Genomic DNA, 72,089 nt, shown 5'->3' on the forward strand with positions numbered 1-72,089 from the left:
GCACTGGGTTGGTTTTGGATATAACATTTGACGTGATGAAGGAATACTTGATGAGATTTGAATAGTTGACGATTGATGTATAAGAACTTGTTTCTTTTGATGAATTTGGAAAAACTAGGTTGTTGTTTCTTCAACGTGATGTTACGATAGAGGTTCTTTCTTCTCAGAATAAGGGGATTAGTCATGCATGAGTGATCAATGGTTTCCTTTGATTTGTTTGGATTCAGTTGATTCTTGTTTGAAAATTTTCAAATCTTACTTTATCAGAGTGAAGGTTTAGATGTCCCTTCACGACAAAGCATGTCAAATGATATGGATAAAAGCTTCCCGATCTGGAAATTGGATTTGACAATTTGAAAATCTTAAACAAGTGTTTTGAGATAAAAATCCGTAAGATGATAAAGGATTTTGTTGATACTGATGATGAAGTTTCCGGATTATGATAGGAGAGACATCCTCTATTGCGTGATTCGTTTAGGATTTTACAACTTTTGTTTTGACACAAATTAGCTCAAGAAATAGTCTTAACGGTTTGTTTTTGCTATTCTTGTTTGATGAAAATGATGTTGATGAAAAAAAGTTTCTGAAAATGTTTCTGAAAATTTTAAAATTTCTCTCGGTTTTGCTTTCTGTTTTTTTGTTTTGGATCACGCGCTAGAACAGAGTCTACATGCGCTACCTAAATTTCTTGATACGCTAAAAGAATAAGCACACGCGCTAGGCTGCCCCCGGACACGCGCTAAAGTTCGGATTGTTGTAAAAATTGTTGTCTAACTGTTGAAAAACCTATGCGCTATTCTGGGCCTGTTACGTGCTAACTGTTTGGCTTTATGCGCTAAGGTTTGATTTCCACGCGCTAAGCTGTTGTTTCCACGCACTAGTCTGTTTTTCGGATGCGCTAAAGGATTTGACACTGTTTTGCCTTTGGATGCAAACGCTACTATTTTGAACCAACGCGCTAACTTGAGGTTTGGATGCGCTAACAGAAGTATTCCACGCGCTAAAAGATTGCTCTGATACGCTAAACTGCTCTGATATATTTTGACTTGGTTGAATTTCTGTGTTTTTTGGAATTTTTAACACTTGTGATTTTGATGGATGATTTCTTTTTGGATACTCAAGCTTACTATGTCGAATAGATAAATTCTTGATCACTTGGTTTGGTATTCCCCTAATCTTGTTGGGTGAAAGTCTTTCCTAAAGATAGTTGAAATGTTGATAACCATCTCAAAAGATGCTTTGTTGGATTTCGAAATCTTCTCCACTTTATGATTCTTCCTTGTTTGAACTGACTTTTGAGTTTGATTGTTGGATATTTTGCAAGATATTTTAACATTTGTGACAAGAATACATAGCACACATGAAGACAATGATCATCCTAATGCTAAACATTGAGTGTATGTTCTTTTGAGGATGTGTTCAAATCCCCGATGTTATCACTGGTTTGATTTACAACAAAAGACACATCAGATAGACTCTTTATTCAAAGGTCATTTACAATATCATAGCCCACTAGTCTCGATACTCCGTCAGCTCAAACAGCCTTGTCACCCCCTAGAGGGCGCCCGTTTTTTTGCCTTTTGCCAGAATTTAACTCAAAGTGAATTGCTTCACAATTGAGTAGTTATCTTGGGAGATATATGGTGAGTAATCTTGGGGGCGGATTCTTCCCCACCCTTGCACTATGATATTGCCAATGTTTGGCGACTGACTCAGTTCAAAGTTTCTAATGCTAAGGTTCGTAATCAGGCTTCCCGTTCGGCCGTCAGTGATAAACTCCTTCAGGAGGCTTCCCAACCTTTAGAACAAAGGCTTTACGTATCGCAAGGATACTGGGGGAAGGCTAATCGCTGCGCGTAACCGTTGAAAGGGACTTTCGTCACCCTCCACTTTTGATTATAGTGGGTTGGAATTCTTGGCGTCAAAGTCGTTCCCCACTTAGGTCGTTCCCTTCACACCGGCCATAAACGGCTTTAAGAGTTGATTGCAACTCCTCGGGAAGGCAGGCCTGTTAAAGGATTTATTGCTTGAAGTAAAGAAAGTTTAAGAGTGGTTTGGCTTTTTGGTCACCCAGTTATGGGGAGAGCATATACCTGCCACTTTCGAGACAAGGCAATCAAGTTGTTCTTTTTAGCCTTCAAGACAATGATTTGCTAACTTCTATTTGGAGATGTTGCTCCAACAAGCATGATGATCTTTTTAACCTTTCATAGCAAAGTGTGTATTTCCAAAACTTTTGTAAAACAAGCCTGGTCAACAAAGTAAACCGTGATGTTTGGTCAACAAAATTAAAGTCGATAGGGGAAAGTTTTCCCTCTTTGCTTTGCACAAAATGAAGATGAGGTTCTTTTACTTTGCAAAATGAAGTGAATCCTTTTAAACACCAAAGGATGGTGAGGTTCTTTTTAAAACTTTTGCCAAAGTAAAGATTGTTGGTTCTTTTTACAGCTTCCAAAATGAAGTGTTTTTCCTAACTTGCAGGAATGAAAGGTTTGCTTTGTTGTTCTTTTTACCATGCAATAAAGAAGATGAATTTTCTTTTAAAACACCAAAAAGGAAGGCATGAAGTTCATTTTATGCATCCAAATGAAATGATGAGATTTATTTTAACTTGTGCAAAAAATGAGAGTGAGTTCTTTTTAACCAACTTTTGTTGAAAGAAAGTAAAAAAAGAGACTTAAACCCTCTAAACTAACTCCTTCCCCTGCACAAAAAATATTAGAACCTGCACATAGTCAGTGATCAAATGTTAGTGTGGGCTTACACAAGCCTAAATTCTGATCTTGGTTACAAATTTTACAATCCTGATCCTGAAATGCCCTGAAATTTGTCTAAGTCTGAATTTTGGAGGATCTTCCAAAAACTAGATTTTGCATTATAGCTCCTAGAGGTCCGAAACCCCTCTCAAACATCTAGACAATATATATGGAATATAACTTAAATGTTATATTCCATATATATTATGCCTCTCACAAGCCTAATTTTTGACTCTGTCATAAATTTTTGGCTCTGCCAACTCTATGCGCTAAGAAATGATGTCTATGCGCTAAGAAAAAGCACCTACGCGCTGTTATGTGCCCCCGATGCGCTAAGTTGTTTCCCCGATGCGCTATTTTGTTTTTCTCTCATGTTGATACCTACAGAAAACTGTTAGAATATGATGCGCTAAAGAAAAGACTTTACGCGCCATATAATAGACTGCACGCGCTAAACAGTGAGCCGGATGCGCTATCTAACAGACCCGATGCGCTAAACTATTTTTCAAATGCGCTACTCTATTTTTCTCCCGCGTTGAGACCTATAGGAAAATGTTAGAGGGAGTCATGCGCTGAGAAAAGGTCTTCACGCGCTAGAGTGTAGACCCCACGCACTAAACAGTAAGCGGGATGCGCTAGACTGTCAATCAGATGCGCTAGGGAATGTTTCCCACGCGCTAATTCCTGTTTCCCGTGGACCTGCAAAAGTGATTAATTTGAAAAACCGATTTGTTATTTGGGTTCGAGCCCCACGGTAGGCACCAGAAATGTATGCGGGAAAAGTGGGCTGATAGAATTCAATATGTGAAAATATTGTAAAATACTAGTCCACACACACACACAAGACTTGTTGATGCAAGCTATGGAGTAACGTAGTGTTACTCAGCTTCCCAAGGAGGGTCCCATGGTTCTCTATCTCACAATGTCCCTCAAACCAATGTTTTTGCTCTCAGATCACTGAGCAAAATGGTTTAGGAATGGCAAATGCAAGAACGAGGAATGCTCTGATAGATTTTTAGAATGAAATGTGTTATAAGCTGTGTATGATTTTAAAATGCAATAAACTAAAGGATAAGATGACAAGATTAGTATGAATACTATCCTAACATGATATATTTAGTCTATGATTGAGCTAAATGATAAAGAAAGTATTCTAAACATGCATATTAGTCTAATTCCTGATCTAAAAGAGGCTAAATGATGAGCATAAAATGATATAAGAAAGCTTGAATGTATTTGAGCATAAGTGTGATGCTACAAATTTGAAGGATGATTGTTGAGAATGGAGGAATGAGAGCTCTATTTATAGCATAAACAGGGCAATGGATGGTCAAGATTGAATGGTTTAATCAATGGTCAGGTTTGAAAGTTGGGAATCTATGTGCACAATTGGCACCAATAAAATGGTGACAAGTGTCAACATAGGGTTGGGTTGAAAGAAGAGGTTGGAGGCATTAAAGGCCTGAAAAGACCTCATGGTTATCTAAAGGCTAAGGGTCAAGTCTAAGTTAGGCTTACCCACTGGATTAAGAGTTAATCCAAGGATAAACCTTTGTGCAAATGATTAAGAGATAATCATGGTCAAAGCATTAATGGCCTGATGAGACCCTTGGGTTGGATAGAGGTTGAGTCAAAACAAATGTTTTAACCATGTGGGAGGGTTTGAGTTAACCATTAATGGTTATTGGAGACTTTGGGGATTAAGTGGTTGAAGATTGAAAGCCTTCAATGGTTATCAAAGACTTTGAGCCACTTAGTGGTTGAAGGTTGAAAACCTTTAATGGTTATCAAAGACTTCAAGGGTTTTGAGAAGTGACTTCCCTTTGCTTAGGAATGTGACAAAGTTTAGAGGAGGGGTTAGGTTAATTAAAAGCGATTAGAAGATTCTAGAAGAGATTAGAAATGGGTTTGGGATTTTGCAAGTGGATGGAGAGATAATAGGATTTAATTGAAATAAAGTAATTTAATTCAATTTGGTTGCAATTAAATAAATTAGATTTATTCAATTTAGGATAACTATTTAATTAAATTTGAATTTAATTAAAAGTGGATAGGGGGAATTTGATTGAATAAAATGATTTATTCATTAAATGGATATAGTGAATTTAATTTAAATAAATTGAGTAATTTACTTAATTAAATAGAGGAAGGTGGATAATTTAATTAAATTGGATTTAATCAAATAGAGAAATGAACATAAAATATTCATTTAGGAATGTGGTCATTTTTATACGTCTACAATTGCAATTAAGAAATGTTGGAAATAAAAATTATTTCGTAGTATTGGTTCTATAGAATTTTTAGTACATAAAAAAATATTTTTGAAAGTCGCTTTTAGTCATAACAATATGTATCAGCTTAATCTCTGATTGATATGAGATCATTAATTGCAATGTAATTCTTCTATGCTCATAATCCCGTCATAGATTTTGGTGATCTGCTTTGTATTTATGGATTTATCATCTTTGATATCTTTTTATTATTACTTAAAAGCCATGAGAATGAGGTAGTGAGGTTTCTTCGAAGATGTTCAGATCTCCAACAAGACAGGGAAAGATGATTTAAATCAAGTGGATAAATATTGACTAATTTGAAAGGAAACATTTTACGCAAACTAAACAGAGTGCTGTTTTGGTCAGAATTATTTACATATTTGGTCACTGTTTTTATCCGGTGAAGGATTTGAACTCGATTGCCTAACAAGAAGATGAGTATAAAATGGATACTTCAATTCTTTCAAATCTTAAGGTATCTTTAGGAATAAGAAGTGGCATCTGGTTGTCTGATCTACTAAAATATGAAATGCAATAGGATAAAGCTTCACATAATTGAAGCAAATGTTTCTTAACACCTAACCACATTTTTCAACCTTTATGTAAGGAGTTATGGCACGAGATTAGATCAGTATTGCTTTTAGGAAAAAGGACTTTGATTAGGTTAGACTAGAAAACAACACACTTATAATCAAGCCATTCTTGGCTTCAACAGTGGTCAGATATAATGCTTAAAAGTAATGCACATCTAGGGAATTGGCATGATATACTTCACATGCGATAAAGGAATCGATTAAATCGTTTGAAGTACCATACAAATTCCATCACTGCAATAATGCCAATGAGAAACCTCTGCTAGCTTCAAAATAGATTAGCCTACTACAATATTGAAACTTCAATGAGCGAATAAATTCAATTTTGTAGAATTGAAATATAAAGCAAATAAAAAATATGGTTTTTTTTTTGGATTCAAATGAATAAGAATGAATATGACCTCATTTAACTAAAAGAATGATAAATTCTCTTTAAAATGCATTTGTAGGAAAATTGAATGATGCCCAAGTATTCATGATGACTTAAACATCAATTAATGAATTTGAGTCTTTCAAATGTAAATTAAAATAATAAAGCCCATGACGATAAATGTAGCGAGCGTTTAAATTTGTTAAGATTCTCACGAAAAGCCAAATTTATTCATTTCTATTTAATCAAGCCCTTCCTCCAAGGCAGATTTCTATTCCACGCTGCTTCATGTCATTGCTCTTTAGCATTTCATGAAGCTATGGAAAGTTAAAAGTTGCATACTCGGCACTCTTACTTCTATCTTCATTTGTTACAACACACAATTAGTAAATAAGCAAAAAGAGTTTTTTGCTTACATTTTTCTCCAAAAGAAAATATAAGGTTTAGTTTATGTAAGTTTATTGAAACAATTTAACATTTGAATTGGAATGGTGGAAGTGCAATTGTGTATCTTCAAGGCTAAGCAAGGAATTTTGCAAAAGTTTGGTAGCTGGTTTTGTTGGTGAGGGAATAGGAAAGGATATAACTTAAAAATGACTTTCCTTTGGAATTCTTAAAGGTTGTCAAGATGGAAAATTTATATCTTTTACTTGAAACCATGTCCTAGGGGCCATGTTGTTCCATAAGGGCATTGCCTAAAAGATTGTGTTTCTCAAGAAAATCAACATCAAAATAGTAGTGCTCCTATCTTAGAATATTTGAACTTTTCATCCTCTTAAAGGATAAGACCTTTGAATTAAATGAAAAGAGATTAAGTGGTAAATTTGTGTGTTCTTAGCTTGGGATTGCTTCATAGAGGAAATAGATTAAAAAACAATAGGTAGAGGGTTTCTTTGCATGTGCTTTTTTTTCCCAGTTGTCCATGATGATGACGAGTCTGAATCCATAGATTTGAATGAAGTGTCATGGGTTTGGGATAGAGAACCTCTTTCTTCATGAGTGGCAACAAAATTTTGATTCCATCTCTACTATGCATTCTATTTACATATGGTTTTGTTTCTATAGTTTTCCAACAAAATATTAGAATCTGTCAATCCTAACAAAAGTTGAGAATAATTTTGGCTTTTTCATTAGTCCAAATGTAAATACAATAGAAGGGTATTTTAAGGATTACAATCAAATCTATATTTGGGTGGATCTTTCCAAACCTTTCTTTGAAGTTATTTTTGTGGTCTCGAAGGAAGGCTCCTGGCAACAATAAAATAAATTGAAAGATTATACGATTTTCTCAATGTATCAAAATTTCTGGCATTCTCTTTTTGATTGTAAGACTAGGAACAAACCTCTCAAAACATTTGGTGGAAGTTCAAAATCTAAAAATGTAAAATTTGATGTTTAAGAAGACACTTAACTTGCTTCTTATAACTTTCCATAAGTTTCAAAGGCCTCTCGTCAAGGATCAATACCTAGATAATCTATTAAGGAAGGTAAAATGCTCTTTATCAAAAGTTATTGATATAACAATCTACAAGTTGGAAGGACTTGTAGCTCACAAGTTGCACAATTCTATTCCATTAAGTTCTTGAAGGTCCAAAAACTTGAGGCCTTAGATGACTCATTAGGAAAACAAATGGATGGGGAAATCGAGGACATTAAGAATAATGGGATTCAGAGGTTTAGCAAAGGGAGCTCCTCACAATTTTGCAATTGGATGCTTAAAATCAACCAAATTGTGGACTAAGAAAAAAAGGTTGGATTTGGAAAAAGCTCAATCATAGGCCTTGGCGAGAGGCAAAAGTATTTGAAGCTTTATTATGAATAGTCATATAGAGGGTTGGAACTTCCATCCAAAGAAACATGTTCATTCTTTCATCAAACGTTATGGGTTTGAATGCCCCTAGCAACCAATACTTCATTAAATGTAAGTTCTTTGCTTCTATAAGAGACAACTCAACTAGGAGTAGACAAATACTATGGTTGATGTGCAATGAAAAAATTAGTAACAAATATGTTGAAGCAAATTAAAGTTCATGTGGGTTGGGAGATGTTTGCTCTTATGTCTCTCTAATGGTAGTTGGTTCTAATTGGCAATTGTGTTAGATAAGTACATTTGTAGTTCAAACACCCTTTAGCTTTAGTCTGAAGTTTGGAATGAATTATTTCCATTGATAGAAGGTTTGAATAATGAACTCATCCATGTTATTGGGGACTTCAATCCGGTTATCCAAGCCTCTAATAAGCAAGGTGGAGTTCCTAGGCCAACTCAATCCTAGTTAGAATTTTCGACCTTTGTTGAGAATTTGATTTAATCCCAAAAATAACAATTTCACTTGGTCAATTATGGAAGTTGGTTTTAGTTATATTGTAGAAAGAATGGAATGTTTTCTTTATTCCTTGTTTTAGCTAGAGTTGAATCTCTCTCTAGAAAACAAGATCGTATGGCATGATAAACTCATTTTTTAATCTCTATGTTAAGATTGATTCTCCACCCGCTTGATGTCTTTCTAGTTTGACAAAATATGATTAAGGGATTGCAATTTGGAGATCAAGTTTAAGGAATGGTGGTTGGATGCCCTAAAATATCATGGATAAAATACTTCTCTTTGTCGTAGAAACTAAAAATACACAATCTAGTATCAACATCCTTAAGAAGCTTATTTCATATGGTTACTCTCATGACAAAATGTTAAAATTCTAAAAATAATTTGGGACTTCAAATGAAATATGAGCGGAACTCATAGACAAGATCTTCAACATTTGATACTACAAAGATCTTTCTCCTAATTTTAAATGCTATTATTATTTTTGGGCCATGTACCAAATGCAAATCACATATAGCGAAAAAGAAATTTGTAGCTTTACACAAAAGTTGTTCCTATGACCTTGCATTACCAAAGTTCCATCTACCCCTATGCACCAACTTTTTGGCAATTATGTAATCATTGATACCTCTAATTTCTTTCAAACATTTCTTAACTAATTAAAATAGATTTTGTGATTTGTACTATTTTTCATTTTATTAACAGAGAGAAGATGAAGTTGGTCAACATGTTTTTCCTATAGTATACACATCAATAAATACCCAAGAATTATTATATGGTGCTATCATTTCATTAAAAGATAATGCATTAAAATTTGACTCTTATTTTGTACATCTTGTATTTTCACCTTAGCAAGGCAACTTGCCCATTCCCATACATTGATTATTGACCAATGTGTGTTATCAAAGTTGGGAACTCTTATTAAAAATAATAAACTATTATACTTTGGGTAGTCTATCATAGGATTCTCGAGTATAAATATGAAAATCAACACTCAACTGAATATTGTTTTCCAATTATGCTTCTCCTATCTGCTTTTTGAATTGAGCTTCAATATAACATCCACACGTAACATCTTCACCTTTCTATGTATATGCAAATTATATTCCAGGGCATGCTCAACATGAAGAGTTTATTCCTTTGTTTTCCATCTTTCCAATGATATTTCTTTTCCATCTATGATTTATTTTTCATAAACTTTACTAATATGTTCTTTTATGGCGTCAATTTTTAGTGCAACTTCTGGTCCCTACCATATTTCTAACTACGTTCATCTATGTTTACATTCTCTACTAGTTTAATGAATGGGTACTTTGTTACCAAATCAATTAAAAAATTTCTTAGCATATCCCACTCACAACCTCATGTTTTATTTAATTTTTATTTTCCCCTTTAATGCATAATCTAGATTTTAGCTATCCCTTGTTGAGTTTTATTTATAAATAATATTATTCGTGCAACCCCAAGACTCGTGTGGAACATTATTTGTGGCATTGTCATCCAAATCATTTGGAACTTCCTATGAAGTATTACCTTGTTTATCAATAGAGAATAACAATCTTGATGTTGTACCTTGATCTTCATTTGATGGACAACAAATATTGCTTAAGTATGATATTATGTTTCTATGTTTTGAGGAACTTCCTTTACCACTTTCACAAAGCTTGTTCTTTCTCAACATCTATCATGAATTAAAATTATTAACAAAATATTCTTTTGTAAAAACCCATGTTTCATCATAAAATAAAATTAACATCTATATTATGTAACAATGAAATTATGTAGAAGACAAAAAAATCAACAATAATGAATTATTGAATATAGATCCTTGGGACCTAGATGTGTCCCTAATCATAATCATGTATAACAATGAAAAGAAATTGAAAATGAGATAAATACACACAAGGAATCTTGTATTATTTAAGAGTAAAAAAATTATCACTTTTCTTTTAGTGACTCTAATGCCTATAGTTGTAACGTGTTCATGATCCAAATTGAGAGACAAATAATGTGTAAACTATTAATTCAAAATTTTAATTATATTTATATGAAATTTGAATTCATATTTGAGAAATCTTGTTGTGTGATTTAAAAAAAAAATGGAGTACAACTTCAGCGAATCCCCTCATGATTGTAAAATAGTCCATATAAATGTTGGGCAAGGCTAACAATGATAATTAAACACTTGTAGTCAACCATACATTTGGAATTGTTTGTGTACTCTATGGATGGTCGACTCTATGGTTTTGGGTCACTTTTGTGAATGCAAGTTTTGTTACTACCAATGAATTTGATCTAATATAGTGTGCACTTTTGGTTACAAGTTTTCTTGATTCATTTTTGTCTTCTCTACCCTAAGGATTGGTGATTTTTAAAATACATTTAGGGTTCTCAAATCACTAGAGTACATGTTCAATCTTAGGTCAACCCCTAAAAAAAACTTGCTATACAGCTATGTGAATTATTGAGAACGAGATGCTTCAAACATGCAAATGCTTTAGGATAGGTGTGATAAAAAATTAGATTCATTTAAGGTGCCCTAATTAAAGTGTTCCTAGCAAGTTCCTTTTAAAATTATTTCATGATATTAAATTTAAGTAGATAAAAATAAATTGGTCAACTATGTATTTAGCTAGCCACCAATAGTTGATAAAAATTGGCAATTCCTTGTTACAAGCACATAGTTTACCATTAAAAAAGAAAGAGAATGAGTTAGCCAAATTTTGGATTTGAATTTTTAATATGGGGGTTAGATCTATAGATGCAATATTGATTATTTATTATGTGTATCAAAGATTGATCTACAAAATTCTAATAGTAACCCAATTCATATTTCATCATGTTGCTTCTAAAGCATATATGAGTTACTATTCAAAATTACAATTAAAGCATAGATAATCATCTTTCAGCCATTGGCATAATCTAAGTGCATGGATAGGCATAATAAGTCAATAGTATATGGGAGTAGGGGAAAATATGGATAAGGATGAACAATTGAATGTTAAATATTTGTAAATGGAAGATAAAATAATATAATAGAAAGAAATTGACTTCACATAATTATGTCATTTGTTAATATACATAGATATTTAACCATTCTCCTAAAAACACAAAACTTAATGAAAATTAATATAAATATATAAAAATTCCATATTCCTTTATTTAATTTAATTAAATCTATATTAACCCATTTATAATTAGTAATACCACCTTATCCAAACTTATGAAGGGTTTGCACAATTGGCAATGGACTACATCAATCAAGATCTAATCTTGGGTATGACCATACACAATACTATAAACAATTATGATGTGTTCTCAAGTAATGCTCTTGTTGGTGGTCTCTTTTCTTAGGCAGACTTACAGAAAAAATCTAGTTATCTTCTTACATATGTTGCGTTCAAGAGAGCAATAAAAGAGTTTGATGAAGGGCTTCTTGCTCAAGCCATGAATGCTCATAAACATGAACTAGGAGTGGTTCTTTGTCATAGAGAGGTAAAAAATTTTGGGGCATTGGTATGCCTCCTGATAAATGTTACAAATCCTTAGCACCATCAGCCAACCATTGAACTGTCAGTCACAAGCAAATTGGGGCCTTTGGAAGAGAATCCTTCAAACAAAGGAGCAATTTGACTTTCTTTGTGAAGAGTTTTTGAAATATTATGTAAATCAAATCATATGTAATGTGACCTCCTTAACAATGCTGTTTTGTTAGTTTTATAGGGCCTAGTTTAATAGTACTTTGGTGGATTTTGAATTTAGTATCATCCAACTTTCTGAATTTTGGCTATCATGATCAACAACTATTTAATTTTCTACATGTAATCTCTATATTTCTATTAAAAATGGAACCACCAAATAAAAGATATTAGCAAGATTTTATAATGATTTTTCAGAGTTTCATGTTGGAATTCTATCAATAAAAATTTCTTAATTTAAAATTGGCAATTATTTACAAATCAAATAATTTTTATTTTTTATTTTTTATTTTTTTTGGTAGGTAATAGGCCGAAGCCGCAATATTTTGAATTATTATTATTATTATTATTATTATTATTATTGATTAGATTGACCCTAGACCTTCCCCATTTTTATGGAAGGCCAAGAGTCACAGCTTAGAGTTCCATTTTAGATGTCCCTATTTGGAATTGAACTTGGGTTTCCACAGTGAGAATCCAGTGTTTTAACCAGTTAAGCTTAACCCCTTGGACACAAATCAAATAATTAATAATAATATTTAAAAAAAAAAAAATTGTTGGAAGGCTTTATATCAAACTCATATAATCATTTATCTACCTAATATGGGAGGACTAGCCTTAGGATGCATTCTCTTTGATTGAGAGCCACGAATTGGGAGTTATCCATTCTACCAAAGTCAAGTATAGAAAAATCTTGTAATAATGATTCTTTGAATAAAGATAATATGTATACCATGTATACTCTTGCATAAAGTTTTATCTATAATCATGAACCTCTAGTATTTATAAATATAATATATTTTATAAAAAAAATAAGGTTTATAAAGTAATGTTGCCTTGTCAATAAAAGAGAATATACATACATACTTAGTTGTATAACATTCATGATGCACCTATCGCTAATACAAAGGACGGTGATCCGGTGCATCTGACGCCCTCTGCTGCAGATCGGGCTGCCCATGGCTGTTACTGTGTGCAAACCCTTGATTTTCAAGGTGTTTGCTGATATTGAAAAGGAGATCATCCACAACTCCTCTGTGTTTGAGTCTCATGGTTTGATTTGCAGGTTTCTTGGCTTTTGGCCAAGCCTTCCTCAGATGCACACTTGGATTTCCCAAAGTTGGGAATTGATCTTAAAGGGTTTAGTTAATATTTTTCCTTTAGCCAAGGGTTTTTTCATTACTAAATTTGAACATGCAGAGGATAGATCGAAAATTTTATGTAATAATCCTTTCAGTTGGGAGGACAAATTTATTTTGATGGTTAAACCTTGGTTCTCGGATTTTAACCCATCTACCGATTCATTTAATGAGATTCCTATCTGGGTTAGGCTCCCCAACCTTCCCCTTCATCTATGGGCGAACTCTCTGCTAGAGGAAGTTGGGGAGGCTTTAGGAAAATTCCTAATGATTGATAAGGATTCTTACCATATTTATCATTCCATTTATGCTCGGATTTTGGTTAACACTGATGTTTCTAAAGGGCTTCCAGCTGAGATAGAGATTGAATCTTCCTTGGGATCTTGGGTCCAACCGCTCAACTTTGAGGGTATCCCCTTTAGATGTTGAAAGTGCGTTCCACACAGGGCATGTTGTTGCACGGTGTGAAACAGATAAAAATAAAAAAAGAATTATTTCTTGGTGGAAGGGTGTCTCCTTTGAACACTATTTTGTTCAAAAGAAAAGCTTCTCCCAGGTTGTTGCGCAGGTTCCTCAGGCCAATGGTATTGCGCCTCTGGCTGTCGCCTCTAATTTAGGTGTTGCTTTGCCTCAGGAGTGTGTGGATTCTTGTGGTGGCATCTCGACTGATCGTTTGAAGGATGTTGGATCTTCTTCTTTGGTGGATGACCTTCCCACTTCCCAGATTGTTGCTGGATCTTTGTCTGATTCTCGGATTTCTGTTGTCCCTGCCTCTCCGGATGTTGGCTTTGTTCCTCTTGGCGATGGGAGGTCCTCTATTCTGGACCCATCTTCTTGGCAAAAGGCTGCTGCGAGGGTTGAGGAGGGATGGATTACCGTTAAAAGTAAGAAATGTCCTCTTTTGATATGACCCTTCGATCCCACAAGGGTAGGTCAAATTCTTGATCCGTCCTGGTTGGGTTGGGGCTGCTGGTTTTTGCAGCTCATTGGTTTTTGTTGGTTGTCCTTCTTGTGTTGTACCCCATCTTTTGTATGGTTGTGTCGAGTCTCATTTGTGTTTTGTTTCTTAGGGTGGACTTTCAGGCTTATCTTTCGGTTCGGGTTGCAAGTCCTTCCAAAACCTATTTTGTATAGGGTTTCAGATCCCTTCAAAACTTGTTTTCCCTTAATAAAAAACATTCATGATTATAGATAAGAATTTCTCAAGATTATTGTATATACTAAAAAGTCTCTCTCGATGGCTAATGGCTCTCTCGCCTGGACGATTTTGAATGCCACCTCCTACAAGCTTGCTTCCAACGGTCCTCTTGGGGCTTTGCCCTCTGTGCTAAGTGGATCAGGTCCTCCCCCCCTTCCTCACATGGATGTTTTTGCGGTTGTCGTCGATGCGATTTCTATTGTGGACAGGTTGGGCACCGTCCGCTACTGTTGCTATTTTGTGTCCCCTCCTGTGGGTGATGTTGTGGATGCTCAAACTGGTGGTGTTGTTGATGGTGACCCTAGTGCTAAGGTCCCACCCAGGCATTATTCCTTTTCCTGGTAAACACAACTTTTGTAGTGTCACCAAATCTATTGCTCTTCCCCCTAAGGGGACACGTCCCCTTCCCTTTTCCAAGTCGTCTCTTATGGTGGTTTGTGGACAAGATGTTGTGGATAATATTGGTTTCTTGTGTTGGTGTGTAGATTTTCTGGTTTTTGACCTTCGTTCCTGGACCTCCATCGTTGAGTGAGTGATTCTTGGAAGCCTTTGGTTGCTCATAGTATTGAGCTTTTCTCTTGAGCTAAAGGCTTTTTCATTGCTTCTTTTGCTTCTTCTTCTAATCTTGACTTAGTTTTGGGCAAGTTGTGGGCTCAGGGAGTTCGCTCTCTCTCTGTTAATCCCTGGACAACTTCTTTTAACCCTCTTACTGAACCACTTAATGTGCGTTCGATATGAGTTCACCTTCCTAATCTCCCCCTTCATTTCTAGTAACATTCTTGCTACGAGGCCATTGGCAACTCTATTGGCCATTTCTTGAAGGTTGATGATGCCACGTTTTCCATGCGTCACTCTACCTTTGCTCGCATCTTAATGGATATTGACATCTCTTCACCTTTCCCTGGGGATGTGCTTCTTATGGTTGAGGATAGGCTTTGGACTCAATCGTTGGATTTTGAGGGCCTCCCCTTTTGGTGCTGAAAATGCTTCTCAATGGGTCATTTAGTTTCGGATTGCTCTTTGCCATGTCAAAAGGTGTTTCTACTTGGTGGAAGGATGCTACAACTGATCACTTAATTGTTAATGCGTTTGATTTTGATTTTGTTGGCTCCTCTCAGGAGGATGATGCCTCCTCACGGGATGAAGTTGTCCCTCTTACTAATACTGATGCTTCTATCGATCCCCTTGCTGCCACTGTTGTGGCCTCTTCCGTCCTTGAGGATCCTACTTTTGTTGCTCTTGTTGTGCAACTCCGATCTATTTCTATCAAATCTGCTCTTGATGTTGTTTTGCTGCAGCACCCTGCTACTGTTCTGCAGTAGCAGTCTGTTGTCATTGTTGATAGGAACCGTGCAGGGTCCTCCCCACTTGATTCTTCTTTTGATGGTCCTAATGATAGTATTGTCTCGATTGTGGTTTGTTGTAGGTGGAAGGGGAAGTCTTCCTCCCTCTCCCAAACCCCTCCTTGTCAAGGCTTGGGTTTTTCTCCCCATCCTTGATTTGGGTTTTGGGTTGTTGTTTTGACAAGGTTTTCTCTTGGCTTGTCCAACCTTATTTTGTTCTGGGCTCTCACCCCGGTTTTGTTGTCTTTTTGATGCCTATGGGTTGTTGTATTAAGGGTCAACACCCTTGTTTTGTTGCTTTTTTAAATAAAAAACATTTATAGTTAACAATTCATTCACAAGGAGGATAACTTGACAACAAGTATTAAGTACACTAGTCTTTAAAAATCAATATCCTTCTCAAAAAATTTATTTCACTATATGTGATGAAATTAATTAAAAATAGATACCTCAAGAAAGATATCTCTTGGCACATTTTATATAACTTTTTAAAAGATATAAATAACAATATATAATATTTTCTTGCATAAATTTGTCTGCAAATAATAGCCTTCCATTCTTAAAAAGTAATGCACGATATTTTTTATGTTTATATAAAATTATTTATTCATTAATAGACATACTTTCTCATATGACATTTATAGTCAAAAAATCATTCACAAGGAGGAGAATGTACATTTAATGCATGATGAGAGGTAGAAATAGCATTACCATGATTTTCTCAAAGTGTTTAACTCATCAATCTTTCTTTTGGGGGGAGCTCTACTTTCTTAAACTTATCCAAATCTTTCAAACTTTAGAAATAGTTTCAAAAATAATTACTAGGTTTTTTACAAGTGTATGATTTCTTTTCAATTTATAAATGTTTTGAGACAATTTATTAGCATTCACTTACATATTTCATTGTGTCAATGTTTTAAATTCTTGTTCACTTTTAATACTACTAAATAATATATTATGTTCATTATTGACAGGGTAAGCGATGAAACTTAGGTACAAATCAATAGTAGATCTTATTGCAAACTATCATAAATAGGATGTAGAGCATAGAGACAACTAGGTCTCACAAGAAAAATAGTATTTTTTGAGAGACACATCCCAAACCAAATATATATGTATAGATAGGAAGTCAAATGTAAGAAATGAGTAATAAGAATGTAATTAGGAATATAGTGTACAAATGATATTATAATATTTGCATACATACATCAGAGACTTATGAATGATTTGTGTAATATTGTGTTGTAACATTGTAAATTGCATACCCTGCAACTTCACATTACATAAGCTTGCCTTTACATTAATAAAAGACAATTGTGCTATGTGATCCTTAATTTTATGAAAGATATACATTTTTAATAAACATATTTGATTCCCCAACCCCTTAGTTTGATTTTCCTAAACGAATGTGCCACGTGGAGATGTCCACACAACATGCTAGCATCGTATGGAAATTTGTGACTACATTGACCGTTGGAACGTTACACTTCCTGCATTTTGGCAATTTAATGCCTCTGTTAACCTCTGTAAGCGTTAGCAACAAATTTGGACTTTCTATATCAAAGTTTAAACGATTATCTTGCCTCCAAGAATTGATTCATTTCAGCTCGTTTACATTCTCTCACAATTTATCCAACACTCTAGTTTTTCTCTCTCACATACAATAACCTATTTTTCTTTAGAAGCTCTCATTGTCATACATAGCATTAACATCAAAGCTTTGGGGACCAATCTACCTGTCTCATGGTATTTGAGGGAAGATAACTCTACCTTTATACATTTGAACTTCCTCATGGTGCAGTCACAATGGGAGGGTCCTCAAAGAGAACGGTTTGGACCATGCAACAAGAGATACACGACATAAACAACTCAAATTGATGGAGGCATTGCAGAAACAAACTATATTATATCATGAAAATCAGTTACAAACTTCCGGCCACATCCGGGCTCATAGATTCGGCTCACAGCCTTGAGTACAAAACATGCGTGTTATGCAACTTTCAAATCCAACAAGAATGCAAGCCAAATTAGGACCTCCTATCCTTTGGATTTATCTTCTATCTTCTAACTACTTAATTCTAAATGCTTAATTACATTGATTTATATGATCAAGAGTGATCCGTGTTGGCCCAAGAAGAATCAAATGCCGATGAACAAGATGAAACGTGTAAAACAATAAGGTCGGCCTCCGCCAAAGAGATCCATATGGAAAATCCATAGAATGAAGTACGGACCTAAGGGAAGGTCAGCCACACGCGAAGGAACATTGGAAACAATGAATTGAAGCTCTGCAAGCTACGGAAATGATTTGCAAGATTCGCCAATAGCCAAAATAGGTCCAAGCAGTTCCAGTGTTCTAAGCTAGAAAATTGTCTTGGATTCCGAAAGCGATAACTTGTTGGGAAAAGATCCAAACGTCCCACGAACCAAGGATAAAGGTAGATGAACATGTCCACGATCAAAATCCAGCTCCACAAGATCCGGGGAGCAAATGCAAAGAAACATAGAATGAAATGTTGAACTGCAATACATGAACAAACTGAAAAGAAAAAAATGTTTTTGGTTGATGCAAGATTGCCAAGAACCAGGGATGCTCCTGCATCACCTCAATTGAGATATTGGTAATTTGTGTCTTTGAAGCCTCTTTTTGATACATTGCATTGTCTTTTATTTCATGGTATATTATTCTCTTTTATGTCTCTTTGTATGTCTTTTATACTCCAATCTATCTTGGTTGTCTATGAGGTGGAAACACCAAAGTGGTGGTTTGACTATGGCAAGCCCCTAAAGAACCACTCCATCATTCTATTTTTGGTCTTCTATGAGTAGGCTTTCAAGGAAGGATGCTTTGTGGAAGCTCTTGCAATTTTTTGGTTTTTGGGTGATTTATTCCCTCTATTTTTCTTCTTGTCATTTAATTTCCTTTCAACATTCAATAGTTAATATAATCTATTTCAATAAAATTTTAACACCTTCTATTGTCAAAACTCATGCAAGTTCTATACAGACCTTTTTTTTGTGATAGCCGCATTTTTCTATTCGTACGAGATAGTCAATCTCACCAATTTTGCTTCTCAATCTACTATACAATCTTATTATCATCGAAGCCCTCTAGACTTGACTATCATTAACACACCTATACCTCAGGGTTTGGAGATACCAAAATTCAATAAGTATAGTGGTAGGGGAGGATCCACAAACAAGGTGTATTCTTTCACAATTCTTTGCAATGATTTCTTATTCCACGGTGCTTTGTTAGCTAAGATCTCCCCATGGTCTCCAAAAGAGACCATGCTAGATTGGTTTTTCTTGCTTGTTAATCATTCTATTTTTTACATTTACACAACTGATAAATCAAATCCTACAACACTTTCAAGCAAACATTAGACCACAAACCACTTTTATTGATTTGGTCCATTGCAAACAAGGGCCTCATGGGAAGATTAATGATTTTATTTCTAGGTATCAATCTCTCTATTGTCATATCCCTTATGCTCTACTCGATTTCAACATCCAAAGGGTGTTTATGGGAAATATAAATCTGTCATTAAGGGAGAAAGTACTTCTAATGAAACATTCTTCTTTTTCTCATCTATGTATTGCACTATGCAACTATCAGTACAACCTTGAACAAAGTATAGGGGTTATACCTCATTCTCTCATCTCAATAGTAACGAAGTTATCTTCCTCTAGTATTTTGTCTAAGCTCTTGTAATTTTCTGGTTTTTGGGTGATTTCTTCCCCCTATTTTCCTAATTTTTGTTTAATTTCCTTTTAGTATTCAATAGTTAATATAATCTATTTTGTTGTCGAGAATAATCATTATGTTATGTTGTCGTATTATGTTATGTTGTCATCGGTAATTATGGGTTACGACAGTCAGTTAGTCTTCCCAAAGGGCAGTTGGATGCGACGGTTGGTCGTACCCCTTCGGGTATTATATATTGCATACCTTTCCTTCGAAGTAGCATCATCATAGTCGTATCTGGGTGTGATGTTAGAAGCACTTGATGTACATGGACTGTTGAATTAATACAAAGACCGATTCTTTAATATAATTCCATTATGTTCTGCGCATTTACTTTCTGCATTTAATCGTTTACCCGGATGGCGTGACACGATGGGCCTAACCGTCCCCGAGATTAACCAAGAGGCCGACGATGCACAAACGAAACTCTACGACGGAGAGGACACTGCAACGAGGGAGTTCTCAATCCTTCTTCAGGCGGCCATCAAGACCTATGTCCGAAGAGAGGCAACAGAGGCTGAAGTCCCTACAAGTGTCGTGTGGACTACATTGGAAGTTAGCCCCGCAGTGAATCGGTTGATGAACCTCCTCCCCTGGTTGCTTGAACAAGCATCACTGGCACAATGAACCCACCTAGAGGAGATTGTTTGTGAGGAGCGACGCCAACAGGTCCTCTGACAGTATGAAGAAAACAATGGTCGTTGGGACACAGAGTGTGATGGCAAGAGGCGAAGGGGAAATTAAACCCTAAACCTCCGAGAGGAATAAAGCAATACTGTAATAATCCCGACACAATGTTGACATAAACTGTGGCCGAAAAGGAAAATAATAAAAGTTTTTTTGTTTTATGTACATGGTGTGTGCTTGCTATGTACAGAAGTGATTTATGCCCAATATACTAAAGAAGGACAAAAATAAAAAGATACAAAGTGACGAATGGGATGTGGCACAAAGAGCGTTGAATCTCAGACAATAGATAGAATGAAGGCGTAGGCTAAGGCAACTTGCCAAGGGACGACCGACCAAGGGGTTGCTCGAAGAGAACCCAAGAGGTGTCACAGAGGTTGCGGAGGCAGAGATAGACGAAGATAATTACACTCTCTACACTATTGTAGGGTTGCCCGAAGGGAACCTAGAAGGAGTCACAGAGGGTGTCGAAGGAGAACTCTAAAGTTCACCAGAATACCACCATAGGGTAAGAAGTCACGAAGAGTTTGTGGAACAAACAAGGCAAAGTCTAAACCTGGTCGACGCTACCAGAGACCTACTAAAGAACTTGTCCATTTCGGAGGAAAACTGGAGGGAGACAACCAAACAAAGGGAGACGACCGAAGGTGACGATACAACCGAAGGTGCCAGGGGAGCACAAGGGTACCGTACGGGAGGCAATTTCTTCGGTTCAAGGTCAGCAACCTTCTCCGGAGTTCCCACGAGTGGAGGGTCAGGTGCATGAGGTGGAGGCAGAGGATCACCAAGTACACACACACAAGGCACTTGAGGAGCGAGACCCAGCGGTGGGATGGCAAGTAAGCAGAAGCTGCCGAAGTTCAACGGCGACGGGAAGGAAGATCCCGTTCGCCATTGCCGCACTTGCGAAACCATATGGTCAGCGAATGGTGTTATCGACCAGGATGAATGGGTAACACAATTTCCAGCAACCTTAAGGGGAGTGGCCATCGACTAGTACTCCGATATGGATAAGGCCAAAGTCGACACATGGCCCAACCTAAAGAAGGAGTTTGAGATAGAGTTTCGTCTCCTCAAAGACGACAATGAAATAGTAGCTGAAATCTATGGCACAAAGCAGAACAAGAACAAGACTGTCTGAGCCTATAGTTGGCGGCTCAAGGAACTGTTGGGGAAAATGGAGAGTCAACCAATGGATGGGTTGAAAAAGAGATGGTTCGTGGAGGGACTGAAACACTCCATCCGGAAGAAGATGAAAATTGTTCCACCAACCTCGTACGAAGATGCATATAATAGAGCGATGGATCTTGAGAGAGAGACCAAGAAATCCAAGAAGAAAAAGAAGAAGGATAGCTCGTCCGAGGATGATGACTCTTCTGAGGGAAGCAGCAGTGATGGTGAGTCCAGAAAAAAGGTGCAAGCCCTGCAGAAGGACATGCTGAGGATGATGAAAGAGCTGAAGGTTATGAAGGGAGGTCTGAGAAAGACCGATGAAGGTGAGCTTTGGTGCAAGAAATGTAAGATGGATGGCCACACAAAAGGCTCCTGCCCAAAGAAGGCCTATTGTGATATATGCCAGTTGATGGGGCATCCCACCCAGGAATGCCCCTACAACATGAAAACATGAAACCAACAAGTATTGCTTACATAGGAACAACCAACTACATCGGGTAGTACCGACAACTCCCAGGCAAACAACAATGCAACATCGAGAGGCTACCGAGATAACCGGTGGGGAGGACGAAACAACAATAACAATACAAGGAGCCGGATCCAATACAACTCCAAAGGCCGACTGATGATACAATATAGAGCGTGCAGCCAGTGGGGGCACTTCGCCCGAGACTGCCTGAAGGGATAGGCCACACAATATTTGTGCAAATGGTGCGGAGCAGGAGACCAGAAAGATGTCGAGACCACAAAGATACCACCTGCCCGAAGTCCAGCATCAACTTGCTCAATATCGAGGAAACCAAAGAAGAGGAAGTGTTGGCCGTAACCCGCGCCCAAGCCAGACAAGCAACGTGCCCAGACTCGGAGACGGAGAAGCGAAGGGTACGGGAAGCACAGGAAGAAATTGAGAAAGGGATATGAGAGAGGGCGAAGGCGAAGGGTATGATGAGTACTTCCAGCTGACTGGAGGCGGAGGAGGCATACTAAATCAAATTTTAAAACTGGAGGTGCCTGTGAAGGTACACGATCTCCTCCAGACGATGCCTCAATTACGAATGACGTGGTTGAATAATCTCTCTCAACCACACACCAATACCAACCACCGCACAAATGTTTCTGGGGGGTCTGCAATAGACCCCATGCTATTGCCAGTTAACACTTGTCACGAATCGTTTTATTTAATATTGTGCAAATTAAAGATGTAATGTGATTTTGAAATTCAAATAGATTAGATCTTTCATAATCTATTATGAGGAAATATAATATGCTTTTCACTCCTGCAAATGATAAGAAATTTGATATTCTTTTGGGGTTTGTCATTGCTGATAAAATTTTGAGTGTAAGTAATGCAGGCTGAGGTGAAGAAGGTCGAAGGTGAGAACACAAATCAGGTAGAATTGCTTTAACTGAACGACTTCGATAGAAAAGGGAATCTTTCACACACCACATTAGGATTTATATTTTGCATCTTGAAAGTGTGGATGATTTAAATGATCTTAATTGAGTGTTTGTTCAAACTGAAATGATGAAATTCGAATAAGTAGTAGATTAATTTAAATGTTTATATAGGTGCATTAATTGCATGATGTGAGTAGTGTTTGAAATAAATATAAGTTGTCTGAGTAATTGTGAAATAGTATGTTTTATGGTTAAAAGAGATAAATGTGTCGAAAACATACCAACCTTAGGTATTTATGTCCTTCTTGTTCAGGTAGGTAAATATATGAAAAGAGTACTTACGAGTTTAAATTTCGTAAATATTGAATAATGTATTGTATTTATGGAATTAAACTAAGTAAATAAAAAAACCTGATGTATATATTTGTCATTAAAGAAAAGGTTAATCCAAGAATATATTAAAAACAAAGTCTAATGTTATATAATAAAGAAAAGTCAATTATAAACTAATAAGACATACATATTATATATCCTTTTATTAAAAACAAGTTTGTTGTTTAATATTAATAAAAAGAAAAAGAGTGTCATTATAAATAAATTATAATGTAAACCATATTACATATTCCTTTATTAAACAAGTTAATAAAACAACGGATTGTAATATATATATATCCTTTTATTATAACGTAAGGTGGCGGGATATAAAGGAGGTCGACCGTTTATGAAATAGCCGCTTGGGTCGATGTAAACTCCTTCACCAACGGCAGTCTTCCTCCATGCTCGGTAGCTGCTATTAGAGGCTTTAAACATAGCGAAAATGGTGGGAGGCAGAGTTAGTTAAGTGGGCGTAGCTTAAGGGAGAGCCTACCACCACTCCCTTCACCCACGATAGCTGCTATCCAAGTCTTAAACCAACTCGACGTGTAAAGTAAATGATAAAAGCCGCCTTGGTCAGTGTTTTAACAAACTCCCTCCACCCACGGTGGCCAACTTGGTCAGTGTAGACTCCTCCACGCATGGTAGTCTCCTCCACCCACGGTGATTGCTGTTAAGAGCTTTAAACACAGGTTAACGTGGAGGCATGGTTGTTTAGGTAGGCGTAGGAGATAGTACCACCACTACTCCCATTTACCGCGTAAACAAATGTGCAAAACACTTCCTCCATCCACGATAGCCAAAACAATATACAGTTCGATGGAGACTTAAACTTTCTCATGACTTGGTATGCGACATTACTGCAGTAGTCGACAAATTTCATGCATGGAGAATATTGTTGCAACCGCAATCGTGGAACAATTAATATAACCCTGAGGATAGCAGAAAACTTAGGAGCAAAATTGAATAAATAGACGTAGGCACCCTCTTACATTCACATTCTTTTCTCACACGAAGTTAGAAGGTAGAAATTCTTGAAGGGAGAGTTAGAAAGATTAGTTTGATAGAGAGTTAGATTAGTTTGAGAGTTAGAAAGATTAGTTTGATAGAAAGATTAGTTGGATAGATAAGAAGATTAGTTGATAGATAAGAAGAACAGTTGGAGAGAAAGAAAGACGTACGATCAAGGAGTCGAAGCATTTGACAAAGAACGTCAAGGTCGAAAGCTCAAAATCCATTCTAACATTATCCAAGAGGTTAGCATCTTTTGTTTTTCGTTTCGTTTTACTTTATTCGTTAAATTTGATATAAAATGTGTTAAAAAGGAAGTTAAGATAATAGATATGTACGTCCAATTGGTCATCAATTAATAATATTGTATTTGGGATGCTTTTTAAACCGTTATGGAATAAAAGAAAAGAGTTTAGAGAAAGGAGGTAGTTAATATCGTACTTTGCACAGAAATATTTAGGTTTAATTCTATTTTATTCTTAGAATGTGTTTACGTACTTTTGTTAACATATGAGATTACTCTCATACATGTTTAACACCTTCTATTTTATGTACTTTATGATAGACGAAAGATTGATTTTAAGAGTTTACTTATAAAAGGCATATCATTTTTTTTTTGAAAGATTGTCTTCGAAAGATAGATTAGACAAGTAATGATTAGTAATCGACAAAATTGATATCTCTATTTTTATTTTAAAAGAAAGATTGTATTCTGAAAAGGATTTGTGTTTGTGGGAATCAAGCTAGGGTTAAGCTTGAGATGGAAAAATTTACCTTTCGGGACGGGTGCCGAATGTGGATGCTTTAGAGAGAATAGTTGCTTTTTCCGACTATTATTTTGCTGTGCATGGCATATACTCGGCCGAGTTATTGTTAGATTTTTTCCATAGAAAAAGATGGAAATTCCTTATTTATACTCTCTACCACATCCTAGTATGATATCGAATATTTGTTTCTTAGAATGAAGTAGGAAAAATGAAAATGCATATATCATCTAGGCATGCACCAGATTCCCTCTTGCTTTCGAATTCTTTGGTTAAACCAATTCGTGCAGGGTCGGGTATTCTTGATTGACCAAGAATTCCGGGGAAGTGTAAGCTTCAAGGTTGGGCGGAAAAAGCGCCTGACTCTTGTTCTCGTCTGCGTTCGAAAGATAGAAGGAAGCGACTCAGACTGAAGATCGACGGATGTATCTTCTTGTATAATCTTAAGGCTAAATTGAAAGCCTAAGTAGAAAATCTGAATTTCTTTATATTGGATATTGTATTATTCATGAGCATTAATATGATATATATATTCGACGTTTGCGTATATTTGTATAAAATAGGCTTAGAGTTTGAAATTTTAAGTTTATTTATGAATAAAGCGTAGTTTAGGGTTAGATCCCAAATTGAAGTCTTTACAACACTGGAAGGAACCCGACCATTGTGGCGATGGGTATCCTTGGCACCATTCTAACCGATACCATCGTCGATGGTGGATCGGGAGTGAATGTTCTTCCAGAAGAAACCTGGCGGAAGCTGGGGAAGCCAACGATGTGGCCACCTACATTCAATCTGCTAGGAGCAGATCAACATGGAGTCAAACCCATCGGGACACTGATGGGCCAACAAGTTACCATCGGGGCGCAACCCTTCATACTAGACTTCGTGGTAATCCCACAAAAGAAAAAAGGGTATGATGCGAGCTTAGGGAGAGGGTGGCTAGTGGCAGCCAAGGCCACCCACAACTGGAAGAAGAACACTCTGTCTATGGATATTGGAGGAAGGAAGTTTATCATAGACCTTGGGACACAGTTGGTTAGTGAGGAACTGACATCATTTTCAGAATTAGATGGTGAAGGAGAGGGCGACCTGAGGAACAAAGGACGGGGCTGCAGGGAGCCCAACAACGAAGGGATTCTCAAACTAGGAGAGTGCTCTGAGGATGAAACAGGGTCATTGAATGAGCTCTTCCACTGGCAGGTGGAGGATTACGAAATGTTTTAGAGCTACAAGCTCGAAGTAGAGGAACTAGAGAAAGTAATAGAGGAGGTGTACCTGCCGGAATATTGGAAGGGAGACGCCCATATGAGTGACACCACCGCACACTTGTTCCCGAAGGAAGAACCCATCAGGTATCAAGAGGTAAAATTGAAGGAGACAAAGCTCGGTGACGTAGATAATCCCAAGATCATTCGTGTCGAAAATGATTGGAACCTTGTGTGGAAGGCTGCAGCCTTCAAAATCTTTATTCTTCTTCTTCTTCTTATGTACGGGAAGGAGACCGTGGTTCTTGTAGAATTTATGGTTCTAGGTCTTCGGATGGCCATTGAAAATACACTTGCCATTAATGGGTCCAAATTGAAACCCTACCAGGAGAAGCGCGCAGGGGACCCGAGAGGCCGGAAGGACACCTGAGAGTCTAGAGGGGGACTCGAGCGGATGGAAGGGGACCTGAGAGGCCGGGCAGGCGACTCGAGAGGCACAGGACCAAAGCAGGAGACTCTTGGGCGAGGCAAACCGAGAAGGATGAAGGGTGATCCCAGAGGCACGAGAGATTCTCTAGACAATTAGATTAGGAAAAAAATTTGAAAAAAAAAAAAATGAATAAATATATACTTTTTGCAAGTGGTGGTGGGACCACCGTACGGTGGAACCACCACGGGAGACCACCGTGCAATGGGACACCGTACGATACACCACCATGCCGTGGGGCCCGTGCCGTGGGACACCGTGCGGTAGGACCCCATGCAGTGGGGCATCGTATGGTGCATCACCGTCGACGGAGGTCACCGGCCTCTGAGGGCGGAACTCAGCGGGTTCTCATCCACCATACGACCTTCCCAGCCACCATACGAGAGACCAATCACTGTACAACACCAAGCTTCGGGTGACCCCAGTCGTCATACGACTCAGCCACCGTACAACAGACCACTCCATCATACAACAAATAACCTCTGTATGGGCTCAGGACATTACAGTCTATAGGCCTGAAGGAGCACAGTGGTGGCATTTTAAAAGAGGGTGTAAGGAAAAATACCACAACACAGCAGGGATAAACGGTGGTGATGGCACGTGAAAAAAATAAACGACGACCAGATTGAAAAATCATTTGATGGAGTCTCGAGCTGGGATGCTGAAAAAATGAGAGTGGAGAAGAAGGTTTTTGGCATCTTAAAAAAAAAAAAAAATGCCAGCAAAAATGATGTGCGCCATGGACTTCCATGTGGTTCTAAAGGTTGTAAATTGGTGTTGGCGGCTCGACCCTGCTGGGGGCACTGCCCCCAAACCCCCAGTTTATTTTTGAGCTACAATACACTTTTGAGTTGGACGAAGGGCATCAGAGAAGTCACGGTAAGTGTTGGGGTTGTCTCGTACTGTAAGAAAGAAGCCTGAAGCTAAGCATTGGCGGGTAAGCCATAAGCCATAGAGGGAGACAGATTTGGAGGTTGCAAACAAATAGAGTTTGAAGGAAGGCATTGCAAGAACATGAAGTCGTACGACACCAGGGAGTTATTCAGTTCAGTTATCAACCTTTGGGGAGTGTGATGGAGGATTTGAGGCATCTCCTAGCCTTTGTGCCAGAGGGTTGTGACCACTTCCAGGCATGAATGGTATGCTTTGAGGAACTCGGAGTATGTCTTGGCTAGACGTGAGGTTGCCTTGGTGGATGCACAGAGGGCTCGAGAGGAGCTAACCACCAGGTTGGAGGCAGTAGTAATGTGAGACTTAGCTCAATGTACCCAGGAGTTGGATGTCAAGAGGGCAGCGCGGGTGGCTATCGAGGAGAAATTGGCTAGGGAGACAGTATCATTTGAGTAGCAGTTGGTGGAGGCTGAGACTAAAAAGTGTGTTTTGCTGACAAGTTTGGTTTAGGCACAGGAGGACTATGATGTCAAGGAAAAAAAAGAACTCCTTGCAGAAGCAATAATGGTGAAATCCGCACTTGAGCATAGGGTGGTAGCAGAAAAGGGTTTTCAGGCGAGGACGCAATAGGTGTATGAGTTCCGGGCTCGACTGGCATTAGCAGTTCCTGCAGTTCTATACATTGATTCTGTTTAATATATGAACATCATCTCTATTTTGTATTAATTCTTCCGGAGATGACTTATTTTCTTGGGGGGGATGATGTTGTCGGGAATAATTGTTATGTTATGTTGTCGGTAATTATGGGTTACGACAGTCAGTTAGTCTTCTCGAAGGGTAGTTGGACGCGACGGTTGGTCACACCCCTTTGGGTATTATATATTGCATACCTTTCCTTTGAAGTAGCATCATCATAGTTGTATCTGGGTGTGATGTTAGAAGCACTTGATGTACATGTATTGTTGAATTAATATAGAGACTGGTTCTTTAATATATTTCCATTATGTTCTATTCATTTGCTTTCTGCATTTAATCGTTTACCCGTATGTGGAAAACATATTTCACTATATTTAAGTACCTTCTATCCTTGAAACCCATGCAAGGTCTAATAGACCTTTTTGTGTTAGTCTCATTTGTTTGTTTCTACAAGATGATAACACAATGCACAAATGTGTAGTACAAGGAGCTTGACCATTATCACAAAGCATCCTCGATTAAGAAACAACTTTGTAATTAATTGGGTAAAATTGAAGGTTGTGATTGCCTTTGGTTTATATTAGTGTATTATAGGAAGTTGAGCTCTCAAGGGGTGGTTGTCCTTTTGTAGTAATTCACCTTTTGCACTCTACATGTGTATACTATTTGATAAGTAGTTGTCTCTAATTCATATTGATGGCTTAGTATAGATACCACTTTATAACTCAAACTCTAATCCTTCTACTATTGTTGTACCACTAGGGTATAAATACAACTCAAAGAATATTGTTAGCAAGAAAGGAGTAGGTGTAAGCACAATCACTAAAGATCCTACTGCACTTCTCCACAAAGAGCTTGTAGGGCTTCATATTAAAAAGGCATCATCTAGAATGAGAGTAGTATGGATGCATCATGTCCTATTAAATAGATATTTGTTTAGAAAATATATGATGTAATAAAAGGATGAGAGGGATAAGAATAAATAGGATAGGTAGAATAGAGATAATAAGAGAGATGTATACATGGTAGAATATGTAATAAGGAGATATAAATGTGTATGACTTATATTTGATAATGTTAATATATTGGAGCTCTATATATAATATGTTGTCTTATGGATGTTATATGCTTTACTATTTTACCAATTAGTTAGTGTAAGCACTTGAAAATCTAAGGGAAAAACATATGATATAATAGACTAATTAGGCAACCACAAAACCCAATTCTATCACAAAATTATCAAATTCAAAATCAATAAAGGAATGCATAAAAGAATCAATAATTGCAAATGACATGAATCAAAGCAAACCAAACTCTATTGCCAATTCCATGCATCTAGCCTCCATTGTCCTTCTCCTTGTGTTAAGTATGGTTCTCAAAATAGTGCTTTATGAAGAATTGCAATATTGATGCATATGAAGATAGCGATTTCATGATAGTGGTTGTTGATAATGTAGATTGAACATAAATTTATAGACCTTTGGAATTTGATTCAACGGTTAAAATCAATTTGAAAACAGAGATGATCAATGACTGAGATTGCATGAGACAAATTGATGGGAGATCATTATGCTGTGAACTGATTGCATGATTTAGTTAGACTAAATTGATTGAGAGTTAAAATAATTGATTGAATTGGTAGTTGATTGCATGATTTAGTTAGATTGATTTGATTGAGAGTTAAAAGGATTGATTGAATAGTTAGAATAGGGTGACTGATGATTCACTGAGAGTTAGTAGTAGTTAGGAATGTTAACATGTCTTGTAGAAAATTGAATGAAATTAAACTTGGAGTGATTTTTGGTTTTCAAAAAAGTGAAATTAAATTGAAATGGAAGGGAAGTAAAGTTAACTTGAATTTGAAAGGAAATTGGAATTTATTCAAAATAAGATTAAATAAATTTGAAAATTCATTTAAACAAGAGGACATTATTAGCTAATTAAATAATTTGAAGAAATTATTTAATCATTAGAAGATAGACATTGAATTTAATTAAATAATAAAGATTATTTAACAAAAGTGAGCTGATGAAATAATTATTTTAATGCTAAAGGAAATTTAGATAATTAAATATTTTTTAATTATTTAATTATGATAAAAGATGGAAATTTCGAAGATTGAATTCGAATCAAAAGAATGAAATTAGATTAGGGGAATGACATAGAATTAATTAAATAATAAATTTATTTAATTAAAGAGGAAGAATTAGTAAAATTAGAGCACACATGCATGGTACAATTTTAAGTATCTACATTTGCCCCTCTTGGAGGCAATGCAATTTTGAGCGTTGTTTCAAAGAACTATAGCATAAATTATTGCCCCATTATGCATGTTTGTTAGGTTTTCATCATAATACTTTCCCAACATGCCACAAGAAGTGGTTTTCACCATTGGACGAATTATTTCTCTTTACTTCCTTTTTTTTTCTTTTTTTTTTTTTGTATTTTTTTTGTATTTTTTACTTTTTGGAAGACAATGGATGTGCGATAGGAGATGGAGGAAGGACTCACGAATCTTGTTGTTTGGATGGTACCCTTGAAAGTTGTGCTACCATGAGCCATGGATATTGAAGGCATGTTGCAAGAAATTGGTAGGGTGATTGTAAAGGGAAATGAAATGGATGATAGGATGGAATGCAGAAAGGATTTATGTAAAGGATTTGATGGGAGAGATGAAAGGATGGAAAATAGGTGTTGGATAATTGATAGGATGGTCAAAAATTTGTGCATGAGTGGATGGAAATATTATCAAGATTAACGTTGGTATACACCTTGAGGGGTGGTGGAGTTATGAAGGAAAAGTGGATTTTAGATTTTAAGGTTTTGATGGAGGATTGGATGTGGATTTTGGAACATAAGGTCCGAAAATGGACAAAGTGATGGAGGATTTAAGATAGTGGATTTTGGGACATAGAAACCCAAAATAGATTTGAAAGGTGTGATATTTTTAGATGCATTTTTTGAATTACACGTTTAGATGTTAATTTAGATTTTTCTTTAGGATGCAGTGCTTCTATGATTGACTGGAAAATCCACGTAGTTTTTTATTTTTCTTTTTTCTTTTTTTGTGGTTCTTTGGAATGAGTTGCTTCTATGTTCGACTTAGGAATCCACATATTTTTAAATTTTTCCTTCTGCTTTTGGATCAAATTTTCCTTTGTTGTTACATGTTCTTTAGATAGGACACATTGATCTTTGGATGTACGTCAGTATTTGGACGTATGGATTTTATGCTTGGCACCCAAATTGCTTCCAAAGGGAATGAGATTCATGGATGAGTAGTATAGATATGGAAGTATTTTGGATGGGTTCATGTAGATGGATGGTTGGAAGGTTCTCAAGGATGTGTGGCTTTTTTTTATCTTGATTTACAATAGGGTAATTGGATTGTGAGCTCGAGGTGATATGGATAGTGGATGGAGGGATATAAGAATCTAAGATGTATGGAAGGGATGAAGACTCTTTTTTGGGGATATGAGGACCCAAAATGGATTTAGAGAATTGGAAATGTGCATGTTTGGAATTAGATGGGTGGATGTAGGATTTAGCAAAGTTACCAACATTTTGAGAGTGAGCTATTTAGCCAAGGTCATGATGATTTGGAATTTATTTTATATGAAAGGGTTCTAATATACCTGGTTCATGTAAGCCTAACTCTTTGCATTGATAATGCATATTTTGACAATTTTTTTTGGCAATGGGATACTTATTATTTTTAAAACAAGATGCGAGTTCATTTTGAGGGGAATATGGTATGGAAGGAATGTCATGATCATGAAGTAGACTAGATCAAATGAAAGTGGAGAAACCCATTTGATATGTAAGGGGTTCATGAACAACTTGGTTAGACGTAATGGGATACTTTGTTCTTAACATGGAGGAGGATCATTGGAATTTGTACTTTTCTCTTGATTGTCAATTGAATCATTGCAATGGATAGAAGGAATATCATGATCTTGATTAGGAGGTGGGTGTTGAATGGGACTTGGAAGGACACTTTTCTATTGAGATGGAAGGGGATCATCATGGATGGAATACAAAAGGATGAGGGGATCTTAATAAGAACATTGACAAGTGTGATCTTGATCAAATATTGGATTAGATTGGAGAGTCATGGTATCTTGACCTTGGTTTATGTTAGGAATTATTTCTTTTGAATTTGGATTATCCTATTGACATGTGGTATGGATTTGGATATGTGTGGGAGATTCTTGGAAGGATTCAATGCTTTGACATGATAAGAATAGATTTTGAATGAGAGACCCTTTGGAGTAGGTTTGACTGGGAATGGAGCATATGGTGGCATTAGATCTATGATTTCTAAATTGTACAAGGGATTTGTATAGTGGATATCTCTTGGGACCAAACTCAAAAGATTCCATTGTTGGATTTACAGTTTGGTGTGGAATCACTTGAGGTAGATATGATATTGATATAATCACTTTGGAATGAGCCATTGTTACACATAGGTGGATGATTTTTTTCATGCTTGAAAGAGGCAAGTTGACATATTTGATTTCTCTTGCTATCTGATCATGCATACATCATGAAAGAATCCTAGGAGTAAACTTATGAATGTAAAGGTAAACACTATATTTTGGAAAATTTTAAAATTTTGGATGATAATGCAACTAAAATGCGCCTCTGTTTTTGGATGTTTGAGTAATAATCAGACTAATGCACCTATGTTTTTGGACTTTTGATATTTTTGACAATGTCTTGATAAAAAATATGTACTTCTAAAAGCTTGATTTTTAGGAAAATTGTTAGCACAAACCTATGGATGTTCACCTATAAAATTGAAAGATAAACCTTGACCTAAAGATCGATTGATGGCTAGACTGATGATTTGTGAAAATTTGTGACCTTGTCCCAGACTAATCAGTGTAAGGGTTGAACTTGACTGCTGATTGATGATGCAAGAGCATCCCCAGTTGATGAGCAATCTTGCATCATCCAAAAATATTTCCTTTCAGTTTTGTTCTTGTTTATCTCTTTGTGCAGTTTTTTGTGTTCTTACCGGTTGGCACCGGTAGTTGCTTGTCTTCGTGGAAGATCTTATTTTTGGTTTCCTAGCAGTTTCATGTGCTCGATTCCATATTTATAGCTCATTTGGGTTCTTTTTCGATCAATTATCTCTTCCGGTTGACTGTTTCTAGGTTCCCGGACAGTTCTTGTGCTTACCGGTTGGTTTTCCTTCCTTACCGACGCGATTCTTGGTGTGTGGATCTATCTTGGGTCTTCTTTGATGTTCTTTGGCATGTGGCCGACCTTCCTGCTAAACCGCATCTCTTGGTTGTTATTTTTTGGAAAGATTTATTTAATTCTTAGGACCGACCTAATTACACGTTTCATTTCCTGCATTGGTAAATGTAATCTTATGAGGCCGACCCGGATATGTTCCAGTGGGTATAAATATGTTATTTGTGGGGGCAGAGGAAGTAGAATTAAGAATAATGATTGTGATTCACATTTCATGATCTGGTTGATTCTTAGAGTCCCGCATTGGATTGTATCTGCCTGATAGCCTGCATGCAATCGGTTAATTGTTGATGTTCTTTGATGATAACATGATGATTATTGGATGATTGCTAGAAGTTCTAAGGCATTAATATGGTCTGTTTATGTGATCTTGTTATGTGTTCTTGCTGCATAAGCCGATTGATTCTCTTTGAAGGTTTTATCGATTATGGTTGCATCAAGTGGTATCAAAGTTGGCTATGGACTGGTTGGTGGAAGAATTGTTTGTGAACATTGAGGCATTCCTTTGGGTGGACAGATCATTGATAAGAGGTAGGTTGTGTGTGTGTTCAATAGATCACCAAGGGGAGGCAATTGAAACCGGTAGTCAAATCACCGAGTGAGGCAGTTCACTAGAGTGGAAGAGGAGATGCCACCAAGAAGGAAAAACCCTCGGAGGGTAGAATAGATGATGGAAGACTTCAAGACTGAAGTGAGGAATGAAATCTAAAACTCTTTGGCTGGTTTGTGGAGGAACCCCAATTCTAACGATGAATATGAGGAAGTCGGTGAAGAGCTTGAGAGAGCTGAAGGACCGAAAGATTAAAGAGGATATATTCCTGAGAGCAGTTGCGCAAGTGAGTAAAGTTCATAAAGTTAAGGTTTTCAAATTTTCTGGAACTCTGAACCCAGAGGATCTGATCGATTGGATCAGAGAGTCAGAGGATTACTTCGAATTTGAGGATGTTAAGGACCCGCAGAGAGTCCAGTTGGCACAGACTAAGTTGAAAGGGCATGCTACCTTGTGGTGGAAATAATTGCAAAATGATAGAGTGGAGAATGGTGAATTGAAGATCACCTTGTGGAGACAAATGGTTGCAAGATTGAAGGCCAAGTTCATACCGGGAGACTATGAATTGGAGTTGTTCAAAAAGTTGCGGAACCTGAAATAGAGAAACATGACTGTGAAGGAATATACTGAGGAATTATACAAGGTGGTGATTAGATCTAGACATAGAGAGATGGACAGAGAAAAGGTGGCAAGGTACATCAATGGACTTGCTTTTAACATTCAAGATGAGATGAGTATGTTAAAGGTTTCCACAGTAGAAGAAGCTTATCAGTATGCTTTGAAGGCTGAGGAGAAGATGAGAAGAAGACAAACGAATAGGGGAAAGGAGAAATTTAAGGTGAGTGACAGTATGAAGAAACCGGTTGAATAAGATGAGTCAAAATCTAAGTGGAGTAAAGAAGCGGAGAAGAAGACACCGAGGAAAGGTAGAAGTAGTACTGGTAGAGAATTTCCTGGCAAATATTTCAAGTGTGGAGAAACTGGACATAGATTCTATGAATGTAAGCAAGGAATGGCAAGAAGTTGTGTGGCAAATGAGGAACCAGAAGGTGATGGTACCAGATCTAACTGTGCACCGGAGCAAGGAGAATCCCTTATGTTCAGAAGGAAGGATACTGGATCTACTCGGAGGAAGAGTCTTTTTCGGACTGTGTGTAAATCAAGTGGTAAGTATTGCAAGGTTATTGTAGATAGTGGAAGTACTGACAATTTGGTACCTGAGGAGATGGTTGTGAAGCTTGGATTGAAGAGGCTTAAGCATCCTTGTCCTTATGAGGTGAGTTGGTTGCAAGATGATCAAAAGATAGAGATAAAGGAGCAGTGTTTGGTGAATTTCAACATTGGGCCTTTTAGAGATGAACTTTTGAGTGATGTTGTATCTATGAGTGCTTGTCATGTCTTGTTGGGAAAACCTTGGCAATATGATAGAGGAGCTATTTATGATTGTAGAAGAAACCTAGTCACTATTGAGAAGGATGGGCAAAAGTTCACATTGATTTCTTTGAAGGAGAAAGAGAAGGAGGTGAAGAATTTGAGTCCTGAGAAAAGTTGCAGTACTGGGAAACTGGTGGCAGAGGTTATACCAGGAGGTTTGATAGAACCGGTTGCAAAGGTTATATCGGAGGGTTTGAAGAAATATCTAATAGAACCAGTTGCATAGGTTATACTGGAACGTGACAAGAGTTTGCAGAAGGATCTGATAGTTGAGCTTGGTGGACAGATGTAACCGAATGATAGAGAGCTTATGGTGACAAACCGGATGAACTCTTGTGGCAAAACCAAGTAAGAGTTATAGAAGAAAGAAGGTAGTAAACAGAGACAATGTGCAGATCTGAAGCAAAGGAAGAGAAACAGAGAGAGTTAGAGGTTAGAGAAGTTGGTTGAGGCACCAGAGGAGTTAAAACAAAGGTTGGCAGATAAAGAAGATGTTTGGATCAGAAATAAGCCTGGGATCTTTATTCCGAATCCTTTTAGATTTTCATGAGTTGCCTCTCATGGAACATCTTTTTCTACCTGGGTTTTCTGATGCAGGAGCATCCTCGGTCGATGAGCAATCTTGCATCATCCAAAAATATTTCCTTTCAATTTTGTTCTTATTTAGCTCTTTGTGCAGTTTTATGTGTTCTTACTAGTTGGCACCTATAGTTTCTTGTTCTTCGTGGAAGATCTTATTTTTGATTTCTTGGCGGTTTCATGTGCTTGATTTTGGATTTTCAGTTCATTTGGGTTCTTTTCCGGTCATTTATCGCTTTTAGTTGACTGTTTTTGGGTTCTCGGACAGTTCTTATGCTTACCGGTTGGTTTTCCTTCCTTACCGATGCGATTCTTGGTGTGTGGATCTATCTTGGGTCTTGTCTGATGTTCTTTGGCATGTGGTTGACCTTCCTGTTGAACCGCACCTCTTGGTTGTTATTTTTTGGAAAGATTTATTTAATTCTTAGGGCCGACCTAATTACATGTTTCATTTCCTCCATTGGTAAATATAATCTTATGAGGCCAACCCAGATATGTTCCGGTGGGTATAAATATGTTATGATGTAATCATTTATGGGGGCAGAGGAAGTAGAATTAAGAATAAGGATTGAGATTCGCATTTCGTGATCTGGTCGATTCTTAGAGTCCCAGATTGGATTGTATCTAGCTGATAGTCTGCATGTAACTGGTTAATTGCTAGATGTTCTTTGATGATAATATGCTGATTGTCGGATGATTGCCAAAAGTTCTAAGGCATTAATATGGTTTGTTATGTGTTCTTGTTGCTTTTCTTGTGTTGCTCTGGTTGCATAAGTCAGTTGATTCTCTTTGAGAGTTTTACCGGTTATGAGGTCTTGATGTATTTGACAATGATGAAGGTTTAATTCTAAGATTAGCTATTCTAGTTTCCTAGAGAATAGTTGATTCCTATAATATAATTTGTCTAAATGCACTAATGTTTGCGAATTAATTATGATCTAAAAGGACCTTAAAGGAAACTAATGTTGAAAAATCCTAAATGAACCTATTGACCTTAACGACTTTGTCAATCATAGAGCTGAAACAAATTATAGACCTAGATAATTGAGCAGTTCGTATGACCTGATGCAAAATTTTGGTTTTTTGACAAGCAATTTCATAATCTAAATTGATAAATGCATGAAAGATTGATAGTGATTGCATAAATTAATTGTCAAAATAATGAAATATTATATGTAATTGTGTGACTACTCCTAGTAGATGCATTAATTAAATAGTAGTTGTGTGAATCTGTTTGCAGTAGCGTAGAGGAGGTTTTCAGATAGTTGTGTGATTTTTTTAGTGAAATCAGTTTATTAGATACTCAAAAAACTATAAATACAATTTGGTTGTTGACTCAATGACTCTAATTAACGTAATTGTGTATGTTCGAGGCCAAATTCATCCTAAATTTCTACTAGTCTTAACACAATTGAAGATAATTTCAGAGTCTTTACATCCTAAGGACAAAGCTCATTGCGATGAAGTCAGGAAAGCACTTGGAATTTCCTTTGACTCAAATGTGCAACACCTTAAGGAGTGGTTTTCATACTTGTCTTTGTGAGAGAGGATAGGTAGGGGGCTCCAAGGTTGGAAGCATGACCCAATTACCCTCTCACCAAAAGGCTAATATAGATTATGCTAAGTCGGGTATTTTTGTCTCATCTTAAGGGAGTTGTATCACGAAAAACTTCAGGGTGTGATGCTACACCCTTGCACCAAAATCAAGGAAATGTTTGGTCAATCAATAGGGTGGGCCTCTAAAAATAAGGTGTCTAGTCGTTGTTAGAGGGACTTATGTGCCTGCACTCATTGAAAAGATACTTAAAACTTTAGTCAACCCTATGTGGCTTTTAGTCCACCCCCAAATTGATATCAATGGCATACACCCCCAAGTGATAGGGAGATAGTTCAAGTGAGTTGTCCAATAGGCTTGTATGGTTACTAAGTGATAGGTTCTTGTTGTTTCATGGTGTAGACACCAAAATCAGAGTGCAACAAGCTAGTAGGAAACCTAGCAACTCTCCTTGTTCCACCTCCCTAAGTCAAAACACTTCCTGGTTGCTCAAGGGCTTCAACTCCATTGTTTTAGTATTCCTTCACAAATGCTACAAAACCGACTTATGGAGTCAAACTCACCAAATGTGTTGGATTCATGAAAGGTTCACTTATTTCAACTTGATTTGTTGGTTTTTTTGCTTTACAACCTTCTTTGTCATACCCGATTTGACAAAATCCAAGTTTTAGGCCTACAACGGGCTACTAGGAATTAGCCCTCCTTTTGGGATTTTGTGCTCACCCTGCTCCAGCGATGGACTTCCAGACAAAAATAAGTTGATATTCAGACACCCTTTTGGGAGTTCTTGAAGATTTTCTAAGTTTTAGGGTCCCTTAAGCCTTCTCCATGACTGTCCCAAAAATGGGTGCAAAAAGGAGGGTTTGGAAAGGTTTTGGTGGCAAATATGGACTAACAAGTTTGAGACCTTCAAAATGAACCATGCAAACTTGGTTCTACCCTATTAAATGTTAGTTAAGCCGCAAAAAGACAACTTTGTACCTTTCCAAGGTTAGAGAACAAGATTTCCAAAAAAATGCTCATGAGAGGTATGCAACAATGACAACTTTTTCATTCTTGTTGTCTACAAACACATCTTAGGTATGAAAACCAATTACATTTCAAAACAAGAGAACATGTATATCATGAAAGACACACAAATATCACATTAGCCCTACACAAAAGCCATTAGGCAATTACAAACAAATATTTGTTCACAATCAAGACATTTATGACTGCACTTTTCTCCTTTCACTGTTTTTCCACTTTGACCTACACTTTACCACTATCAAAACACCTTTGCAAAGGTCTGATTGGTGCCTTTCTATCACTGCTCTGTCCTTGGTTGTTTGTATTCCTTCATACCTGCTATTTGGAAGAGGAAGAATGCAATAACAACTTCATTTAAAATGCTAAAAACAGTCATAAATGACTGTGATAGCCTGCTGGGTGTTTCAACTTTGCCTAAAGAGATCATTGCTTGATCTTGGCAAACACAAAACCCATGGGCAGGATCTAACACCACTCCTAGTCCTTGTTTACAAACAAATTGAGAAGAAACCAAGCTTTACACACACCAATATATGGTGGAGAGCAAGCAATTGAGTGGATACAAACTCCAAAACAATGACTCACTATTTTTTTGTTACAATTTACACAAAACTGAAAATGCAACCTTCCTTCTCTTGGCTTAGAAAGTCTCTTAGCTTTCATCTACAATCTTGGACAACAAGACAAGTCTATCCTTCTGATGAATGCATTTGCTATAGAAGAGCAAAGCATCAAACTTCTTCAAAGACCCTAGCCAAATGGCACACTTGCCTAGGGCTTCATGGCCACAAAACTCCTTACACCTGCACTTTTGAAAACAAAACAAGTATATACATATCTTACAAGTTGACCAACTGGTTCTTGGGAAGCCATGAGCATTTAGAACCTCAAGAAGCCAAGTTGGTCAAGCATCCTTGCCAATTTCCTAGACAAGGCAGTGAAACTGTCGAAACCAAATATTTTTGCACAAAATTCAAAACTTGATGAAATTAAATGCCACCAAAGGGAAAAGCTTTAGGAAATATGAGAGAACATGAAAATGCCAAAATAGTATGGACAAGTACAGCAGGCGTACGGACTGCTGCTCACTTGGAGTCAAAACATAGTGAAAAACAAGGAACTTTTAGTGCAAATTCTCAAAATGCCTAATAATTTCGAATGAACAACCCTTACAATAGTTCAAACAAGAGATTAAATACCTCTCCCAGTTGGTTAGCCTCCTGTACGGACTGGTACATGTCCAAGAGCACTTAAATTTGACATTTTGATGCCTAAATGACAACTTTTGGTGCCTAGAAAATGCAAGGTTGATCTCAAAGACCTACAATCAACTAAGAGCACTACTCACACTTGAGATGAAAATGAGGCCTAGGTGCTCCTGCACCACCAAGCTAGGCTCCAATTTTCACCTTTACCTTTTATATAGCGGCCTGAAGGAGAAACCACTTTGGGTCATTCCCCTGGGAGTGATCACTTCTCCAAAGACAAACCCTCTAAACACAAGGAAGATACTGCAATTTCTCTTGCAACCAAGCTCGTAAAAGATAGGAGGAGAGGATACCTCTACAACACTTCAGGTTCTAATCTAAAACAAAATATGCTTTCGCACAAAACACTCAAACAAAGATTAAATCCTTTTAAGAAACAAAGTGTTTTCTACATGCTAGGCACATGAAAATATGAAAGCAAATACAATAACAAAAACTCTAAGACCCTGCAACAAATGTGCTAGTAGTTTCAAAAATGAATTCTCAGTCCACAATAGCCACATGCTAAAAATAAAAGATTAGTAGCACAAAAAATCCTATTTTAAGAACATAAAAGATAGGAACTAGATCTTAAAACTAACAAAAAAGCAGAAATAGAAAGGACCAAATTTGAGATCTCTTATTTATTGAATGAAAAAAATTATAAAAATAGAAATCGACTAAAAATAGAAACCTGCTAAAAAACCAATTTTTTTAATTTTATTTTCAAGATAAAAGAAACAAAGACAAAAGCACAAGTATAATTGACAAATGCCTGAACAAAGAACTCACCTACATGATAGAAGAACTGGTTACTTTTGCAATTGGAGGCTCATAATAAAAAATGTTTTGATCTCTAATGCCATCCTCGAAGAAACCTTCAACCTAGAAGATCAAATTCACATAACTTTACAAGAACAAACATTAAATTTATTGATTCATGTCGAGTTCACCATTTGTAAACACTTGAAAATTTGAGGGAAAAACATATGATGTAATAGACTAATTAGGCAACCACAAAACCCAATTCTATCACATAATTCTGAATTGCAAATCAATAAAGGAATGCATAAAAGACTCAACAATCAAATGAAATGAACCAAAGAAAATCAAACTCCATCGCCAATTCCATGCATCTAGCCTCCATTGTCCTTCTCATTGTGTTGAATTATGGCTCTCAATATCATACTTTATGAAAACCTACAATATTGATGCATAAAAATATGAAACTAAAAAGGGGTAAAAATTTATTCAAATACAAAGAAGAAACATATAGAGAGATGATAAAAAGAACCAGAGAACCCTATCACTATCTACTAACTGATCTAGCATAAGAGCCATAACAAGAGGCAATTTCCCCCTATCCACTATATTCCAACCCAACATTTGATTTGAGGCCCATTTGGCCAAACAGTCAGCAACACTATTCCACTCACTAGGAATGTGTGTCAAAGTAACTAAATCCAAAGAGTTGTACAACTGAAGAATTTGTCTGATAACTGAAGCCAAATGACAACTAACATCCCCATGCTCTTGTCGGGTTAACAAATTTGCCACCACCTGAGAATCTGACTCACAAATAATTTTGCACTAACCAAGAGTAGAACAATGCTAAATAGCATACAAAATGGCAAGAGCCTCCATTAAATTATTAGTATTAAAGCCCTTATAGACAGATAAAATAAACTAAACATCACCAAAATTGTCCCGCCCAACTCCACCAATGCCAGCATGCCCAGGGTTCCCCCGAGATGAACCATCAGTATTAATTTTTAACACACCAAAGGGAGGGGGTGTCCACCGACCCTCCCAGTTGACCTGTCGAAAAGGATGTTTGCATCTACCTCTTCCGCCCAACCCACCAAACACCAAAGCACCCCCTTGAAGAAGAAGATTAAGACAAGTACAAATAGCTACATTACCAGGATCCACACCACCGATCAAATCACACTTAGCCACAATAGTCTCACGAAGAGAATGAATAATTTTCCACCACAAATGAATAGCATCGATCCTTATATCCTGAAAGATTCTCTGATTCCTTTCCATCGAAACGTACCAGATGATAAAAGAAGCACCAAGAGCCTAAGAAACATGAAGAAAAGGGGTTCTAGCATGGGACTTGCCCCAGCGAGCCCAAAGCTTAGACAAAGAAGAAACATGACAACACTTCTAACCCCAAACACCCCACCAAAAGTTTCATATTTCCTTAACAAAGGAGCACTGAAAGAAAATATGAGAGACAGATTCCTCACTATTGTGACACAAAACACACATCGAAGGGCCTTGAAAGCCCCGCTTGTGAAGAAAATCCCAGGTAAGACAACGGTTGTGAACCACAAGCCATAAGAAAAAATTGGATTTCGGCCAAGCAAATTTATTCCAAACCTGCTTCCACCAAGGAACCTCAATATCATCAAACAGTTGTATATTAAGCTCTGAGTACCCTACAAAAACAAATTATTTGTCAAATGACTCACTACCCCAAGGCACAACATCAGGTCCCTCCAAGGAACTGCACACCCCAGAAGTCAAAATATGAGACAACTCAATCTGATCCCTCTCCGACCCACCTGGAGGCCAGTCGAAAGAATCCTTCCATCTGTAACCAACAACTAGACCAAAATGTTGAGCAGTCTTATAGTGCACAACTTTATCCCACCCAATTGCAATAAAGCAGTCACAAAGGGCCTACAAATGTGGATACATGGAAAGAAGAGGAGGATTACCATCCCAAAAATCTGTCCAAAAAAGAGCTTCAAAGCTCATGTTGCAAATCAAAAAAAGACCTCTCTTAATTAGTTGAGCACCAATTCGCAAAGTATTCCAAACCATAGACCCACTGCGCTCCAAGGGATACCGAGATACATCCAAATAGTCAACTCCTGGTAAATACTTATGTGAGAGAATGTGAGCCCAAAGCTGATGTTGATTAGTAGACCATCACCAATATAACTTAGCTACAAGAGCCTGCCCACTCAAGATAGCAAACCGAAGGCCAAGACCCCCCTCCTTCTTAGGCCGACAAACAAGATCAAATTCACATAACTTTACAAGAACAAACATTAAATTTATTTATTCACGTCAGGTTCATCATTTGTAAGCACTTGAAAATTTGAGGGAAAAACATATGATGTAATAGACTAATTAGGCAACCACAAAACCCAATTCTATCACATAATTCTCAATTGCAAATCAATAAAGGAATGCATAAAATAATCAACAATCAAATGAAATGAACCAAAGAAAATCAAACTCCATTGCCAATTCCATGCATCTAGCCTCCATTGTCCTTCTCCTTGTGTTGAATTATGGCTCTCAATATCATACTTTATGAAAACCTGCAATATTGATGCATAAGAATATGAATATAGTGGTTTTATGATTGTGCTTGTTGAAAATGTAGATTGAACTTGAATTTATAGGTTTTTGAAATTTGATTCGATAGTTGAGATCAATTTGAGAATAGAGATGATCAATGGCCAAGATTTCATGAGACAAATCGATGGGAGATAATCACGATGTGAATTAATTGCATGATTAGGTTAGACTAAATTGACAAAGTGTTGAGAGAATTGATTGAATTATTAACTGATTGCATGATTCATTTAGACTGATTTGATTGAGAGTTAAAAGGATTGAATGAATAGTTAGAAAGGTGTGACTAATGATTCACCGAGAGTTAGTGGCAATTAAGATTTTCAACATGTCTTGTAGGAAATTAAACGAATTGAACTTGGAGTGATTTTTTGTTTTCAAAAATGTGAAATTAAATTGAAATGAAAGGGAAGTAAAGTTGACTTCCATTTGAAGGGAAATTGAAATTTATTCAAAATGAGATTAAATTAATTTAATCAAGAGGACATTGTTAGTTAATTAAATAATTTAAATAAATTATTTAATCATGAGAAGATAGAAATTGAATTTAATTAAATAATAAGTTTTATTTAATTAAACTAAGGTGATGAAATAATTAATTAACTCTAGAGAAAAATTAAATAATTAAATAATTAAAAATATTTAATTATGAAAAAAGATTTCAAAGTTTGAATTTTAATCAAAAGAATGAAATTATATTAGGGGAATGCCGCATAATTAAATAAATCATAAAATTATTTTATTAAAGAGGAAAAAATTGTAAAATTAGCACTCATAGGCATGGTACAATTCTAAGTGTCTACAATGAGTACACTATTGGGATTAACTCCTTGTTCCCTTTATATAACTAACTTCGGGGTATAAATACAACACATAGAAATTACTTTGAGCATATAAATTTGATCTATGTTGTCTATTTTCATGCTAACATTGGCTCCATTATTGGGACCCTAGTTAGGTTGTATAAAGGATAGCAAGGATCTACTAAAACTTTTTAAACTTTGAACTAGATAGGAAAGGAGGAAAGTGGATAATTTTTTTTGATATTATGTGGCCCCATCTCCTTGATGTCTCCCTTGTGATAGGGGGTTAGTAACCAAAGGGATGGAGAATGAAAAAGGGGAGGGTCTCCAAAAGGAATCCTTGAAAGGATGTGCCCAGTATAAAATTTACATAATAACTATCATTGGAAAAGATAAAGTAGTAATGTAATCCCAAATCAAACACACCCATGGCCAAAGGAGATGGGAAAAATTCATAGAGATAAGAGGGTAAATTGAACTAACAATAAAAATGAACATGGCAAGCTGAAATGGAGAAGAAAGAGGGTAGAGATAGGATATAGAGACAGGATGTTGAGAGGGAAGAAAGATATCGTAGAAGATTAGAGAATGCAATAAAGATAAGGAGTGAGCATGTCAAAGAGGATGTTCTTGAGCATGCCAAGGAAGGTGTTTTGAGTGTTCCAAGGAGTGTTCTTCGGAGCATGCCAAGGTTGATTCTATTAGAATTAGCGGGGGGGGCGGAATTCGAGAGAAATAATGAACACCTCAAAGAAATCAAATTCACAATGGGAAAGGGTAGGACAACTCATAAAAAATTTGGAGAACATAAATTATTATGGAATATCTAAAAAGTTGATGTAAGGAGATGATAGTAGCATGGAGGCTCCATCCCTACTACAACTCTCCAAAGTTCTGACAATCAAGGCACATCTATCAAACATAATAGTTAAGCTAGATGATAGATTCCTTGAATTCCTTAAAACTTTGGAGAAAGTCCTATCCATTCAAGAAGAATATTTGGAGGAATTGGTCAATAGAGGTATAAAGAAATTTTAAAAAATAGAAGAAATGGAAAATAAATCCTTTTTCTAGTTTGGGAGAAGAAGAATGTTCACTAACTAACAAAATATCATAAACAAATAAGCAAATGAAAAGGTGTAATGTAGTATCATAATCCTCAGAAAATGATCCAATCCTTATGCTATATAAGGGTAGGATGAATTCAACTAAGGAAGTACCACAAAAATAAGAGACAAGAAAACAAGAGGACAAAGAAGTAGATTGCACAAAAATTCTACAAAAGAGTATTTTGAGATTGAATTGGCAAGGTATAAGGGTAGAGAACATAAGCCCCCATACTTAAACAAAAATATGGAGAAAATAAGTAGTCAACCACTCCGCAAACCTAAAAATGGAAGAAGGAGATAAATATGGAATTGGCAATCAAGCTGCCAATATTTGGGAAAGACATTAGAGAGGATTTAGAACATATTTTCTTATTAGAGTTACCATGGGCATGCCAAGACATCGAATGCAATAAGATTAATCTATTAGACTTTATCACCTCCTTGTAGAAAGATACACTGTATTGGTATAAAAGACCTATTCTAAACATGAAAAATTTTGGGAAGAAGTGAAACAAGACTTCTTAGCCAAATTTGATACTCAGACATTCGAATAGAAAATGCAAGTAAGATGATGGAATTACTTCGAAAGGAGGATGAGTAAGGTAAAATTGGAAAAAATAGTAGTCGAGAAGTGCAAGGATCAAATGGAAACCTTAAAAAAAAATTACAAGTGATTTAGTGGGAAAATACATGGCTATGGTAAATTCCTTAATAGATCAAGATAATGGTGTGGATAACTTGGGCACAAATGACACAAAAATCAATAACTTAAGAAGTTATTTTATAGGAGCCCTTGACAATCCAATCACTAATTTGAGCAAAGGATTGTTAGACAAGGTTAAAGGTTATGAAGAAGAGGATGATGATTGCATTCTATGATAAAGTGATGAAAAGAAGAGATAAAGGGGTAAAAGTGCAAAGTTGTGTCACAACTTTAAATAAGGAAATGGTCAATGTTGATTCAACTTTTTAAATTAAATCAATAGAAAGTGAAATATATGTTTTGAATTTTGAAATGATGTAAACTAATAAAATTTGTATTCTTTTGTCTATTTTATGTTTGTAATTTTAACAAAAAATTTTAAAATTATTTGAATGTGGTTTTTTTATAAAGTGGACGCTATAATTAAGTTGCTGATAAAATGTTGAAATTCAAGTTACACAAGCTACAACACTTTATTTAGTAAATTTTACCTTTTTTCTTCAATTTTTTTTTGTCTATATTGATAATTTGAAACTTTAGTGTATGGATATATTTTTTAATATATTTTTAAAATATGTATTTTTCAATAAATTTGAAAAGTTGTGTGTGCTGAAATATAACTCTTCCCAATTGGTGCCACCTTTTTTCTTAATTATTTATCCAAATCATAAAAGAATTATATCATCTTGACATAGATTCTTTTCTCTACTACATCATTTTTTTTCCAAATTTTTAAATAAATTTGAGTATTTTTCCTTGACAAGATAACCAACCTTATATTTTAGTTCTGATGACCTACTTTCAATAAAAATAAAATATAAAATATAAAAAATTAATTAAAATATTAAAAGTTATATATTTTTGAAAATTCACTTATAGATCTATAAAAGGGTATTTCTACATTTTTTAATATTGATTATAGATAATAAAATGAGAGTACATATCTGAGTATATAACTGACTGAGAGACCTCAAAAAATCATATCAACATATCATACTTTTAGTATGCTGAGTATATAACTAACTAAGAGACCTCAAAAAACCCTAACTAAGAAGGACTAACAATTACATGGTAATATATGTTTGTCTAGATACATAGTTGTGCACAAAGTGTACATTGAATTTCAAAATATATATGACAAAATTTACATCCATTTGACCCATCCCTGTGGGCCTTCCATCCAGACTATCCTTTGATCATCCCTTGATTTGGCTGAGTATATCATCTGCTGTCGAACCAGGGCTCTATTGCCCCTAATTTCCTCCAGGAGAGCGTCCAGGGCGTTGACAAAAGGAGTACCTTCAACGTTTAGTCTATGCCAAATGTATCCATGAGAGAGCTCATGGATGAATATCCTCGTGTTGCTGTCAGTCAAAAACCTTTGAAATTTGTCCTTGTTCAGTTTGATCACCAAATCCACCTGTGATGAGACAAAGTAATGTGTGAGTCTACAAAAAGAATCAATAAGGACCCTCTCTTTACTTTGAAACCTTTCTTATTTTCTAATTTTCCATATATACCAAATAACTTCGCAAGATAATAGGTTCCAAAATAGATTGTTGTCTTTTTTAATGCCTTTAATATAACCAGTAACAATATCAAGAGTGTTAACATGCAAAGGAATCAAAAAACTAAAAATTAGACAGATTTCCTTGGCAATAATACAATCAAAGAAGATATGTCTAGTAGTTTCTTTAACATTACATATGTTACAAATAACGTCTCTATTAATTTCAGGCTTGATAGGAAGCTTATCAAGTATTAGCAACCATTTGAATGTCTTCTTTTTGGGAGCCAACGGGCTGCTCCAAGGAATTTTAAACAACTTAACCCATTGAATAAGTGTTAAATCAAAATACCAGTAAGAGTTAATATGCTCTAGAATACTATCATTGTGCATCAAAGATTTATAGATAGAGATGGATTTCAACTTACAAAGCATAGTGTCGTTAGACCAAGAGAAGTCTACAATCTTGTTTTCAATAGTTACACATCTTTTGGGAAGCTACAAAGCAACATAGGCGTTATACATGATATTATAAGTCCTCTTATTAGAGGAAGGGAGTTGATACTTACCAGAGAGGTCATCCCATGAGATGAGATCATTATTCAAAAAAAATCCTTGAAGCAGCAGATGCCTTTCTTGGCCCAACTCTTGGCCGAGCAACCTTGAGTAAGAGTTAGGGGTTTGCCATTGTGGAATAAACTCCACCAAATTGACATCTCCCCACATATGAGATCATACCTACTGTACCAACTATTAGCTATATTATGCCTAACACTCTCCCACGCCCTCCAAATTGACTTGAACATCGATGAGCCCGCGATAGAGACAGGGAAACTTCTAGCTAAAAGGTCACTAAGAGGAATGGATTTCTAGGATTTGGCAGTTTTAGGAACTCCCAACCTGGTATTATTCCTGATAAGTATCTTCCATGGCTCATTACCATCCAATGCATGGAATATCCACTTAGTTGGTAGTGCAATCCCTTGAACTTTAAGGTCCTTCAACCCCAATCCCCCAATTGCCTTGTCCATACAACACCACTGCTACTTAACCGAATGTACCTTTCTATTCCCTTTTCCATCTGACCACAGGAAGTTTCTGATGATCTTCTGAATATCATTAATTTGGTAATTACTGAACATCCACACTTAAGCATAGTAGATACTATATGAGGAGAGAATTTTTTGACAAACTTGTACTCTCCCTGCTAGTGAGAGGTAATGGTTATTCCACTAGGTGAGTTTCCTTTCAGTCTTGCTTTTGATCCAACTCCACATATCTTTGAGACAAGGAGAAATAGAGAACGAAATCCCTAGGTATCTAACAATCTTGTTAGGTCCTCCCCACTAAAACCCATAAGGAGAAAGTCAATCTAAGGGGTGATCAGACCAACTGAGCAAGGTAGATTTAGACTGAGAAATTCTTGCACCAGATGCATCACAGAACATCTTAAGTTTGGAAGATAAAGAATCCATGTTACTCTCAGATAGCTCAAGAAATAGTGCAATATCATCTGCAAACTGTATGTTAAGCAAATTTGATTTATCAGGCAGATTAATTCCCTTAACTTTAGGAGATAGGGTGTCATCTCTTAACAAGTAGTGCAAAGCATCTGAGGCAATAACAAAAAGGGCAGGGGCAAGAGGACAGCCTTGCCTAATAGACCTACTTAACTGAAAGGCATGTGAGATGGATCCATTGACTTCAATATGTGCATGAGCATCCTTGAGGAGGACCTGGACAAAGTGACAAAATAACTCGAGAAAACCAAATGCTTCAAGAATCATGATGATGAATTTTCATTCAACCCTGTCATAGGCTTTTTCAAAGTCTAGAAGAAACATGGCTACCTTCTAATCCAAGTTTTTGGCCCATTCCATTGCCTCCCAATTGGTGATCAAGTTTTCAAGTATGTATCTGCCTTTAATGAAGCATATCTGAGTGGCACAAATTAATCTAGGAAGGATATTTTCGAGTCTGATAGCTAGCATTTTGGCTAAAATTTTATAAGAAACATTGAGGAGGGTGATGGGCCTCCAATTTTTTATAAGAGCCTTGTCCCCCTCTTTAGGAAGTAATTTTATGAGGCCTCTATTAATGTCAGCCCCAAGGGAACCTTGCTCAGTGGCTTCCCTATAAACTTCCAGCAAGTCATCTGCAATCCATTTGATGCTGACTTTGTAGAATTCAATGGAAAACCCATCAGGGCCTGGGGCCTTATCATTATGAAGTGAGTTAATGGCTCTCTTGATCTCCTCCACCATAAATGGTTGACTGAGCCACTAGTCTTCTTCAGATGAAAGAAGCTTGGGAATGAAAGAACGACATCTCTCCCTAGAAAGAAGGGAGGTAGGTGAGTCTTCAAATGAAAAAAGCTTTTGGTAGAAGACCAGGAATTTGGCCATGATGCCTTCCCCACTAAAGATCTCTTTGTCTTCCACCCACAACTTATCAATTATTTATCTAGTTTGTTTCTGCTTCAGAAACTTAAAGAAAAACTTAAATCCTTTATCTCCCTGATGCAACCATTGCATTCTGGCTCTCACCCTTGCTCCTATTTCTCTATCATGTTGTAACTTCCTAAGTTTGTCTCTAGCCATAACCACCAAATGGGAAAGGACAACACTACTCAGATCATTTTGGATCAGTTCTTCTACCTTGTGCAGATTGGAAGTGAGGATAAGTTCAACTTGCCTCACATCCTTAGCTTTCTTTTTGCCCACAGTCTTAAGGATGTTTTGCCAACCGGTCACAGAGGTGTTCCATCTTATAATGTTGGAGCTAGATTGGGAGTTCCATCTGTTAAAGAGCTTGACAATGTGGATAGCAGCGAGAATATCTTGATCTTCTAATAATTTTGTGTTGAGAATAAACTTGTTATTACCCTCAATCTTCTCCTTGATACCATCCCTGAAAGAAATTTGGGCAATAAAGGGGTGATGATCAGATAGAGAGGAGGGCCAAACCCCCACCGAGCAGCCTTGTTGATTAGGTGCAAAGGAGAAGAATTCCTTATTGGCATAGAATCTGTCAAGTCTAGAATATATTCTACTATGCCCTTTTAGGAAGTTATACTAGGTAAACCAAATTCCTTTGTGGGTAGATCTCATGCCTTCTAAAAGATCATACAGTCTCTTCATTCCTTTCAGCCTGTCCTAATTAATCTTTTCTCTACCTTTCCAATCCAAATTAGAGCCTCCTATCTTATCCTCCTAGCGCTCAATCATATTAAAATCTCCTCCCATGATCCACTGGATGTCTGGCAAGGACGCGATCCATTTCCATAGATTGGCTCTCTCCTTGTAATCATTTGGAGCGTAGACTGTACATATACCAAAGGTGTCATCACCATTTTTAATGGAGATCTAGATTGCTCTGTTACATGGGGATATTCCGGAATAGATGATTAAGTCTTTCCATTTGGGGTTGATGAGGATCTCGGCTCCCCCCTTGCCCTTGTCATGTTTGGTACAAAACTTCAGACCATCTTTCCAAACAAAATTCAGGTTGACATCCAATGAGAAATTAATGGCTTTGACTTCTTGAAGAATGAAAAAGTCCAAGTCTTTGTGTTGATTCTACATTCTTCTAACAATGTATTTCCTATCGGGAGATTCCAACCCTCAGATATTCCGTGAAATGCATTTCATGGTCAACTAGATCTTAATTGTCTTCCTTGGCAGCTTTGAAGTTGCTAAAACACTTAGGCATGCTAGATTTCTGATTGGAATTCTTATACAAAGGAGAGTTTTTATTCTTAGAGCCTAGAGGTCTGCCTCTTTTTCTCCTAATATTTGCTTTTGCTTCTGAAATCTCCTCATCTAAAGCTCCTTTATCCCAAACCCCATCACCACTAGTGATAGAGTAGTTGGAAATTAAATCACTCTACTTTGGACTCATGAATGCTAACTAAGGAATCATCATTCTGGTTATCTACCTTGATTATTCCAAGCTCAGCGAGAGTGGGAAGGTCGTTAGGATTGGTTTTGCCAACCGTTGGGTGAGCAGTGACGATCTCATAAAAAACACTGTCAGGATCAATCAGCTTGTTAGCTTCATGGGGGGTAGACATCGTAGTATCAATGACTTGAGAAGGATGGGGGAAATCTCCCTCCCCTCGGGAATCCACAAAAACAATCAATTCCTTGGTCGGTTCAGGTTGGCTAGTGAGAGCCTGAAATTGATTAGAATTTGAAAAATTGGAGGAATGGCTAGGGGGAGAGGTTGTCTCCATCCTACCCAAGTCACTAGTGTCCTGTTCTAACCCCTCAAAATTCTTAATAATGGATTTAACGAGAGAATTCTTATTATTATTATCAGAAAAATTAATCTCAGGCGAAGCTTCAAGAGCATCTTCTTCCATGAGTGCCACGGAGGAGCACTTCTGATCATGCCCACGCGCTCTAATTTTTTCCAATGCAAGTTGTGCATTTTTCCTCTTAGAACTATTGTTCTTCCTAGTCACCACCTGGAATCCTTTGTCCTTCATTTCCTCCAACTGCGAAATGGCCTCTGAAATAGCTGAATGAGGAGGATCAACAGCATTGAAGGAGCCAAAAGCGGCATAGTTATCAATAACAGGGGGTTCAACTGGTTTCTCATTCGGGAAGCCAGCAACGACCTTATTTATGGCTTCTCTGAGGGAGTTGAGTTTTCTCAATAGAGGAGGATTATCGTCATGATTGGAAACCAAAGTGGAAGGGTTACCTCCATTAGTATCAGGTTTAAAAACATGATCAATAGGGTTTTTAGAGGCCCTTTTCTTGGCATTAAGAATAGGGAAAAAAATTCTGATATGCCCTTCCTTCCTACACAAAAAGCAAGCATTTAAACCACCTAGGGTTTCAATAAGACAGGTAAATAATTCACCGCCACGATTAATTACAATGAATCTGGGAATATCTACACCAAGACTGATAGAAACTAGAACTCGGGCATCCAGGTGGGGAACCAAGTTCGATGAGTGGTCAATCCTTATCACTCCGTCGATGGGTTCAATGATTTGAGGAATAAAATTCTAGAAAATGGGTGGCAAATTCTTGATTTGAATCCATCGAGGGCACGAGAGTGCCAACATTTCCTCACTAATCGCATCAAAAGACCATTTTAGATCCCTAAATGTGGTTTTCCCCACAACCCATACTTGTTTCTTGAGGACTTCCACTTGAGATTTATTATCATTAAAAAAATAATGAAAAGACCTTTTGAATCATTCTACAAAAAGAAAATTTAAACCCTAATTTTTTTAACCAAACATTTTTCATCCAGTCATCCAGAAATTTCCCAACCAGACATTTATCTATGTCAGTGGTCGCAAAAAATATAGCTATATCTTGCAGTCTAGCCTTTTCAAAATCGATAGCTTTAGCCATTGATTCGTTAGGCGAAATGCATAAGGTAGGCAAAGGAGAGGGAGGGACCTTACTGAGGTTTCCTCCTCTGCCATCGCTCTCTGGTTCGGTCTCACTTACCAGTATGAATTTTGCCTCTTCAGGAACCTGCACAACTGAGCCAATAATGGCATCTCTGAATGTTTTACCATTAAAACCGTCAACCTCGACCTTTGAAACCGGCGGTTGAGCCAAATTAATGATCGGCCCGCTCGAATCCTCGCCCATAGGGAAGCATGTACAATAACATGAACCATGGTCCTCCCTATACCAGACACAATAAATGCAAACGAGAAGGGTTGCAGGAGAGAAGGAAAGATAAAGGCCTTACCACCTCCTCCACACATAGGAGGGAAACCCCATCGCCGATCCTGAATGCGCAGTCCACGTCGGGAACCCTAGGTTGTAGACCCACCTTGATCCCATTCCTATCTATTTTTACATTTTTAAAAAAAATATTATTTATAAGAGTAGGATTTGTTGAAACATTGAGTTTTTATTTTTTGGCAATTAGACCCAAAGTGGTATAAAATATACATTTAGTAGACACTTCCAATTGGAAAAGTTGTGGCCCATATATAACTTAGCTATAATGAATCTATATAGACCATATGTTTGACTAAAATTAATTTTTAGTTAGAATTACTTAAATTCACTTGTACTGATAAGTTGGCCTGAAATGTGACATAGTTTTGGGTGTTTCCTCAAATAAATCAAAATCATATCAAAGATATACACTGAGTACAAGTTCAATTGAGATGTGTCAAAATATTTTCCTATGTTGGGGATCGATAAAGTCTTAGATGAATATGTAAAGTGACAAGAGGGTTTAAGAAAACTTGTAATAGTTAGAGGCGATGAGTTAGAGTAGTGTTTTTTTGGTTTTTGGCAACCTATTTCAAAAACCTTCATTTTATTTATTTACTAGCTAAGTTTATGTCTTGAATTCTTGAAGGTTGGTTCATAGTATCAAAAGTTGCTTTAATTCCTTTAAATTCATTTTTATTCAAATTCAAACTTTAGTCATGGTTTTGAAACCACCATTAGTTTTCAACAAGGTTCTCACAATCCATCTTCACTTTGAGGAAGTTTTGTTTCAACAATTTTCTTTGCGAGTCTAAAAGATTGAATTCTTAATTTTTGGTCTTTGAAGTTGGTTTTGAAACCAATGTCGAGTCCCAAAAGGGTTCTCACAACCTACCTTTAACTCAACAAAGTCTTTGTTCTCCTAATCGTTAAAATATTTCAAAAGTTCATTTGATCCTTTAATTGTTGGTCATAGGAAAGGTTTTCATAGCCTCTTTAGGAGTTGTCGAGATTTACACAACTAAGTGATTTTCTAAAAAAAGTCTTCAAAGATAAAGGTTTTAAAAAACAAGTTTTCTTCAAAAGCGATGCAATCACATGGTTTTGAAACCAATATCAAGAACCAACAAGATTCCAAAAACTTGTTAGGCTCCAACACAAAACAAACAACTCCCAAATCTCTTAGCAAAGAAAGTGATGAAGACAAAAAATAAATTCTCAAAGATGGAAGTTTTAAAAGTTGTGACAGCTCCATTAGAAGCCAACAAGGACTCCACAACCTTGTTGGTGGTTGACATATAACTCAAAACTTCCAAATATTCTTAAGGATAACCAAAAGAAAAGAAAAGAAAATAAGATAGAAGGAAAAGGGAAGAATAATAAATACATCAAAGACAAATAACAATAGAGGTTTAAAAGCCTCTATTGGACTTCACCAAGGTTTCAAGAACCTAATCAAAGGCCAATGCTCCTTTTCAAAAAGAAAATTTTAAACTTGGAACCGAGCTAACTTGCAATAATGAATGCTATAGATAAGGTAGGTGAAGTAAATGCAAGGGTTTATTAAGTTAAAAACACTCAAATTTCTCATTTCAAAAGCAATTGCAAATGAATTTTGTAGGTTCTAGAGAGCACTAAGGACAAGATTGGAGGAAAACCTAGAGTAGAATTTATTCACTTGGCCATCTCAAAAATATTCAAAGTGATAAGTGATCATACCTAGTCTTCCAATAGATATCTCCATTGGTCATATCAAGTAGTTTTTCAGATTTCTCGAAGCAAAATTGAGTAATTCTAGGTGTTACTCTACCAATTTTTTCTGAGAACCGGAAAAATAGTGTTTTGAGCTGAAGAGCACTAAAATTAAAGTATGTATTTGTGTTATGAGCATTTTTCTTGAGTTAGATAGTACATTTCCTAAGATGGGAGATACAAGGTTAGGACACGTCAATCTCAAATATTTTTGAGAGTGGGTAAATAGTCCAAATAGACACTCATTCACCTAGAGATTAGTAGAGAGTGGGCTTCTTGAATTTGTTTATTTCCCAGTAGTCGTACAACACACTGATTTGGTACTAGAATGAATCAACTAATACAACTTAAACACGAAGGAGATAAGAAAAATTGTTCATAAATTGCTTTTAATACTTGATAGGGTTGCAATAATTGGATGATTTATGTTACCTGAGAGGGAAACATATGCATGTTTTGATTTCACAATTTCACATGGGCATTTCAATGATAAGAAAGGACATTAAAAAAAGGTAATTTTTAGAGAATGGTTTGCAATGCCAAAGAAATGCATGTCTCAACTGCCTAAAATCCTGCATAAATCTCATTTCAAGGGGGAAATTATGTATATCATTATATTTTTGCACAGGTTAAAGGGTAACATGAATTCCCATGAATTTGAAGAATGGATGTTCTTCTTTATACAATTCATTTTTGCAGATTAACAATACTTGGACTAGGCTAGTTTGATTAGTGACAAACTTCACTACATGATTTATGATTTTGTCTTTAATAAATTTTTCTACATGTCCTCCCACCTTTTATATGAATTAGCCTACACAAGACCATATCCTAGATTCAAACATGTTGAGGACTTTGATGACCAAATTCAACATTTCAATTACTATCATGATTTACAGTTGGAGAACAAAGTTATCACAAGTATAGAAGCTTGAATGATGTATCCACCATGAGGTTGGTCAAGGAGCTACAAGGGGATTTGATCTAAAGAATTTCTCCTAAGGCCATTCACTTAGTAAACCATTATGAAATCCATTTCATTAAATTTTAAAAATTGACCTACATCAGAGTAGGAGGCTTTGATAAGATACCTCATAAGATGTTGAAGTACGCTGAGGATAAATTAATTCTAACTTAGATTTGCAAATAGGTCTTACAAGTAAACAAAAGACGTGTTGAGAGGAAGAAAGGAAGAATCCAATTCCCTATTGGGATTGGATACTATTTATGCAAATTTTAGTCAAATGCCTTCAATGTTGAGAGGGTTTTGGCTAAATACACTATCTCCACCTATGATGATTACATGTTTCCTTTTGACATCAAAGATTTTGTAAATAACAATTTGCAACTTGGACCTTCAATTTCATATTCCACAAATGGAGAATTATTTGGTGGATTGCTTAGATGATTATGAAGTGAGGAATAGAAGATATATGAAAATGATCTTAAAGAAAACTTTGACATTCATATTTGGGCGGGATATTGATGGCATAGAAGATGATGAATCTAACTTGATTGATACCATCTATATTTCTCACATTCAAATTTCGTCAATAGTCCCAATAGACTAAAGCCTCCAAGAGCATAAGGATATTTAGTCACAAATTGTGGTGTCTTTAAGAAGGACACAAATTTGGTTGACTAAAAAGAAAGAAAATGCTTCAAAGATCTATATAAAGGGAGGGGGAAAAGTTGGAGGACAAGCCAACCTTGGTTCAGTGGGAACTTCTTCGTCAATAGTGCTAGACCCTACTCAACAAACTATTACACCCAAAGTAAGTGGAAGTGGAGATGAATGAATTGAGAAGAGGAAGATTATTGAAAATACTGTTAGGGTGGGTCACCAAAAGGCACATGAGCAGATGAGAAGGTTGAAAAAGAGAAAGAAAAGGAAGACAATAAAGATAAGGAGAAGGAGAAAGATAATGAACAAGAACAAGAAATTGAGGTAATGGAAATAGATACCTCTATCCCTCCGCAAGATTATGAGAAAACACCTTAGAAGGATATGACTCCTTTTCCTTTCAATTTTCAATTGTAACAAAGACTCCCTTGATGAAGAGATCTCTTCAATTTTCTCTTGATTCTTTGTCACAAGCTTTGGGTTCTACTTCTCCTTCATCTTGGTTGGAGAATAATTAGACCAAGAAGAGAAAGACTATACTAGTGAACTTGCCAGAGGATGACATAGTGGGATAGCTCCTTCAAAGGTCCCCTAGCCCCATAAAGTTCAAGACCACCTCCAGGCTCATTAGGGATGAAAATTTAGAGAACCTATTTGTATAAATTGCACATCCATCTATGCAAAAGGAACCCACTCAGGATACCATAGTTGAATACAATATGACTAAAGTTGATCTTGGCCCTCCAAGAAAAGATGGAGATGCTGATAACTTCTAGGTAATTTCTACTAGACTAGACGTGAGAAGAATAGAAAGGGATAAGCAAGATAAAGATGAGCTAAAGAAAGAAGTTTAATCGCTCACCGGTTGTTTGAAATAACTAGTTGACCCATCTACACATCCTATTAGTTCATTAGAGACTTCCTTCGATCCCAATTCTAAAGCCAGAAAAGAGGTGGTGGGAAAAGTATAAAGGGAGAGCCACTTTGGTAATACCACTCAGGAATAGATCAAGGATTTGAAGACCAAAGGGCCTCCCTTTATTAAAAAAATGAGAAACATATATGATAATTTGATCTTGGTAAGAAATAATGTGAACATAGAGATGACTAATACCAAGTAGGAAGACACTATGTGGCTAAAAAAAAAACAAGTCAAACAAATTATTGTCATGGGTATGGAAAAGATTGTGGTTCAGAATATCCTTTGAGATATGAGTGGAACTAGGTGCATCATGTGGAGAGTGAGCATAAAATGGAAGTATACCTTCCTTAAGAAGAACATCAAGAAACAAAGAAATTTGTTAAAGGATTGCAACTAGATGCAAGAAGACATCACCAAAGAGTTTATAGACATTGGTTGCCAACATAAAAAGAAGGATAACTCTAGGGATTCCATTAATGAAGAATTGAAAGATGAATTCCAAAGGTCGATTGATGCATTCTTAGATGAAAAATATTTCAATAAATAAAATCTTAAGAAAATAGTGATTATTGATTTTTATCTATCCTTGTATGATGGCCATCTGAAATATTTCATCACTAGAATAGATGTTGTTCATGCCAACAAGGCTTAATGGAGACTTAGAACTCAAAATCTGCTCATCCCTTAGCATACATAAATCCCAATAGTGGTTCAATCCCTCAAGGATTACAAAGCATGACTGGAAGCACAACAAAAAGTTTAGACAAATGGAGTCAACCTGGGCCCGTAGGAGCAACCACCTCAACCTTAGTAATCTTTTGTCATTTTATAAAGTTTTAATATTTTGAAAAGTTATAAATGTATTTAAAACTTCATGTAAACGATTCTTGTAAAGAACTAGTTTAAATACTAATGGAAAATTACACTTTAAAACATTATAAATATGTAATTAAAAGACTATTGAAGGGTCAAAAAATTTGATCCCTGTTGCATTTTAGTGCAAGAGTGAGACATGATCAGAAAAGGAATAATTAATTTTTTGCTATTTCCTAAAGAAATATTTTTTCTATGTGCATTAACAATTGAATGTTTGTTGTAACATTCATTTTAAATATATGAGTTTGAATGGATATATGAATAAACTGTCATTTGTTTGTGAATGTAATATTCATCTAAGTGGTGTTCATCTTCTTCTAGAGTTCAATAAAATTTGAAAATATAAAGTTACTTGTTCATCATTAGTAATTCAATCTTTGTATTAGATGTTGGTGGTGTATATTTTCAAAAGTCTTGCAACCTTTGTGTATAAAGTTGATATTATACAAATCTTTCTATTTGTTTCACTTTCATTGATCTCATTTGGAACATGGCTATGTGCAAATGTTAGTTTGTCTTTCCTACTTTTTGGTTAAATGTATACCCCATTTTTAAATTCTAAAAATCAAAATTTTATCATATGTGTGAGTGTTGTCATAATCAAAATTTAGAGGGAAGTTAATTAATAACTTACCCAGTTGTTCATTACAGATTTGTCTTCAAATCTAGGTGAAATAGAGTCAAAACAATAAAAATTTAAAGGAGGCACATCCATTAACCAACAAGTAGAAAATGGATAGTTGATCATTTTGTCAAAGCCCAAGTATTAAGCCTTGATTATCAATTTTGGGGAGATTCTATATACAACCTACTTGACACCATACAGTCAAGATTTTAGAATGTTGGCAAATGCTAGGTAGTGAATCCTATTGGTGTATAGCTATTCAAAGTGTCATCATGAGTTCTAAAAATATAGGTGTTTTACAAAATATTTTATGTCATTTGTGGCCAACTATAAGAAGATGGCATCACCCACCTACTAATTTTGAACTGATAATGTTGATTATGACTAATAAAATTATGACCATTGATCATGGTGTAAGGTAGCTTTTGGTGCCTTGTGTTTAAGGCTTAAATTGGAGAGTTGCCAACTTCCGATCTATAAGGCTTAAATTGGAGAGTTGCCAACTTCCGATCTACTTCATAGTTTCTATTCACTCTTGATGAGGAACACTTATCTATTTTGTGAAGATTTGTAAATTTGAGACTAATATTTATCATTTTCTAATTGTATATCATTTGTGACTACATCTTATTAATTTTTGGACTATCAAATTTCTATGTTGGATTCAGGTGCATTTAAACCATTTCTATATGTGATAAGTTTCCCATTGAATATTTGCACTATGTCAAATGTAATTATGAATTAACTTGATGAAACACACTCAATTTAGGTCTATATCTATATTTCGTGAAAATGTTTGTTTGTTAGTGCTAAAATGTGAATTTCTTAACCCTTTCTCTCTCCTTCCCTAGTCTCTTTTTAATATTTTTGTAAATCCTTTAAGAAAACTAAAAAATTATGAAATATCAAAATGGATTAATTTTTAGTTAAGATTTTTTGAGTAATTTGAAAATTCAGGAAGAAACAAGTTAAATCTTTGCCCATCGATAAGGTCTTTTCTATAAATTACTATAAATTTGTAAATTTTAGAAGTTGAGAAAATAATTTTTGGAGTATTTCTCAAGGTTATCCATTAATTTTGCAAATTCATCTTTAAGATAGTAAACCTTGTTGAATAATTCCTAAATCCAAGTAAATCCAATAAAATCCTCATAGATCGATTCATTTAAAGAACCAGTAGACAAAGACTATCAACATAATTCCCTTTGTGAGAATAGTAAAATACAATGAACCCTTTGTGAACCTAGGAAGTCAAGACCTGACAATTGAAACCTTGGGATGATAAATTCCTTGTGAATTCAAAATGTTTCAAGAGAGATAGAATTATGTATAAATCTATTGATGTTTTGTGTTACTAACATCCACCTCAACAAGACAAATTTTACTATCCCCCCTTTTGTATACCTTGCTAGAACATGTGGTTTAAGTCATCCCCTAAGGTGGAAAAAATATTAGACATGCAGGAAGAAAAGTGAACTGAATCACTTGTATAAATATTGTTAGTAGTCTTTAAGAAAAATGTTTCAAACTTTATGCCACAAAAAAAAAAAAAAAGTAAAAGACATGAATTCAATACTTTTCTTCTAGTTTCAACATTATATTTTATGAACCACATATTTGAAACTAAATTCAACCCACAAATCTTGATTGAACTATCCAAACAAAGCTCTTGAAATAGAAAACTACTTATTAAACCAATGAAACTTACAAATAACCCATCTAACAATAATGATACACTAGAAATGGTTCCCAAGCACCTCGAATCATAATTCTACAAAGATGTAGACAAACAAAACCAAAAATATACTAATCCCAAATACCAGCAATGCCACCCACCAAAAATAATAGCAACTAAAGATTAAAAAAAAGAAGGAAGCTAAGATAGAAATAACACCTTTTAACATTAACAACCACACAAGATAAGTTTAAAAGGCTATTTTGACCCAAACTAGGAAAAATGACTCAAAATATAGTTATTATAACTATTACAAAGAAATCAATCAAAATGGATGAAATGAAAATCAACAATGAAGCTTACCTACTATCAAGTTAATAATTTTTCCTTTGTTTATAACAAATCCTAAAGGTGTTTTTTACCACCACCAAGCTTTCAAGCACAAACAAATAAATCTCATAAGATAAAAATAACAAAGGATGAGACCACCTCAATTAAACTAAGTGGCATGGAAACCTGGTCTCAAAGACCAAACCACATGAACAACCTTAGCAACCTCATCTCAAGACTAGAGTATAAATAGAGTTTTATCCTAGAAACAATAAATCTTGAAGCACTTATCTTAACATATACATCATTATTTGGATCCCATATTTTTATTTCAAATCTTCTACTAAAATATATGCATCATTCGATCAAAATGATTAAAACAAATATTAAAGACTCCTTATCCTTCATTAACTATTACATTTCTCTACTTCATTTAATCACATCTTAATTTTTGTTTACATCTTATCTTATCTTCTAATTCTTTTTTAACTAGCTAAATCTAAATCCAAATTAATAATATAGTAGAAATGCCTTTTTATTTCCTTCCATTGTGATGGTTTACACCACATAATGTCAAAGGACTAAGGACTAGCAATATTTTAAAGGTTCGCTTCTCAAGTTCACTCATATTTTGTGCTTTGGAAAGGTAAGAACAGCTCATCTGCCACTTTATTTTACTTTTACATTGGGAGGTTAAAAGCAAAGTTATTGATTAGCACGATGAAAATAAAAGGCAATAATATCATTGACCTTGTAATGTAGGGAAAGGCTCATTATGTCTCACATTGCTAGCCAATAGAATTCCTCAAATAAGGGAAAGTATTCATTATCAATCTAAAATGAAAGTTTCTTTCAAATCTTCCCAAGTTTCCACATATCTTCACTTTCAAACATATCATGATGCCCAAAACTTAATGATGACATGGTGAATCAACAACAATCCAAGGTTAAATATTATTTATGTTTCACTTTACAAAAAGCTATGAAGCTATGGCTTCTTCCATTCTCACAAGGATCAAATAAAGGCATTTTTCTTAAAGTTTATTTAATACAGTAAGGTCAAATTAACATAGTTTTGTTCATTCCCAAAAGAAAGAATTCTTAATCACAAACTTTTATGAATGAAGGTTATCAATATATTTAAGATTTTGGTTTTTTTTAGATTTTAGGGGAAGCATATTAGTAGTTGTTATAGTTAATCTAAACAATACATCCAATTTTAACGATTTTTATTGTTGTTGTCGTTGTATGCAACTTAATTACTTATAGTTATTGTTCTAGCTTATGGGTAGTAGCGACACATGTTGTGAGATTCGTTATGCGTGTAAGGGTCAAAAAGTGGTCATTTCAAAGTGTTCCCTAATACCTTCTTAAAGATGCCCCAATAACCATATTATAACCACCTCAAAATGACCAAATACTTATGCACAAATGTCTCAGTATTCATGCACTATGGTTAACAATAAAGTTGCACCATTCCAATTAAAGTCCAAAAAAGTCCTAAAATTCTAACTACTCGGAGTAAAGTGGGCAGCTATTGGTACATGTGAAATTTATTAATAGACTTTTAGTTATTATTTTTTTGGTTTCTTTAAAATTAGTAATTGGAAGATTGGATGAGCAAGGAGTGAATGGTAATTGCAACATAGATAGTAATTTGTGCTCTTCCCTTATTATTATATTTAATCTAGAGATTTGAATTGAAATCGATTAAACCTATAACTTTATTTATTATCATTTATTCCAATTAGATTAAATGTATTTATGATCCATATTGTGTACACCCACATGCCCATTTGTCTTGTTTTAGATATTGTGTGGTGCCTCTCTATCCACTAAAGAAGATTGGGACTCCAAACTTTTTTGTCCCCAAATGCACTAGCACTAGAATTAAAGGTATGTGGTAGTAGCTTTAGCCATGGAGTTGGCAAGGGGTCCACATTCATCCTAGAAATTTGCTTTCTTACTCAACATAGACAAACGTAAGGTGTCCAAGTTACTTCTATTTCACACACTTCCAACATGTTAAAAGTTTATCTAAATTAGATATTAACGTTTCATCAGTTAAATGTTTTCTAGTACGCAATGTGAAGTATAAAGAGAAATCATTTTCCACTTTCTTTATCCCCAAGATTTGAAAGGAATTGTACTTCTAATTCCAAGGGGCACCTAAAATCTAGTTAAAATGTTATTTTATTCTTAGTCAACAAACCCTAATATAATCTTAGGGGGGACGCACATGTAAATGTTTTAAGCTTTTCGAGTATTCACATAGAGATAGGAGTAACCAAAGTTTGGTTTGGTTTATCTATTCCCACTCCCACTCACTTGACTTCATATGGGTGTGCTTAAACTACTTCATGGTTTATCTTTATGTAAAGGAAAATAAACTTAAAAGCTTATCTTAGATCAAATACTATAAATTCAGAATGCTTTTGGAATAAGAAAAGGATATTTCACTTGCTTATTTATCTTCTTTATGCAAGGTTGAGTCAAATATGGAAATTTTTATACTTGTGGACTTATCTAATAATATATAAAAATCATTTTTTTGTTTTTATTGATTTACTATTGTTTCTTTTGTCTTTCTAATATTTGAGGGTTAGTAAGTATTTAAGAATAATTTGGTAGGGTGGTTGTTATGTTACTGAGGTACACATTTTCCATGGTTAACTCATAAATTTTGATAAAATAAAAAATGGCACTCTTCAAACATGCATATGCTCTTAGATGTTCGTGTGGATATATTTTTCTTTTAGTGCAACAATTAGGGTGTTTTCATGTCTTAGGATGACAAAGGACTTGTGAGTTCAAAATGTATAAAATGAATGTATATGATGCCTTTAAATACAAGGGTGTAGCAATATATCACACAAAATTGTGTTTAGTCAACCCTTGGAAAAAAATAAATGACAAGAATTGACTAAAATTTGAGTTTGAAAGTGTCAATTCCATGAATGGGGTCAACCGTGGTCAACCGTAAAGCAAGGAAATGAACCCTAATGTAAAAAAGCATTGACTCAACATGGGCATTGGTTATGTGGAGGTATGTATGCACATATGGGTATAACAATTGCATGGGTAAGATAGATGCAGTACGATGAACGAACATGTGGATGGGGTAAGGGATTGGTTTATATAAATGTGTGTAATGGATAGGTAGGTTAAATAAGGAAAAGGACCCAACTTAACACCTGACAATACATCATTTGTCTATATGTCAATGTATTAAGGCACTCTCTTCAAAATGAGCACAAAACTAAATGGAAAACGGTATGAGTAAGCAAACTTCACCATTACATTTGTCCCCACTTTGAGGTGTATATGAATCTTGAAATGATTGTGCATGTCAAAGCATGTAGCACTCACAAGCATGCATTTAAAGCAAACATCCAAACATCGAAGGATATTGTCAAGGCTCCATAGAAAGCAATGGACCCTACAAGGTGTCATCATGTAGATTTTCATTTTCTTGTGTACTCTCCATGGGCACTTGAAAAAAAAAAATCATTGGTAGCTTCTATGATGCAAGCATAAATAAAAGAAACTACAATTTGAATGTGATTGTCAAAAATTATAAAGGAGTGAGGAAGACAAGGAACTTCTATCTATATTTAAAAATAGTAATGATTTACCTTGCTTGGTGGTTGATGTATGACAAGGTACATGAAGTGCAAGGCATGTCACATACTAGAGATGTATCTTTGTAAGTTCACATGTAATTATCTGCAAAACTCAACTTGAAAGTGTTATTGACAAGATATGCCCCCTGAAATTGATTGCATCCATAAGACACGAGGAATTATAGGAGAGGGAAGTGTAAAATGTGAAAATTAAATGTGAAACATAATCATGTAAAGTAATAATTTTAAATAAATGCATCATGTACTAAGCATGTAAATGTCTCAAATGATAAGTGGTGTAATCTCATGGGCTAGAGATGATATTAAGGAATAGTGGTGTTTCTTGCAACATGAGAAAATAAATAATAGCAGTATTGTCCTTTGTGACTAGGAATGCTCATGTAACTTGTACATAAGAAATTAGAGTGTCATATGCCCCGAATGTGGCATCCATGAGTATGAGCACAACACACATTACTATAAGGTGATAAGCCCCTAGCATTGATGATGATGTTAATGTATGACATGTAACACTAATATGACTTAAGGACCAAGTGTAACTCTTAAAACATGGTTAGGTCATGCAATTATAAAATATCACAGGGAAGGCATAGCTCCTCATGGCCCCAAATATGGTAAAATGGCTTCTTAGGATGCAAGTGAGTTATGTGAGAAAAAAAGGGTGGGATGTGAGCATGAAATCTCGTATAAATGAAATGGTCATTCATCAATAAGACAATGCAATAAGGTTTGAATTTGTGTAATGGGAGAAATCTTGATGCCCCGATGTAAGAAAGATCAATAGTAAGCATAATGTGTAAGTGGGATGCACAATGTCCCCAAATATAAATATGTATTAATCAAAGCACATGTGATATATAATGGGGAAACATTATTCTCCCATGTGTGAAGATCAATCTGGGATAGTAATTTTAATTTGTAATCATCTATATAATATATTAAGATAGCTTTGAGTGGCCCAGTAATCATCATGTGAAGATCACTAATGTGTAATAATGTCAATATATATGATCATGAACGTGCATGGAAGATTACATTTATCAATTTTAATTGCAAAGACCATAAAGAAATATAACAAGAAGTATGTGTGGTATATGTCATAAAAAATTGGGTTATGTATGGTTAAAAAATGTGTCATACTCGATAGATAAGCATCATAAATAAATATGGACATTCTTACATCTATCATATGCCAAAATGTGGCATCAATGTAAGAAAACAACTATAATAAATTCATCACATATGAAAACCAAGCCCAAGGTCCAAGGGTTTGATCTTAATTGGTAAAAACATTGAATTCACAAAATGGAGACCCAAGTTTAAATCTTGATAAAATATCTAATATGGAATTATAAGTTGTGACTCTTGTACTTCTAAAGTTGGCTTCTATTATGGAGATGGTTTCTAAATAAGTGGATTTATAAGTTGTAACGTGTGGTCTTTTGTAGGTGTTTTCTAGTGTGGTTGCCTCAAAAGAGCTAATATTAGTTTAGTCATTGTGCTCACAGGAGCTTGTATTGGTCTCATATTGATGCTCATATGAGCAGAATATTTGTAAATTATTAGCAACATAAAAAACAAATCCCATGTACATGCAAGCCAAATTTTTACTACGAAATATGCATGTCAGTATAAGTATGATCATGTTAGCTCAAGAATAAAGTACATAAGGAATTATTTATAAATTTTTATGTTTACACTCAATTATAGAAGGGTGGTAGATAGTAAGATACCACTTTTATTTGTACATTTACTCTTGAGAGTTCAATACATTGGGACCTCTATATTGCACTTATATTTTAACAATTTGATGGTCCAATAGAATAGTGTGCTTGTAATACATGACTAAGTGAGAGGTTAGATCAATTAGGGGAAGGACATAGGTGTTGTTGGTAGCCCAAAACCCTAAAAATTTTATTATTTTCAAAATAATAATAATAATAAGTTTAGAATTTTTTAAATATGAAAAATGATGTCATTCATAATTTTTGGCATCATTATTCTTGACTTGCTAGCTAAGGACTTGACTCATGGGGTCATACCAATGTCACATATTCAACCCATATGTATGACCTAACTCTAGCTAATATATAGTCACATCAATATGTAAAGTTTTTGTTATTCATTTTAGCATTAAAATCTATTCTAATTTTTAGAAAAAAATTGTTTTTGTTTGTTTATGGAATGCAATCTTAGTTAAAATCTATAAGCACCCTTAAATCAACATCTTCTTAGTTTGTCCATATTACCTCTTGATGATGCAAAGTGGAGTGTTATTACAGGAATTAAAACGTTTTAGATGTAGTCACAATTTATATATTGTACTTTGGCATCCATGTGTTCACCATGTTTTCTAAATAATGGAATTCTAGCACAATGACATTTCATTTTCGCATAGGTGAGATGGTGATCATGATAGAGGATGTATGGAGGATTATATACCTCATTGACTAAGTTGTGTGTTTTATTACCATGGTGATGTGATATTAACTTAGGTTATGCATGCTACTATGTCTTATAAGTGCAAGTGGATATTAGTTATTATTGATCTTTTTATTCTCCCAAATGGTCAGTACTCTACCATTCCATATGGTATGATGCAATAATTTAGGGAGGTTGAGGAGAAATATATAGTATTTTCTTAGGGGCCCTATCACTTGGAAAAATTATATGATGAATATAGACTTTTATTGATGAGGAATTGATGAGTCTTCAAGGGGCCTCTCTACAATGTTGGATATATGAGCATATCAAAAATTTGTAGGTCTTTGAGATTATCTTTTATGTCAATCACACCATGTTTAACATTGTTGTATTGATGGGGTGTCACTAAGATAATTATATGGAGAAAGGATAGGACCATTATATCTAGTGGTATGAATTTGATATATAGAGAGGCATGCATATATTATTGAGTGTCATACAAAAAGTTATCTATAGATGTGGACAATGAAATATAGTTGGGTTTCATTCAATACTATTAGAGATTATTTTGGAGACAATACAATTATGGGGCTATTTAATTATGGCCATATGATATAAATAAGTTTATCTTGAGATATATTGTGCCCCTAAGTTGGTAATATGCATGTGGCATAAAATATCATCATTTTGGAAAGGAGAGTGAGAAAGGCTTGTGGCCTTAGATTAGATATGCACAAGTGGCAATGATATAGACCTCCTAATCCATAGAGTGTATGTAGATGATGCATGATTCTCTCTATGTTATGGAGCATAGTGATTGAAATAGAAAGCACTCTCTTTATATCCTCTTAACACATGTAACATCATAGTTATTGTAGGAGGATTCATTTTTAGGGTGCACTAGTCATTAATTCCTTATATCAAGTATCAGTAAGAAATATATTACAAACCAATTATCCATATATGCTAGTTATGATAGTGACATGAAATTGATCATTTGATATTTATTTTTGTATGTGTCTATAAAAGTAATCATGAAGTGAGTGTAGTTGAGTGGATTGCATAGATATCTCACACTTTGAGCACTTGAGTCAAGGTGTAATGGTCACCCCAATTGAGTAAATAATTCATGATTACATACACATTGGGAAATTTCTATTATTTGCACCTCATTAGCTAGGGTACTATCACTATAAAGTAACATTTATAGAGTGTATATCCTTATCTTAGGAGACAGTCACTATAAATATTGAGAGAGGTACAACTCAAGACTACGTAGCACAAGAGTAGATATGGTGATGTTTAGTGTCATGCACACATTTTAACATGTAAAGATAGACACAAACCCTATTTTTCTATATAAATAGAAGAAATCAACTAAGATAATGCTTGGCATGATAGCTATCATGCACACTTGTTAACAATGCACAGAGACTACCATCTTAAGTGTTACCCTTGTTTTTGCTTCAAGTGAAAATAAGATAACCCCCTACAAAAAATTTATGAATTTTTATTCGAATTCGTTCTCATTTCTTTAAGGGTTCATTTTGTCAAGAATTTATGCCTGCCTCTTGTTCATTAGGAAACTTTGTGTAGTTTCTCGATCTTAGTTTTGTTGGTTAAATTGAAAAAATTTAACTTAAACAATTCTTGTTATCTTTTGGTGTAAAGTTAGACTTTAAGTCCAACATTACATGACTTTAAGTTTTGACGTGCAATATCGAAGTTTAAGTCCGACACTGCACACTTTTTCTTCAAATGATGTATTTTGGACCTATAAGTCTGAATTACCCCATTTTTTTGGTCTAAATGTGTAAATCGAACTTATAGGTCCGAAATACACATTTATTTCACATGAACTTGCATTTAAATATATGGTGAGTTTGAGTTTGTTTTGATTTTTTCCTTTGTAAATCCTTTTTTATCCTTTCTTTTTGCCCTTATTTGTGTTTTCAATCAAGGGATTTGCAGTTTTGGTTACTTAGTGAATCGAGCTCTTTTGGGTATTCTTCTTATCGATTTTCCCTATTTTCTTTTGAGGTGTGTATCTGGGGTTAACACCTGTCACACACTATGTTATTTTCCATTCACGTATGGCGGGTGTTACCCCTGCACACGCACCATTATTTGTGCCTTTTTGCAGTGTATTCTTTGCGATGGATGTCGAGCTTGCCATCCCAAGCATACACCATGCTTGAGGCATGGTGAATGTCATGGTAACAAACTTGGCATGTTTTTTTTTCAGTAAATATTTGCCTTATGATGTATGGCAGGGTGATGGCCCCGACATAGACAGAATCTCATCTTACGATGTATGTCGGGGTCATACTCCTACCCTACACTATTACCATTGTAACAACTTTTTACCCTAGCCTTGGGTAACGGTGTATGTTAGGGTCATATCCCCAACCTACACTATTTTCTTATTGTGCAGTTTTACCAAGTGTTGTCACATGGTGCATGTCGGGGTTATAACCCCGCCATACACCATGGTTCCTTCCCATGGTGCATGTTGGGGGTATAACCCTACTATACACTAAATGCAGTTTTATCTTTCCATTTTCTATGTTACATGGTGTATATCAGGTTTATAAGACTAATTGACACCAGTTGACATTGTTTGATTTTTCCTATGGTGCAAATTGAACTTTCAAGCCAGATTTACACCACTTTATATTTTTTAAGCCTCTTAAGTGTAAATCGAACTTATAAATCCAATATGCACTTTGTTATATTTTTCACTAATTTTTGGTGTACATCGTGCTTATAAGCCCAATTTATGTCAGATATACACACATGCAAATTGAAGATATGATCCAATTTGCACTCAATAAGTCATTTTGTTCTATCAAGTGGGATTTTTGGAATCCTAATGAGGTGATTCTAATGAGTTAAAGCATGGTGATGATATTTTCCAAATGTTGTAGTTGTCATCACGGTCAAATGACAAAGCCATCACCAAGTAAGAAAGGAATGAAATTCAAGAAGCAAGACCCTCATCCGGTCTTCCCGCCTCCATCTATGTCCTCTAGCATTGACAACATTAGATACACGGAGATAGGGCATGTAGATCTTGAGGAATTCTTGAAAAGAGTCAAAGAGCCACCACAATACTACAAAATAGAGGCAACCATCAACAATGGTGTTCTTTTGGTTGCAGCTTTCCCCATGTCAGCGCAGAATCCTGAATTTGTGTTAGCATTAGCTAACCAATATGATCCAGTGAGCAGGCCAGTCAAGGATACAAAGGGGAAGAATACTCTCATCAAATTGAATGAGGATTTTTTTAGAACTATTTTCAAGTGTCCACATATATGGATCAATATGCCAATATTGACATGCAGACAACATTAACATACTATGACAAAAATTCAAGTTACAAGTGCAGAAGAAATATCAATGATAACTGGCTGAAGACCCCAAGGCCCACTTTTACCAAATGGCGTGAGACTATTCATAGAAGTGATTTCATTAAAGAGGTAAATGATTTAATTACTCTTCTCAGTAGACTAAAAGGCCTTCAAGTTTTAGATACCTATCATAAATGGATGTATCAATACATCCATATTATCCAACAAAAAAAAACAAGAATATCTATTGGGGTAAACAGATAGTTGATTATTTATGTGAACAGTTAACTAAAGTTATTACCACTTTGAAGTTATATATGACTTCATATCTAGTATATGCAGCAGTCTCAATGAGGCATTTTCCAGGATTGTCAACCTCAAGAGATAGGAGTCAATTTCTTGTTTATCAATATTTCACACAATTGACTCTCAAGAATAGTTTGCATCATTTCAGGAGGATCAATGGCACTTTATTTCATCACTATATGTGTATGTTTGATAAAGATCTTCAGAAGAAGAGAGTATCAAATGAAGCTTGGAATATGGTAGATCAATATGGGTGCACATTCTTATAATTCCCCGCTTTCACATATCTTAAGATAGGATGCTTTGATGGTGAGCCTTTCATGCTTCCTAGGTATCCATCAGAAAAAAATTATACTCATGGAATTAGCTCGTCAGATGGTAGCAATGCATGAATGTAAATTTGTTTCACATAAGATTGGTCTCAAGTTCTCTCTCACTATTGGGAGATATTCAATCAATTCTATCTACAAAGCCCAAGCCATAGATGAAGAGATGAGAAGAGTGAGAATGAGGTTCTTCAAGGCTAAGAAACACTTTGACTATAGAGGTATGAAGAAAAAACTAAAGAAAAGTTACACTCATGTTCAACGCGTAGAGGATGTTTGGATGATTGTAGAATGGAAGAGGTTATCAGAAGGCTTCATTATTGTTTCCTTACTCTAGACCAAATTCAAAACTTGAATCTTGTTGATATTTCTGAGGATCTCGAAGATGATGGAGACATTTTGGATCCTATATATAAAAAGAATAAGGTTGCAGATTCACCTTTGCCTCTTTTTCAATGGTCCCAGAAAGATAACACTTCAATAAAGACCAGATTTCAAAGTATTTTTGCCAATACCAATGTCTAGTTGTCACAAAAAGGGATTTAGTTAAAACCTTTTGTAATAACCCACCTTGATTAACCCAACAAAATTGACCATTCTTTTTTTTTTTTTTGTTAAATTTAATCATTGTGTTTGATTCAATCGCATACTTTGGGCATCCATCCATTTGGATTAGGCATTCATCCATCCGGAATGAGCATCTAACCATACAGGTTAGGCATTTGTCCATACGGGACATAAGATTTCATCTATCCAATATGGGATAGGAATCTACCCATATGGGGTAGGCATCTATCCAATCAGGATAGGAGGTGCTTTGGCCAGAGACTTAGACTCATCGGGACCATTTGGGTCCTGAGCCACTCACTAATTACTACACTCTTCTAATAGAAGTGCACCGAGGTCGCCGTCCTTAGGAGTAATTAAATAACATATTACAAGCTTGAATTCCGCCTCGAAATTTGGCTTAAAGCCTCGGGAAGTCAAGCGAATCCATACGGGATTCCTTCCGAGTATGCATTGAATTATTTTTTTCCTTTTTATTATACTTATCCTTCAAATTAGGATTCTTACTCAATCCTTCTTCTTACCAAGCCTAGACCCCACCCACGAACGCCTGAGTACTAGGGACAACTCCGTCCCAAGACTGCCTACATACCCGTTTCGGCACGAGATCAAGGCGTAAAGTATGTAGTTCTATTTTCTACTCTATGGTTTGATGTAAACTGATTAGTGGGTACGCAACCCTTTCTAGGG

Source organism: Cryptomeria japonica, chromosome 3 (assembly GCF_030272615.1).
Source record: "Cryptomeria japonica chromosome 3, Sugi_1.0, whole genome shotgun sequence".
In the NCBI taxonomy this organism is placed as follows: domain Eukaryota; kingdom Viridiplantae; phylum Streptophyta; class Pinopsida; order Cupressales; family Cupressaceae; genus Cryptomeria; species Cryptomeria japonica.